Below are 72,089 nucleotides of genomic sequence, written 5' to 3' on the forward strand. Positions count from 1 at the left end.
TTTGAGATGACTGTAAGCTAGAGAAGTTATTGAATCCCCAAATGACTAACCATCATGCAGGAAGGTTTGTTCCAAATAATAACTGGTGTCAAAATCATGGCAATGCCCTCTGAGAACTGATCCAATTGTTTAGCATTTGGTAACTTGTGTGTATAGTGACCTAACTTTTGACCAACATGTGCCCAGAGTCATAAGAAAGCCTTTCTATATTGCACAGCTTACAAACAAATTGATTGTGACTAGATCTAGAGATGTTGTTGTCCCCCTTTACAAAGCTCTCATTGTGTCAATCATTTTGTATAATGCCCACTTTGGCATGTATCTGTCCAGCGCCATGCAACAATTGGAATACCTTCAGAGATACCTTACTAATGGGTCTTGCATGGACCACCTCAAAGATTTATTGCTATACTCAGTATCCTACAGCGTGCTTAGAGGTGACATCATGTCTGGCATACAAAGCATCCTCTGACATAATACAGATGGACCTACTGAACATAAGCAAGTCAAATGACATCAGAAATACTCAGTCCAGGTATCTATACTGAATGTTGTGGAGAGATGGATATATATCACAGAGGCTACCAATGTTCCAGCACAGACTATCCATAAAAATAAAGCAAAGCTCATCCATCCATATTCAAATGCAACTTGGATCTAAGGATGGGTAATAGAAAATGTACTCCAGGATTTCCCCTCATGCCACTAGTGGATGGAGGCAGTTCCTAAATGCTGCATGCCTTACATGGCCCCCACAAATTATCTATGGTATGATCACAGTTGTTCTCACTAGGGCTAATATACAATTATCAGCCATGGGGATAGCTAAGACCAATCAGAAAATGTTAATTCCAGCACCAAAAGGAAATTGGCTTTACAGAAGTGAAGGTAAGTGAGTGTATGTGTGTGTTTTGTAAGTTGTGTGTGTGGGTTAGGGTAGGGAGGTGGGAGTATGAGTGTGAGTGTTGGATGTGTCTGTATTTGTGTGTGTGTTCGAGGCAGTTTAAAATGTCTGGTGTGGTGTTTATTATTTTGTGTATTAGTGTGATCTGGGAGTTAGAATATATAAGTGGGGGGTGTGTGTAGGGTGGCTTGCTACCAATATGTAATGGGCACCACTATGTGTTGTCCCATCTCTGGGCCAGTAACCAAGGAGCCTGAATCCTCACCACTGACACTGGAGAGGGATGTGCACTTGGAATACAAATGGATAGACTCAGTATTTCCAAATGTAAACCTCTCTGCTTCAAGTAAGAGTACACAGGGAACACACTCAGTCCAGGGTCTGAATGTCTCTATGTCGGTTTCCCTCCAGATCCCCAATAAGACTCCCCACTGGTACAGCTGTAGGATTAGGTCCAAGCTAAGTCCACCACCACCCTCTCTGTAAACCCAGTGCTTTGTGTCCCTGCCCCAAGTAGCTGACACACACACACACATACACACACACCTGATAAAGGCTGGCACAAGTTTACCTGCTGTGCTCCCTTCTGCCTAGAGTATAAGGTAGTTATCACTGCTACCAGACACTTCACACTCAGCTACTCTAAAGCCCTTAACAAAGGGTGTCCAATTATACTGTATAATATTAATACTAATACAAATGGTAGTAGTTCACCAAGATGGTTAGGCCTTTTGGAGTGGCCCACACAGTGTCACCAAATAAATATAAGTACTCTCAAAGGTTAGGTACTAAGTCCCAGCCACAATAAAAGTTTTAAATATATTTAATAATAAATAATAAAATAAGAAAATGTTGAATATATTCACACTAAACCACAGAGATCAAATCACAGAAAATATTGAAAACAACATTGATGGATGGACTCATACAAATAAAGAAAAACTAAGCTTCACTATATTCTTGACTGAATCTAAGAGAATTTTACTGTTCCCTAGTAGCTTACTTGGGCAAGGTGAAGTACATGAGCAGTCTTTTTAGTCACACTTCCAAACAGAATGCTCTATATTCTGAGATTACGCCTTGTAAAATATAATATCCAAGATGACTTGCAGAATTACTTCATCTGGTCACCTAACTCTAGGTTCCCCGCAATATTGCCTTTTGATGTTTGAGACAAGAGTTGATCAAAGACAGCTGCAGTACACATCCAAATGTTTATGGCAGTGCCTGGAGGCCTCCCCTCTTTTCACTGAGCTAATGAACAAAGGCTCTGCCCCAGACCCAGTATCTCTGGTCCTACTCATCACTGTGGGGTGCCTTTCAATGATTTAATAGCTCAATTACATTTCCCTTATTTTTCTTAAAATAAACCAGCTTGTTAACCTTTGCTGTGCCAGTGACCTCTATTAAAGCATATACCTTTAATTCAGTTACCTTAATATATGTACATTTCTTTTAATTTCAGCAGGGTACACTGCTGATACATTTTAGCACAATTAACACAAACAGAGGTCACAAATACATTTTCAGCACAAACATCTGTACAAATCAGCTTAATATACAAATGACATATAATTACTTAACAAAATTCCAGCTAGCTGTGCTGGCCCAAATCATATATTCACTGCCCTACTTCTCCCTGGCATGGCTGGCAGTAACATCCTATTGTCACACATGGCAACTGTAAACTTAGCACCTATCTCTCGCCTCCTGTGAAAATGCATGAATCAGTTGGATGGCTGATGAAAGGCTTGATGACTGATTGTAATTGAGGGTTGTCAAAGAAAATTAAAATAAAAACCTGTAAATACCAGTAAAATTATTTTCCTTAAATAGATATGTACTCTGCAGCATCAGTCCAGAAGGGGTAGATTGATGAGGGCTGGTCAACATCCAGACATCTATCCTTCTCACTTGCAAGGCTTTGCACCATGTCTTTCCCAGAAAGAGGTTGGAATAGGATATATCCTATGATGAATGCCTCTGTATCATAAAGATAATAGACTTTTCCAAGTTGCTGAGCTTGAGAGCACTGAAAATAAATCTTAATAACCATTAAGACCATAACTTCTGTCATATATAACTCTGTTGGCATAAGTGTATAAAGCTGTTATTATGACACAGCTAATTCAAGTTATGTCAGGTGCTTTGATGCCTGCTGCTATGGGGGGGGGCTGAATGATGAGGTATACTGATCACTTTAAGGGGTGCAGGGTAAGCAGTTTGAGTCTGGGCACATTTCCTGTGGTTAAATCCCTGATGAAGATTAGGGATGGCACAGGGGGTACTTTCTGCAAGAAGGCAGGGGGAATTAGTGGCATCACATAGAGGTATGACATGCAACATGCAGACTCCATTGCGTGCCTGACTCTTAGGGTGCTATGACCATGCACAGGTGAGTGATAGTGACTTAAATTCAAAGTCTGCTTTCCTATGTATTGATGAAAAGTTACACTGCCAGTTTTTTTGCTTACCCCAGGGAATGAATAGGACTGGAAGGACTCTCCAGGTCTAAATGCTAAACTTAAAGTTCTTCTGAAAGAGAAGAAATTGAGGGGTCTATATTACATCATCAAACTCACAGGACCCAAAAAGTACAAAAACACAGAACAGTGATTTTCTTCCCAGGGAAAAAAATCGCTGTTCCGATACAAAAAAAAAAACATGTACACTTTAAACTTAAACTAATCCCATACCCCCCATACTTAAATATACCAACTCAGAGATCGCACCACAGTGGAGGAAATAGCAAAGCCACGAAAACAGCCCACCGATTTTTTTCACTGGAAAAAAAATTGGTGTTCCATGGCTTCGCTATTTCCATGTTTCGAACATTTGGGTTCGATATTACAACGTTTGGACTCCTGTGAGTTCGACGCTGTAATATATGCCCAAAATTGAGGCATTCGTTTTCTCATGTGATCTTATTTAGTATTTAAATGAGCTGATCATTTTTCACTGTTAGTCTAGAGATGAAAGTGCTTATTGAATTAAGTTTTTCTTAACGGTTTTTATTTTATATTATAAAGTAGTTTTAAGTGAATTACAGTAAAATTTAAAAAAAAATAAAGTAATAGTGTCCCTGATTTAAAGCCTTTCCCCCATTTATCGTAGGGTTTGTTCTGGTTCTTGAGCAAAGAAGTTGAGAGATGAGGTGTTCTTGTCATCATTATTGTTGAAAGGGTGACAAGGGACTGCATGCCTCAGTTCAGTATCCTTAATAATGGTGGAGTCACAAAGGACCATGTGTATTAATTCACCATTATTAATGGTGACAAGGCCACAAATGATTTCCTGCACTAGGATGACAGGGCCACAAGGGACAACATAATTCAGTTTAGTGCCAGTAATACTGCCAAAACCAAATTGGTTGCAGGTCTACAACAATCTGTGGTAAAAAATATGTAGTGAGCAAGATTGGGGAAGTATTGGCTAATAAAGATGTAGAACTGAAGAAAATCTCATTGCACCCTCAATGTTTATTAAACAATGTATTATATGGGGTTTGTCAGGATGAAGAAAGGATGAGCACCAGAGTTTTGAATCAAAAATATAGTATTACGTACATGAATGTCTACAATGGAAGAACTATGTGGATGTTGATTTGATAAAGGAACTTGCCTAAATTATGCATTGCAAAAATTAAATCGAGCATCACATCTTTTAACATTTTCAGCAGTTGTTTTGTCTGGTTTAAACGTCAGGTTATTTTCTTCAATGAGAAAAATAATTGACAAGATCTTCCTTATTTGCCCACCTAGAAGTTTATCAAATACCATTGCATATTATTTTTTAATTAGTAGAGGTTTTGAAGCTCAAGATATCATAAGAATTTATCAGTCCATTATTGAACGCACCCATATACTTATCATTGACAAAGTAATTAATATAAAGTTATTCCTTAAGAAGCTAAATTTATTGGATTATGAGTAACCTACAGGATTATGCTTAAAAATTATGTCAAAATAGATTACTTTTATTTTTAAATCACAATGAATATTATTATTATTATTATTATTATTATTATTATTATTATTATTATTATTATTATTATTATTGCAAGTCGTCCTATACATCTGATTTTAGATAATGTCATGATGACAAAAATAAATAAATTAGATGTAGTACTTAATGGTGTAAAATGACACACCCACCCAGGGGTTCAGACACAATTAGAGACCTGCATTACATGAAATAGGAGACTGAGCAGCAATGCACAGGGTGGGACCAATTCAGAGACATAAATCGCCTGATTGTGCTATCTCTGAAAATAGCATGGTAGGTATGCAAGTGAGCAACATTGTGAAAATGAGAGTAACTGTGAATGCAAATGATGGTAAGCAACATGGTGATTCATAAATGTATAAAAATAGTACATTGAGTGCATTTGCACAGTGAGTTTATACCTTGTCATTTCCTGGTGAACATAGAAAGCAACCTCGATAAGATGCTGGGACTACCATCTGCACTATTCTCACAGCCAGAATACACAGTGGTACATGTTGTCACCCTCCACAGTGCAGATGGTCCATACATGGTTGATGTACCATCATCTCCATAACAGGCACATACTCCAGTGCTCTCATGTGGACAAAGGCACTGTACAGAAGTTTGCAAACATGTGCCATCATCACATAGAACCGTATGGGAAGCATGGATTGCATATCTCTGTTGATACTGTGTCTGTTTCATCAATGTTCTTTGCTACTCGGACCTTCCAGTGGCCATCAGGGGACATTGCTGGTTATTCATAGGTATTGTCCTAACAAATACTACAACCATTCTATTATGGCATGCTGCATATGTAGGTTCCCACTGACCTCAGAGGCGAAAAGTGGCGAAATGTGGACATTCTATAAAATTGCTCATTTCTCTGAGGTTCAAAGAGTCATTGACTGCACCCACATTACTATTAATGCCTTGCATGGTCTACATGACAACTGGCATGTCAGAAAAAAATTTTTCTGCTCCAGTTCTTATGTGGTGTACAGTCCGCAGAATATTATTTACAGTATGTCTGTGCATCATCCAGGTAGTTCCCACTATTTCCACAATGGTACATATCTGACTTATACCATCAGTTTGTGTGCTGTGATTTCCCACAAGAGTGTCTTACTGGTAAGATCATGCAATACTAAATTAAGCCTGCAGAAACAAACCTTCAGGTTTGTGGAGTCCCATCTTTTCATAAAGGTGCCCACACTTATGTATTGCAGGTGATATGTTCTGGAGTTGTTGTTCTTGATACCAATATACAACCTGCTGAAGATGGTTCAGATGTCATACAACACCACACTGGCACAGAAATGCAACATCATTGAGCATGTCTTTGGTGTGCTGAAGACCCACTTCTGTCGTGGAGGTACTTCTGGTGGTACACTGCAGAATGTTTGGGATATCTGTAGTAAGATATTTGTTGTCTGTGCAATGCTGCATAATATGCATTTTTCAAAAAGGTGGAGTATGGGTTTACTACTGGACTGCCAAATAGACTGTAGGCAGCAATGGAGAAGGTGCTGGATAAGAAGTCATTGCAGGAACCAGTTGCTTGGGAGTCACACACAAGACTGAAGTAGGTGCAATATGCCATGGCAGCGACAAAGAAGTGGTCTCTGATCCACAACTAGAGGCCAGAGACAACAAAGACAAAGTGATGCATGCAATTTTATACACAGGCTATGCTGCACAATGCAGTGACTGTCCATGCAGTCAGTTAGACATTACCTAACCCATATGACACAGAGGGGTGCCCAGAGCATTGCTATTATCATTTACACAAGTGGGGTTGGGCACAGTGCCATAAATATATAGCTAGAAGGTGGAATCAACTAGGGGATGTTGAAGAGTTATTAGAGTACACAGCTGGAAGATTGGGGAGCTAGGTATATTGTATAGTGGGGGGTGGAGATTCCAGAGAGGAATTGGTGGGTAAGAGCAATGGGCAGTTGAAAAGCATCTGGCTAGGGAGACATAGCTGTGGCAAATGGAGTGCTGAGCAGGCATAGATATGACATGACTTATGGGTTCCTGGTTGGGTATTATGCCGACTGTGAACAACTTCAGCTATAGGGGGCATCCTCTTCATTTTACAGCACCACCCTCAATACCCATTTGCAAGAATGATGTGGAACATCTGGACAGTGACTCCCTCAACACTGCAATCCTGAGGACCACCACTGAAGTTATGTCTGCAGAGGCAATTTCATCATACTACTGCATGCTCACAACCAGTAGCCTTAAGGGGCATTGGCTTGAAAACTGAATGACCCCCTTTTTCTTGCCTACTGTTTTTTATTTCTGTAGATGCTGTTTGCTAGTGCATCACTAAGTATCTTGTTTACCCAGTCTACATCTTGGAGGCCTTTGACATTTGGCCAGAGATTTCATAAGTGCCTCAGTGCAAGATGGCCTTTGGTTGTGTGAAGTGGGTGTCACTACTAACAACATGTTGAGTACTGCCAATAAGTTTAGGTGAGAGGGTAGCATCCAAAGTTAGTAAGTGCTTGCACCTATCAAATAAAGGTTCAACTAGTGGAAGAAGTAAATGGTTGTCATGCAGTATAAGGCAGTTGTTAAAATGCACCAGGGTGCCTAGTGCTAGGGTTTCTATTAAATGATCGAAGATGCATTCATTCAAATGCGTCTTGATCCAACTTGAAAGCACGAAAAAGCAAAATAGCGAAACTGCATATAAGTGAATTCTTTCTCGTAAAGAAATCGCTTGGCCGCTTCCATTACTTTGCCATTTTCCTGACTGTCGTGCAAGCTCGGAGTTGGTATATTTCAGTAGAGGGGGTGTGGGGGGCACAGCCCCCCACTTTAGGTAATGTTTTAATTTTTTTTTTGTTTTGTGGAACAGCAATTTTTTTTCCCTTGGAAAAAAATTACTGTTCTAAGCGTTCAAGATTATAAGCTTTTGCTTACATGGGTTCGATAAATCATTGTTCACTTTTTTAAGCATTCAATGATTTAACATAGACCCTAGTACTAGCAGGATAGCTGTGATGGTGTGGGAGATTGTGACCTCATGGTTCATAATGTTTGGTATGTAACGAAAACACTGATGAAGTTTATTGTAGTCAGGGTTTTCTTGTGTTAATCTGGAAAGGAGATGAGGTTTGCTAATGAAATAAGACAGTGCAATAGACATAAAGCACAAGTAGGGGAATAGGGTAAAGCCAGAGTAGATGGGCTTCACAAAATGCAATAGTGAGTCAAACAAGTTGGTATGGTTCGCACAAACAGTAGATACATGAGTGCTGAAGACTGGCTTAGCAGGACAGCTAGAAAATTACAGTTTGAAGTATTGCTCAGTTATTACAATTTAAAGTCTGCCTCAGCTAACACAACAAGAGAGTTATAGTATAATGAGTTAGTATACTTATGCATGTTACATGTGGTACATTGCAAAGCTGTGCCATGGGCAATTCAGAAAGTTAGCTGGGGCCCATGGCTTTGAGGGAGACCAAAGGCAAGCCAAGAAAATAATTTTATTTTAGAAGTTTCATTGTGTTCCTCATGTAAAATAATTCAGTTTAGTTAGCTTATGTGCTGAACATAGCAAGCTGTCATTCAAAAACTGAATCTATTTTTTAATACACTAAATGAAGGACACCTTCAGTATTTACATTTCTGTTCTCATGGTGCCTGTCATTTGCACATAATCAGCACAGGCCAGTGAACATATTCAAGTTGGGTGCTTTATTTATTTGTTTTAAGTAAATATTATTTATTTCCTTAAATAATAAATAAACAAATGCTGACAGGCATATCAGCCCTCTTTAAAGCACTTTCAGTTTTCTGTTTTTGCCTTCCCATGAGGGGGGAGTGGATAGTTGCAGGCATTAGTGGAATGCTGGTAGGTTGCAGTAATCAGAGGTAAGCTTTTTTGTTTTACTATGCTGTCAGACAGCCACATTTTGTGTGGGAACAGGGTTATCTGTGATGTGGATGAAAGGAACTTACCCTCTTTGTTTGCTTTGTTTAAAGTATGGCATTAAGGGCTACTGTGGATTTGTGTGAAATACACTGGAATATTTATTTTATCTATTTTTTGGAAGGAGAATGACTGTGCTGTGGATGAAGGCAACTTGTGGTATTCATTGGCTGAGTTTAAAGTCTGGCATTAAGGACTTGTTTGCATTTGTGTGAAATAAATTGGAATATTACCTGTCTTACTTTTTAAAATGCTTTTAGGCATCAGATGGAGGGCTAGCTGTGCTGTGGATAAAAGTAACTTGCCCTCTTCACTTTCTCAATTTAAAGCCTGGCATTATAGCCTAGTGTACACTTATGTGGAATACATTGGATTGTTACTATACCTGCAGGTAACCAGGCTGGGGGGGATAGCTGTGGCATAGACAGAAACAACTTTCCTTCTTTATTTCCTCTATTTAAAGCAATATAAATTGAAATATTTACTCTCTGGCCAACATTTGTGTGAATCTAGTTTGAAACTTTCCCTGAGTTCACAGAATGTTCTTGTCTTTCCCTATTTTTTGTCTGTAGCTTATCTTCGTGTTGTTTGCTGGGTTTACATTCTGTCTTTACATGTCTAGTGAACATTTGTATAAAATAAGCTGGAATAGTTACTTTTTGTGTACTGTTTATGTGAAACCAAGATGAAACTTTTTCTCAATTTTGCAGAATGTTCCTGATGTTGTCTCATAAAATGTGTGACTTTCTGACAAATCAATGAGGACTGCTGTCTTTAAATTGGTTATAGGGGCTGGCTGTGGATGGAAGTAACTTACCCTGTTGTTGTTTACTCTGATTACATGCTGGCTTTACATGACTACTTTGTATTTGCATGAGATAAGTTTTGAATGCTGTTTGTGTGAAACCAAGTCAAAACTTTCCCTGATTTTGCAGGATGTTCTGACTTTATCTAATTTTGATTTGTTCCTTATAAGATTTTTGAATTCTGCCAAATCACTGAGGACTGCAGTGATTAAATAATAACAAACATTTGAGTTTCGAACTTCATATCCTTTAGAAAATTCATGCCAATGTAAACATTGTTATTGTAGTAACTTTGAGTACATATGAGTGATATTTAAAATCTGTATCTGATTTGCAGCTTTTGTCCCCTCACAGTTTTTCTGCTTTGTCTCTGACTCTTGTATGAAGAGCTTGAGAGGCATTATTTTTTGTCACAGTCAGATGAGGGGTAGACAACAAAGTGGCTATAATTTTTGGATGGGGGTCTGTTTATGGATGAAAATAACTAATTTTCTAGTAGTTTGTTCAGCTAGCAGTTTGACTTCATGTTTGTTCATTTGTGTAAAATAAGCTGAAATACTTGTGGGCTGGCTACTGTTTATGTGAAACAAAGTTGAAATCACATAGTTCCCAACTGTCCAAGTTTACCAAATGTTCCCCGCTTTGCTTATATTTCTGGCTTGTTCCTCATAAAATTTGAGTTTTCTTGCAAATGGGTGAGGATTGTAGTCACTAAATAATGACAAAGATTTGAGTTTGAGACTTCATATTATTTAAAAAATGTATGTGAATGAAAAAACTTTTATACAAGCAACTTTAAGTATATAATAGCAATATTTAAAATCTGTCACTACTTTTAGGCCTTTGTCTCTCAATATTTTTTGTTTTATCTTGATTCTTGCCCTAAAAGGTAGAGATATATAGTTTGCTACACTTAGTAGAGGTGTACACAGCAAATTGTCTATAACAGCAGGGCAGATGAGGGGGTATCTGTGGATGAAAGTAACATGCCTACTTGTTATTTGATCAGCTTAAACAGTCTGGCTTTACAGGGCTAGTGTGCAGCTGTGTGAAATAAGTTGGAGTACTTGAGCTACTGTGTTTTCGTTTGAAACAAACCTGAAATACATTACTATGAGTATAATTATTATTTTTACAACAGTCAAACATTCAAGTTGTACACAGTTAACAATGTTGTTATAATTGCTGAGTATGGGTGAGAATGGCATTCCCTGCTGTCATGATTAAGTTAAATAGTCATTACTCCAGATTTGCAGGGGTAATGTGCATTTGTGTAAAATAGGCTTGTAGATCAATATGTGTGTATATACCTAAGCTATCCAAAAGCTTTGCACAAGTGTATAAATATGTCTGACTGTCATTTTGTAGTTAGCTGTTGAGATGTAAGCATGTATGTATGTAAGGTCTGTTTGTTAACTAGTTTGTTCATATTTAAAGATGCTGCTGTCCATCCTGATGTGTTTCTATGTATTAAAACATCTAAACGAAACTGCAAACCTTCTTGTTATATGTATTAGAGATGAACGAGCGAAAAGGATTTTGAAAAGTTTTACTGTGACCATTTTTTTATGTTAAATCAATATTTGAGGTATAGACAGTCAAGCGGCTGTAATTGAAAGGTATGGACATTGGTGGATTATACTGACAGCAGTTCAAATGGTCTAAAATCAGGAATATTAAATCAAAATAAAATGTACATTTTTGTGTAGTCCCCCACAAAAAAGCATTCACAAAGCTTTCCTGTCATTATAGCCTAGAATTCAAGGAAATGGGCCTTGGTATGGAATTCATGACATTATCTCAAAATGTTGGAATACAGAACTTCAAATGATCAGGCTCATATGGTTGATCATGAGCAGTATGAAAAAGAAAGAAAAACAAAAACCTTAAAAAATGAAAAACAAGGGTACCCTGCACCCCCACCTGGTGATAAATATATATGTATCAACTCTGAGATCACAATATAGTGGGGTAAGGGCAAGTTTCCCTACATAGTCTTACTCAGGAAAGGCCAGAAAAGCTTAATTAGCTGATTCTTGATCAGATCTTCTTTCTTTTAGTATCTTTAAAAACATTTCTACTAGATAACAGCAGCATGACCAAGCAGAGCTTGCCCCTTTCAAAAACTGAACTTTGTTTTCCTTTTCTTTTTTTGAACTGCTAATGATTGACTATTTGGGTTCAATCATTTGTAGTTCAAGATTGTGACTTGGTGGTAAAATGTAATTCACCCCATGGCAGAACATTTTCCTAAGTAAGGGTTGGCATAAGAATCAGATGAGGAGAGCCTGCCCTCAGGAGCCTGTGCAGAAAAAAAAAAGCATAAAAATAATGCAGTTGGATGTCACCTTTCTTTTGGGAAAGTGCTAATGGCTTGTGGATGCAGATGTTTACCTGGGCAGAAGGAGGGAGGGATACAAGGTTCTGGAAGTTGTGATGGGTAACAATAACTTTAGTGAGTAGAGGTTTAGAGTGATTTCTAGGCTAATTACCCCAGGGACCTTTTTAAACCTAACCATGCTTTCCATGATGAGAATCAAACCCTTCACTCTCTTCATGTGAGGTAAAGAGGTTAAGCAATGTGACAACCCCCATCTCTGACAGTGGGCCTTCTGTGGCAATAATTCTCAAGTGTTATGATGACTGCAACAATGATCCTATTCATGCATCTGCTATTATGACAAGTTTCTTACACAGTTCTTATCTTATTTGTGTTTTTTTTTTTTTTGCATAAGTCATATCTTCTTACTTGCATTGCTAATGCTTGACCCTTCCTTTAATTATTTTACAGTGTGTTGTATATATTATCTATATCTTATATACTTATTCTGGAGTGAGAGCACTGGCTTGCATCATATCTGAAAATGGTCCACTGACAGTGGCAGCAATACGTGTGCTCAAACAAACAAATAAATAAGTAGATGTTAACTGTTTGAAAGCTGTGAACTTAATCTCCTGTTGTTAATACTTGTGTATGAGAATATAATCAATGCTGGTGGAGATAAAGACATCATCAGCCATTAATACTGGACCATTGCTGCTGGTGAATTGTATCTCTGAATATTTTGGCATTATCATAGTGGAAAGGGCCTACACTAAACTTGGGCCAGCAGCATGGAATCAACTTCCTGGTGAAATGCATTCTCAAATAACTGGATGGCTTCAAGGCTAAATGAAGGAGCATCTTTTAGGAGAAACTGCCTGCAATTGCTTTTGTGATACTGGATAATTTGCTTTAGGCATGTAGATTTACCTTAACTGGAATATTTACAAGTACTGCATTGCGGTGTCACTCTGCTGTGAGAACTCCACCCTGTAAATACTTTAAATGTTGTACATATTGCCACATTGCTGGAAATATTGTTAATATTATTGTTTCTTTCTACCCCTTTTCTATCTGTATTTACATTTGATATACATTTTTGTTATTGTATGACTTCTAATGTATTTTCACTTTTGTTATCAATTTTCTATTGCATTTCATGCTTTATTCCTCTGGAGCTCAGATCATGGCTAACATGGGGCAAATAACCAAGTCCACTTACCCATTTACCAAATTTCTACTAAATAAAATAAATGCATAAGCCAGGGGGTTTCAAATGGTGTGCCACAGCACAGAGGCCAACAGATGTGACCCAAGATTTTCTGAAGCAAATTTTAAAGTTTAAACATTCACCTATGACACATCTCTTTTAAAGACAGCATATGCAAGGTAATGAAGGGTGTTTTGCCTCAAAGGACAATCTGAGGCATTTAATTAAAATTACTGGTAAGTCACAGGAACTCACGGGTTTTATGTAACACAATGTAAACCAGAAAATAAACAGAAGAAGCTTTGCTTCAAATACAAACCCGATCCCATTCCTGATCCCGCCTGCACTTGGGTAACAAGTAGATGGCATATGGTTTGGTTGCAGTTACCTGTCTTCCAGAATACCTGTGTGGAACTGTGGGCATTGTAGTTTTTGGGAAAAAAAATGTTTCAGCTCATTCCATGAGTCTAACAGGGAGGTTGTACAACTACAATTCCCACAATGTAGTGCTCTTCAACACCAAGAAAACAGTGATGGTTAGATTGTGCATGTTTATCCAGATGTGGCAGTAATATTATGACCCCTTTCAGGCATCATCATTGGGATGGGAGGTGGAATATAAAAATGTTGTTCTTCATAGCAGATTCTTTTTTTGACAGTAGGATTTATCTCACTTGGGAGAGACACCTACAGCACTGTGTGTTTTTTTACTGACTCTGCATTGGTGTAAAACTGGAAATGAGTGGGTAGACTGTGTATTAAGTGCATATCTATGCATTGTGGTAAATAAGAGCAGCTGAGTCTTTTGCATCTGTCGCCGAACTTCCAACTTGTTTGTTATTGTTGTGATGATGTGAAAGTATTGCCATCTGTGCCAGGGAGAGTAGGGCAGTGCATGTGTAACATATCCAAGCATAGTTAGCTGGAGTTTTGCAAATAATTTTGTGTTGTTTGACTATCACACTGACTTGTACAGATGCTTGTGTTAAAAATGTATCAATAGTGTTAGTAACTGATATAATGTAAATGTTTAAACAAAGAATTCTGGAAGGGAAGAGTAGAAGTTTTTAAAATTGTTCTATAATTTTCAAACACTGTAACAGATCTTGGCGAGGGTCTGGATATGTGCTGTACCAGAGTCAGGTGATCAAATGTGATGTCATTCTATAAAGCACACAGAGGATGGAACTCACACAGCAGCTTGTTTTGTTTTGTTTGAAATCTGATATAAAAGATCTATGTCAGTTATCACAGTCAGTTGAGTTAGTTGAGTCAGTTGTTAGTTTACTACAATTGTTAGAAGCTCATCACCTTGCCTTGTGGAAGTAATCTCAGAATCTAATCTTGCCTTGTATTATTTAAGTCAGCTAGGGAACAGTTATTCTTTAGACAGTTAGGAAGTACAGTGAGATTAGTTGAGCATTGTTTTCTGCATTTGTAAGAATCTGTCCAGCTGTGTTATTTTTATTTATCCTGTGATTTAAACTCTGGTACTTATTTACTTGGATATTTAGTATTCTCGTGTTTTCTGTTTTATTATTTATTATTAAATATTTTTATACATTTCATTGTGGTTGGTCTTTTAGAGAATACCTTTAACATCTTGAGAGTACTTGCGCTTATGTTAGTGATGCCTTGGCCACTCCAAAAGGCCTGGCTGCTTTGGTTACACTTTATGTTAGTATTGACTTTACTCAGTATAATTGGATACCCTTGTAAGCTCCTGAGAGTGGTTGACTGGTGGTAGCCTAGTTACCTTATAGTTTGGGCAGAAGGGGTACAATTAGTAAATCTGTAAGCCTTTCCTAGGAGTGTGTGTGTGTGTGTGTGTGTGTGTGTGTGTGTGTGTGTGTGTGTGTGTGTGTGTGTGTGTGAAAATCAAATACCCAGGTGTGGGTGTGTCCGCTACTTGGAACTGGGATACAGTGAACCAAAGTGAGTCTTGTTTGGGATCTGGAGAGACAGAGAGTCCAATCCCAGGTCTGGAGCATGTTCTCTGTGTACTCTTGGTGTGGAGAGTTGCATCTGAAAAATACTGTGTAAATCCATTCCTGTTCTTAGTGACTGTCTCTAACCAGTGTCAGTGGTGAGGATTGAGGCTTCTTGATTACTGGCCTGGGGTAAAGACTGCCTGTGACAATCATAGTCTTTAAAACTGAGTATGCTGCTTTTGCATGGACTAATTATTGTGTTTGGATTTATGCTTAATCTGGATACTTATTATTTTGTCTTCAGCAGCAGTGACATTTCCAGCTTCTATCAGTTCATGACAGTTAGTCTTTGCATTCCGAAATGATTATAATGAAGCCAGAAGTGTCCTACTGTGTACTTAATCAGCAGGTCTCTGTTTTCTGTTGTGCAAGGTTTGTTCAGAGAGATAATAAAGGAGAGCACAACATGGCACTGTCATTTCAGGCACTAATTGATAGGGTCATTTACTGAACATAAAAGCAAGGACACATTCAGATTACTGTGTGTAATTTTCAGAACTGTTGCGTGCATACAGTTTGACATTTTCTGTATATTTTGAACATTTTGTCTTATTGTAGTCCCAGTGAAAATGGTTGTAAAAATTGGTAGAACAGATCTATGAAGCAAAGCAGTTATTAAGCTGTAAAAGTGATTACCGTAGTTAAAGTTTCAGATAGAGAATTTCAGTTGTGCTGAGCAGTGTCAGTGTCATTACGGTAAGCTTCTGTCTTGGACAGTATTTGCTATTGACAGGTTACTATTATTATCATTGCTGTTGTTATTAAAGCTTCTTATATAGCCGTTTTGTGCAAATATTTATTTTTGTCAGATCGGCAAAAAATATAATATATTTTTGGTGTGCCGCAATATTTTTGTAATTAGTTTGTGTGACAGGAGATGAAAAATGTTGAGAATCGCTACTTTAACAAATTAGTGTTAGACTTGTTGATTGCAGTTGGTGTGGAACATTTGTTACCTAGTGAACTAGAGAATGGACAGGAGTAACAGTGCTGCACAAAATTATTGAATTTCCCCTTTAATCAAGATCAAGTTTCACAGTTAAGGAACACTATTTCTTTTTCTTCTAACACCAGATAGACTGATACTTGTAATACAAGTACCATAAAAATAATACATTTCCTATGAGAATGTAAATGAGTGCAGATTCCCCAAAAAATTAACTCATGGAAGAATGATTTATGGGCATTCATTCTCTCTAAGGGCTCAACAACATTTCAAGGCTAGATTTGGTATTGACTTTTGATTTGTAGAAGACCATTTAACAGAAGTGAATGTCATAAGCTATTAACTATTTGGACAGTGGATGGACCTCATCAGACATGTACACATTGCATTTAGTGCATTATCATTCACAATGCACTTGCTGTATGCATGTATGCTATTTTAACATGGGTCAGGACATTCTTTCCTAAGAGAAGTCTATTGCAGTCTCTGTTGGAGTTATATATCCCCATACCTTGTTCAGTTTTATGTATGTTGCACTTTCTTAGCTTTCAAGTAAAGTGTTTCCCATGAAAATTGAGTGTGTCTGGCTGCCTTTGTTTTTCCTAAGGAGAAAGTATAACATATATTTTGGGTTTTTCTGGTGGTTCTCATACAATGCATACCTTTGTAACAGTCTGGTAAAAACATCAGGTTAGACTGCCTTTCTGCTATCAGACTAAGGCATATTCTATGCATACTCTTCAAAATTCTTCATACCAAGCATACCTCTGACCTGTCCCAAAATTTGGTTCAAACTTTGTTCTACCCCTCCTAATCCTTCCTAAATCTGGTGATTTGGGGAGGAACAGTGGTTTACAAAATTACACTTAATAAACAGTAACAATAATTAGAGTTATACATTTCTTTTACTTGAGAAAATGCATGTTAATTCACATTGTCTTAGCCTAGCAACATCTCATGTTAATAGTAGCAGTATTTTAAAAAGTGTCCCTGATTGTACCTGATTATTTCTGGATTTATCCATGATTCTGGAGGTATGAGACTGAAAGCTAACATTTAGCTAGGACCCTGATCCTTTCTGTGGAGGGTTAAACCTAGGTGGTGACAGTGTAAATATATCCATAAACTATAGATGTCAGCTTCATCCACCTCTTTGACTACATAAAGTGTGTGACAGACTGTTTTTTAAAGGTTGTAGCTGACTTGGGGTTGGGTGAGGCAGTGCAGAACAGCCAGTGATCTCTGATCGGTGTATAAAACAGGCTGTCAGACACTGGAGATCACCAATAACTAGTTGTGGTTTAGACAAAGAGCAGACAAGATCAAGACTCCCAGGAGATCATGGAATGTGGAGCCCCAGGTCTTTAAGAGGTAGGAACCGGAGTATAGTCTGTTGTCTTCTAAATAATTTCTTCCTTTATTTCAGGAAAGCTGGTATTAGTGATCTTTTTCTGTAGTGTAGTGATAACAGTGGTGGTAACTTTGCAGCCATTGGGAGGTGGTTCTAGAGCTACCAACACCCATAAGTGGTGGCAGCTTTGCAACCATCTGTAGTGATATTAGAGCTGCCAACACCTATCAATGGTGGTAATTTTGTAACTATCAGGAAGTGGTATTAGAGCTACGAATACCTGTCAATGGTGGTAACTTTTCAACCATCAGGAGTTGGTACTACAGCTACCAACACCCATCAGTGGTGGCAACTTTGCAACCATTGGGAGGTGGTACTAGAGCTATGAACATCTGTCAGTGGTGATAACTTTGCAATCATCAGAAGATGGTACTACAGCTACCAGCACCTGGAAGTGGTGGTATTTGCAAGCATTAGGAGGTGGAACTAGAGCTACCAACACCCATCAGTGGTGGTAACTTAGCAACCATCAGGAGGCGGTACAAGAGCTGCCAACATCTGTCAGTAGTGGTAACTTTGTAACCATTGGGAGATGGTACTAGAGCTACCAACACCCATCAGTGGTGGTAACTTTGCAGCCATCAGGAGGTGGTACTAGATCTTCCAACACCCATGATCTTGACAGGTAGAAAAATAACTTTTCTTTTAAACCAAAAGAGAACTTCCGGTCTGAATCACATCATGAGGTAACCAAACAGTACAACACACAGGAGTTGTGTGGTCCAAGGTCCTAATTGCCCAGGGGAGTTCTGAGATGTGACCTCAAAGGGTGATATCATGCTGCCCTTAGGTGTGCATGTGTTACCTTTTGTACTATATATGACTCTTTTTGTTCATCATTACTTAAATGGACACTTCCAGTTTTGCATATTTTATAGCAGAGTGCGTAATTGAAAGACGTATTTTTTATTCTGATTTCATGCATAAGGTTTAACTACTACCACTGCTTAAAAATATTTTTTGTGTACAAAATATTTTTCTCTGAGTTCTTCTCATGATTGTTAATGCACTTAGGTTAAGTAAATAAGCTAGTATTTTATTAGTTATATGTCAACATACCAGCCATTTCAAAAATTATTAGTGTTGCTTGATGAAACTGGAAGCTCTATTTTTTTAAACTTCACTATTAAAACATTTTTTGCTCCAGATATTCTGCACATTAAGCCAAGAGCACTATTTAATCAAGTATAGTGCTGGGAATAATCACTGTCATTGCAAAGGGTGATGTCACCACTCCTATGGGTCAATTTCCCATTTTCCATGAAAAAGCACATCTTAAAATAGAACTGGAATGAAAAAGCAATAGTACATAAATAGTTTGCTCTACAAGCTAACATGTTAAAATTTATGCTCAATGCATTACAATTAATAGAGCTATAAGGAAATAAATGTTTGACACATAAAATACAGGCTTATAACATTGGTAACATAATAATTTTAGGCTAATTTTTTAGAAAACCCTTCTTAGGGACCCCCATAACATGAAGTATGTCATTTTCTTTGCACAGCCAAGTCCATAAATGTAATTTCAAAATTTAGTACATACTCACCTCAAAGGTCAACATTTCTTGATGACAGTGTCAGAGTTTATGAGGTGAAACTCACAGATAGTATAATAAGAGGTAAGCTTAAAACATTAAGAAACTGAGAAGTTATAGACATTTGTTGAAAGTCTCCTCAAAATAATGCACTTACCTCACTCTGAGACTGGCTCCAAAAATGTAAAGATAGATCTCCAGTTCTGGGATAGCAGTGTGTCAGCAGCTGCTGGTGGTAAGGGGAAGCAAAGGGGTATGCGTGCTAAATTTGCTGGGGGGGTGAGTAGAAATGTGATGCTGGAGGAGTTGAAGGACTCTGTTTTCTTAATTTCAGTGTAAGCAAGACTATATTCTTTAATTCAGGTACTTGGCCATTTGGCAGTGGGATTGGGAAAATTGATCACTCAAGCCAATTTCACTAATTAGATTGCTGACACTGGATAGATTGGGGTCCCTCCAGTACCATATAGAGGATTCTGTGTAGGAAGGTAGTGGTGGAGAACTGCCGCCTTCTTCAAACTAAGTTAAGTTTGCATTTAAATGGGGCCTACACTGTTCATGATGATTTTGTTTTCTGAAACAATTTTAGCCCAGAGAAAAATTATCTTTTTAATGAAGGATATTTTGGTCAGGATAAACATCCCTTTTTTTCTTACCTTGCTGGTACTTGGTGAACTATTGTAGTTGGCTTTATAGAATCATCTTCCATCATCATTTTCAGACTTTAGATGTCGCAAAGAATGCTTGTAATTCATTTTTCTCTCTCCACTACAATCACCGTCTCAATGCTATTGCATGTGTTCTGTCACATAATAAGGCATGATGTCCCTTTATGTCTGATTGCAAAAAACTTGGTTTGTTGGCAAATTATTTGCATTACTCTACTATCCTTATAAGTCCTTATGTTGCAGTTTGTATTTTTTTTTCTTTTGTTTCGTATTGTGGCTCTGTAAGGTCTTATAATGAGTAAGTTCACTTACCTGGTATGCAAATAGACAAACAAATACATAAACAGAGAAACAAATAAATAATATGACACACGTATGCAACACAACTGATATGTGTATGTGTGTGTGTTTGTGTAAGCTCTACCATGAGATGCTGACTTCCTGAAAGTTGACGCTTCAGCAAAATGAAACAAAATGCCAGGAAATACAAAATGGTGAAAACTCCCTTTTTCATGTTTTTTTTTTGCAGGGGTGCAAGCCTCCCTACATCCGCTGAACTTATATATTCCTTCTCCAGGGTTGCACCAGTTCTAAGAAGGGAAAAATCTCCCTAAAAAGTGAATCATTGCCTGTGCATACTTAGAAATATACTGGCAATGATTTCTTATGAAAAAAGCATTCAGTCTTATGCCAATCAACTTTTTATGTGGGCTACTGCCACTCAGGGAAATTCTTTTCGAGACTGTATACAGTCACTCAGTAGCACCATACTACATTTATTGCATGACCCGCCATTACTCACTGTAATACTGCAGTACAATAGCAAACATATAATAGCATCTAATTTGGGGTTAAAATCATAAATATGTATGCATTTAATTCAAGCATGTACAAAGTACAGTATATTAGCTTACTTTTTAAATAACAACTATAAAAATAGTGCAATTTCAAAAGTAACAAATAATACAGCAAAATATTTGTAATATGGAACAAAAATGCAACTTTAACTTGGACATAGCAGCGCATACAGGAAACCCACAGGGAGGCAGATCCGTTATAGTTCTTTGAATGATGGTGTCATTATCATGGGCATTTTAAGGAAGCTTATATTATTTAAATCAGCATTATAGGCCACCAGCCAGGTCATATTAGTGACATACATCACATCTTATCCTGAATTTACCCTCAAAAATTGCTGTAAAACAAAATAATGCTTAAATGTCTCATCTCTCAGCCCTCTCCCCCATCCCATTACAGGCTCTTCTAGCTTCCTCATATATTACTTTTTCAGTACTATTGTAATAAGACAGTTCAAAGTTCCTGTTCTCCAACTATGTAAATATGGGATTTACTCTGTCACCTGTCCTCACTACATTAGGTAATAGATAATCCCATTTTAATATCACAGTGTTGTGGTGGGTAACGTGCTTTGTTTTGCTTTCAGTCTACCATCTCCAGCATTTAGTATGACTTTTCACTGCTACTGTTTTCACTTTTTGTGCTGTGGAAAGTTTTCTGTGTGTGTGTGTGTGTGTGTGTGTGTGTGTGTGTGTGTGTGTGTGTGTGTGTGTGTGTGTGTGTGTGTGTGTGTGTGTGTGTGTGTGTGTGTGTGTGTGTGTGTGTGTGTATGAGTGAAAAAGCCTGACTCCTGGGGGAAAGTGTGACTATTAACCATTTTACTTGTGATTTTTCAGTGCCCCCATACTGTTGATTGGAATACTTTGCCACTTTACACACACACACACACACACACACACACACACACACTCACACGCGCACACACTAAACAAGCAGTTTTGGAGTAAGACACTACCCATCTTTCCTAAAAACTGCAACAGAATACAGGTCTTTTTTTTTTCAGAACTGGAACCCCATACTTCCCTGTTATTAGGGCAACCTCTTGTCTATTTAATGAAAACAGTTTCAGTCAGGTTACAAATCCCTTTTTTCACAGTATTTTTCCCCCTGAACTCCTGATTAAAGTGTCAAACCTTTTCTCCCCTAGTTGGTAATTGGTGAAAGTTTTTTGCTGACTTATTTTAATTGTTTGCTATTTGTTTATGGACTGCACAGTGCCATCACTGTAGGCTAGGCTATACAACAGTTTTACTTGTACCTAAATTGAATTAAAACCTTTGATTATTATTGGATCCCACTTCGCAGAGGACTGATGAGGTGACAGTTGGTCAACACTTTATCTTAAATTATCCTACTTGATTAATTTTATGTACACTAAAGTTTGTTACTTTTACTAACACAGATTTGATCTGCTTGGAGGGTTGGAGGGTTGACACACTCCCTAAAGAAATAAAGACATGTAAATGGTTTCTTTCTGAAAAGTTGTTATAGTCTGAAGAAGTCATATTTGAGGCCATAAGGATGTACTACACATTTTGTTATTTTCAGTAAAGTGTCATTGTCATGACTAGTTTCTTATATATGCATGTGTGTGCATGCACGCAAACACTGACTTCTGACTGCCAAGGTATACTTATTCGGTCGTTATGGAAAGTTTTGTATCTTAGTATCAGGTTTCCCATTGTGGCAATTACTCCCCCAGTAGTGTTTGCAGGCATATGCTTAAATGGAGCCAGATCAGACATTGTCTAATAGACTAGGCAGAGTTACCCCTCTTAGTAACCTATAAAAGTTATAACATAATGGCAATTTCTGGAGACTTTTCATATAGTTTATGTTTTCCAGTTGTGTGATTTTTGTCCTGAATAATCGTATCTTCTCAAGTTGTTTTGGGTGGTTTGTTCAAAAACTGTTAAATGCAGCACTGTATTGAATAATGGGTCAGAACAATTCTCTAATAACTGATACAATGATCTCTAAATACAGAATTCACAGTTTTTCCTTTTAAAATAAATGATAGTGAGAGTTAAGATTGTCATTGTTTAACAAATCACATGCTGATTCCACACTGTGTGAATTCCTGATTAATTTCTAAAGCTAAAAACTGAACTAGTGATGAACATTGCTCTGCATGCATACTTAAATATCATTTAACCTTACACTCTTTAATTAATGTTTAATTATGTACCTTCCACAAGATGCACATTATATCTGCCAAATATTAATATAGTCAGTTAATGATTTTGCAAAATGCAAATCACACCTTTGGTTAGTATCATGCAAGATGAAATTACAATTGCTGTGTTGTATTTTCAACAGAGAATATGCTGATATATTACACATACTCTGATACAGTATCAAAGTCAAATAAATTAGATATTAGATCAATTCATTCATTATTATTAAACTGGGACAGATGACATCACAACTGGAATGATGTGTTAACTTGAATTTATGACAACGTTTTTGTTTTAGATGCCAGATATAGTGACAGATTCCAAAAGAGCTGCTCTCGGTGTAGTTTTACTTGATTACCAAAGTCTTGTTTTCAGTCTAAGTGGCTTTTTTGGTGTAAGGCCCATCTATAAAAGTTTACACCGGTGACCAGATTCCAAAAGACCTGTTTGCAGTGTAAGTCTTGTGGAATTGGTCCTACAGAGTGGTAGTTTTAAATTCTAGACTCAGATATTACATTATAACTCATTTGATGGTAAGAAAGGTTCTGATGTTTTAAGGAAGTCTGAAACATTCAATAAAATGTTAAACGTATCTCAAAACACTACCTACTGTTATCTGTTTTTAATAATCCTACATATCTGTGGACAGAATATTGCTATTGTTAATGTGATTGCTGGTTAAGTTTTTATCTTGCTAAGAAATACAAGTATTTTACTTCAGTTTAATGTGTGCCTCTCATTAATTATACTTTGGAATTTGACTTTAACGTCTGAAGTATTGTATCTGCTTTTTGTTGTATGGTGTTTGTGTATTAAATAAGTAGGTCTTGTACCGCCTTTCGAACATTTGAATATTACAGTTATGATTCACTTCCAGCCACCACCCATCTTTTTCAACATCCAGTTTATCCAGTTTAGGATCGTAAGAAGTCAATACAATTTTAAATTTAAAGCATAAAATATTCTGTCATACCTTTGGAAATTCTCCTATAGTTAAGTTGAAAGTTGATTTTACACAATGACTGCTAAAAGAATCTTTCTATCCGAATTAGACAATGACTATATTAATTTGCATGAAAAAATATATTATGGTTAAAATATGGACACAAAATGTCAAGAAGTCATCAGTGATTACTAAAGTTAGCACGTTGTTGCCAAGTAATGAAGATGTGTTTAGGAGATGGGGATGAAGAGAATCCTGCAGCTATGAATGCTTAATACTTGTGTGTGGGGGGATGTCATAACGAGTCCATAGATAACAAGGGGAGTCAGTGTGCAAACAGGTTGAAACTGATAATTTTCTTAATTAAATGGAAAACAAATTAGGAATGTTTTCCTTATTTTAGGTACTTGACACTGGTGGATAGGAATCCTCCAGTGCCATTGTATAGGGTCCTTAGAGTAAGGGTAATAAACAGTACTGCATGGATTTGATTTTTTTTTTCTTTAATAAATAGAACTATCCTATTGTTTTCTTACTCAAAGATTCTATTTTTCAAAAGCAGACATTACTGGAGAGAGCACCTCCCATTGTCACTGGTGCAGTCAAGACATGAGGGAATTATTTACCCCATGAGTCACTGTAACCAGGTCTGGTCTTGGGTAAGACTGGACAAATGCAGAGAGTGGAAGAGTACTTTTTATTACAATAAGTCCTACTTGTGTGGATTGCAAATAACATTTTTATTATTAGAAGAAGTGGTTTATAAATTAAGCTTTTATTATTAAAAGAACTCATTATGTCTCACAGGAAAATGATACCTCACTTGCTATCAAGGTAAAATATTGCTTTGTTTATAGAAATACTGCATGCTTTCTTATCTTTTTTTTTTTTGCAGAGGAATTGCAGTGAGTGAGGACTGCTTGATCAGCACACCTAACCCTAAATATAATCTGTTATTAGTGAAATGCAGGTTTGGGGAGAATGGGGTCTGAAGATTATTGAGATTGCCTCCGTACATATGTACAAGTCTATGCAGTAATGCTGAATTAGCAACGTTATTCTACTGTTTTGTGTCCCATACTGTCTGCTGAATTCAGCTTGGTACTCTTGCATGCATTAATTGCCTCAGCAGGTGCATTAAGCTACTGTTTGTAATAGAGCTGCATCATGTACTGCTTTGTAGATAAGCTGCATTTCATGAAACCGCTACACTCTCATGCTGACAGATTAATAACTACCTGTGCACTGAAATTGCATTGTCTATGAATCCTCAGAAAGGTGTGTGAGGCTGTGCAGCAGTTTGTCTTTTCCGAATGTTTAATCCTTTTGTTTTTAAAATGAAATCTCCCATTGTTTTTGCTCTATAAACACAACAGAGCTTTTAAACAGTGCCTTCTGCTAATTAAGTCAGGTTTTGGAGGGATTTGCCCCCCTCCTCATCACTATTAGAACCCCAAATCTTTTTCCATGTGACACTCTCCATAAAACTTTCTGTGGCAAAATAGTAAAAGATTGGATCCAAGATTGTATTGACACATGCCACGAGCAAGGCACATCTATAGGCAAAGTGCAAGTAGTCAGTCTGTGAGGTGGTGGTGATATACAATAACAGGACAGTGTTGTATGGTAAAAAGCAAATAAGGAAGATTGTGATGTTGGCTACAATCATGCTGCGAATCTTATGTGGCCTCATATGTTGCATCTGAGCAGCAGAGCTCCGTCTGACGGCTCGCAGCAGTGCCCAAGAGCAGGCAGACATAACTGTAAGAGGAATAAAAAATCCAATCATCAGTGATACCACAACAGGTGCTTGCTTGGTCACATAAACTGGTTCACTTTCAAAACATTTACCTGTTTTACTACCATTGTTCTTCAACTTTGGAAAAGCATACACAGGGATGCTTGCCCCAACAGTCAGCATCCAGACTCCAAGACAAATGTATTTTGCATTGTCTCTTATTGACTTTACACAGGAGTTCATAGGAAAACAAACAGCCATACATCGATCTCCACTGATACAAGTTAGCAAGAAAATGCTGCCATACATGTTCACAAGCAAAATCAGTCCTGTGATTTCACAGAGAGTGTCGTCTAGATGGGCGTTAGTGCCATAGTAATAAATCCGTACAGGCAGGAAAGCCACAAGCAACAGGTCTGAGATAGCTAGGTTCTTCATATACACTGTGGTCGGGGAGCGGAACTTGTGGTATCTAAAGAAGATGACAAGAGCCAACACATTGAGGAACAAACCAAGGACAAAGATGAGGCTGTTAGCTCCGACAAAGAAAGTTTTGTATTCTGAGGTTGTATTGCTTTGAAGGTCCATTTCACATTATACTCTCCTGGATCAGACTCAAGAGATTGCTATTCCAACACCTGAAAACCTGATACAAAGTAGAAGAAAACAGCAACTAGGTAACTCATGATAACAATGTATTATTCAGACAGCAACCATGCTACCTAACAGTTCTTAAAGAGATATGACCCCTTCTTTCTTTCAATTTTTTAATATACTTTTTTTCTCTTGAAAGTTCCTGGGTTCATACTGTACAAAGCAATGAGCATTACATTAAATTAAAGTCATTTGCTTACCATAGTAGTAGATCTGCAAAAAGAATGTCAATTTTCAGTAACGTTTAGACTTGCACTACTGATGTTAAGACTGTTCATCATTTAAAACCTGCCTGGACTACCAGGCACCCCCTACTATTATCATGCACTACCCACCCCTCACTCTCTATTTCTGAAGATAACACTTGGCTAAGAAGAAAAGAAAGAGGCAGAAGAGAGGGAAGGCAGAGAGTATAACTTCACTGGTGGAGAATGGAGGAATGGAATTCTATAGAAGATACACCATCTTCTTACAGTTATTATATCTGAGGAGATGATATCCATTTTTTTAGGACAGAGTCCATGGTTAATCCTATTAGGTGGCTTTTTTCATAGGAATAAAAATGTGGACCTGGAAATGATGATCATGTTTTAGTGCCTGAGGAACTTCCTCATAAAAGACCAAGTTGCAGTTTGCACATGTTATGTAAAGTAGCATTACAGAAAAAGTGTATGGATGTAGCTACAGATCTACTGGAATAAGTTGGGAGGGTGCAGGTAAAGGTTTCGTTTATCGTTTTTTTATGAAAGGGCTATACCTCATAATCTCTTCTACTTAAATATACTAACTCTGAGGTCACTGTGTCTTGGACAAAACTTCATTTTCTCAGTTTTTAAACTAAAAATAAATAAATCACAGATTTGTGTTTGTCCATCACTGTTGATCACAAATGACAAACAGTTAAGGCTGGCATCCATGCCTTCTAGGCATAGGTGCTTGGAGTTGAGCAAACAATGGAAATTATGTGGCAGTCATTGTAAGTAAGGAAACCAAGCGTCCAGCTACTAGGGTCTGGTTGCTGTTTTCCTGAAGGATGAGACAATGGAATCATGAAAGGTTGTAGTCAGATTAGTATTTAAAAAAGAAATGGCTACAGAAAAGTGACCTGAGTCTTTTTGTGCCACAAAGAGGCTATCATAGGATCATAGGATCATAAGAGGTTACTAGACTAATGGCCCTGGGGCCCTTACAAGCTTAGCCAAGAGTTTATCCACAAAAGAGAAACCTCAGTCAGGACCTGCCACTCCTGTCAGTGAGGGACAAAGGTGGAACCCGTGGGACAAGTTTGTGGTTTCCCATCCACTCATCAAGGTTGCACTTGAAGAGGGTCAGCAAGGTACTCTGTTTGATATGTATGGGAAGTCTATTCCAGAGACAGGGCAGCCTCTGGGAGACAAACCTGTCTCTCCAGCAGGTTTTGTTGATGTCACATATTAGATTTAGGCCTATCAAGTGCATAATGCATGAGGAGTTAAGCTTATGGATATGGAGCATCTCTAGTAGGGCAGGGTCTGGTATTGTCTTGTAGGTGAGACACAGATCACCTCTGAGCAATCTGTATGATACCAAGTAAAGTGATAGTGATTTGAGCCTGTCCACATAAGACAGGTGTTGGTGGCCATGGATTCTCTTTGTGAGTTATTTATATGGCCTTTCCAGTTGGTGTAGGTACTCAAATATAGGTCTAATGTGGGAGGAGTACAGAGAGGTAATAACCTCCTTTTTTCTGGATGCAATTGCTTTATTTATGAGATGAGCCAAGTAGAAGGCTTTTATGACCACTGCCGCCACATGATCTCTCACCGCAGGTTGTGTGCTTAGGGGGCTGCCGTTGATGTGGTAATCAGTAGGGGCCATGTTTTTGCCAAATGGTATGATAATACATTTTTTTTTTTGCATTTAACTTAAGGCCATGACTTTGGCACCAGTTATTTGTAGCTGTGAGACCCTCTTCTTTTCTCCTCTTCTTTGACTTGACTTGCAGTATGTTAATGCCATTTGGGGAGTCAATGACAGCACCCGACTTACAGTGATCTGCAAACTTGGTCAACCACAGGCCCTTGGTCTTTGCCTGGACCTCTGAGAAGTAGATGCCAAACAGTAGGAGTCCCAGGACAGATCCCTGGGGAGCACCACTAATGACAGGTCTGCTGCTGGAGGTGGTGGCACCTATTTTGACCTTGTGGGTCCTATCTGTGAGCCAGTTGGCCACTCATCTGATGAGATAGGGATTAACACCAAGTTGTGTTAGATTTTCAATATTTCCTGAGTGGAGAATTGTGTCAAAGGCCTTGGCCAGGTCAAGGTAAGCTGTATGTACTGACTTTCCCTCATCCAGGGGGCCTTGGTGATGGTCTCAAAGAAGTCAGCTAGGTTCAGTAGGCAAGATCTGACCCTGATGAATCCAAATTGGGTGAGGTTGAGTGTTTGGAGATTGCCTATGTTCTTGTTTATGAGATACATAATAATACACTCCATGGCTTTACAAATCAGACTTGTCAAGCTAATGGGGCGATAGTTTCCTGGGTCAGTAATGGCACCACCTTTGTTCAAGGGGATGACAATGGTGGTTCTCCGCTCTGCTGGAATGAAGCCTGTAATTAGGCTGTGGTTGAATAGGGTGCTCAGTGGCTAGTTCTTGCTGGAGATGGTGCATAATACAGCCTGGGATATTATCAGGTCCCATGGAAGCTGTGTTCTTTTCCTTGGATAGGGCCTTTAACACTTGATCTTCGGAGATGTGAGGTGTGGGACAAATATCGGGAATGTCAACTGGGCCTTTGGGGGTGATAAGGGGGTGAAGTTTGTGCTGAACCTATCAGCTAGTAGGTTGGCTAAGTCAGCAGGATCAGTGTAAGTGGTACCATTAAATACTAATTTGGAACAAACTTGGGTTTTGCCGTGGAGGTTTCTAACATAACTGATGAAGGACTTGTGGTTTCCCTTTGTTTCAGAGGCTAGTTTCAACTCATAATTGGCTTTGGAGTTTTTCACTAGTGATCTAATTTGCTTGTTGAGGCAGAGGAGGGAGATTTTCCAATTTGGAATTTGTTCCTTTTTACCCCTGGACAACAGTTTCTTCTTTTGTTGTAAAGCCTGTTGACTGAGGATGGCCACCAGGCAGGTTTGTGTTTCCTTGAGGAGCAGGATTTAGTTCTGTTGGGTATGGCTAAATCTATGCAGTTGTACAGGTGCTTGTATACTGCACTGGCATACTGTTCAGCATAGTTGTCCGCATGCTCTGAGGGGGACGGTGATGTGATGCTGCTGATACCCTCCCTTAGGAGTGTGTAGTCAGCTTTTGAGAAGTTTTTTAGCCTGGTTATGACTGGGGAGGGATTGGGTGGGGTAGAAACTTTGAATGAGACAGACTGATGATCTGATCTCACCAGGGAAAAATATACTATGGGAGTAGTGCAGCGGTCACCCATATTGGTGAGAACCAAGTCCAGTATGTTATCTCCCCCTGTGGGGGATGAGACCAGCTGGTCTAGTGCATTAGAGCTGACGAAGTCAAGGAATTATTGGGTGAGTGCATTAGTGCAGGAATAGTTCACCCAGTCTATGGTGGGGTAGTTGAATTCACAAAGAATAAGGGTGTTAGGGGGTACTTTGATCAAGTTAAGTAGGTCCAGATAGGAGGAGTGGGTGTCCTGAGACATGGAGGGGGTCTATAGCTGGCTATAACTTGGAAGGGTGTCTTGCCAACTGTCAGTTGCACCTGTAGTAATTCCAGTGTGTCATGCTGGTAAACCTGGTGTGCCTGTCTTTGATGAAGATAGAGATTCCACCATCCTTAGTCTTTCCGACCTCATTTTGGGGTCGGACTGTGTGGAGTGAGGTATAGCCTGGTAAGGTAGGGGTGCTCTTGACAGCCCTGAACCAAGTTTTCTTGACCGCACAGACATCGGCATATTCCAGTATGAGGAGAGCCTCCAGTGAGTGCATTTTCAGGTTAAGGCTCCTGTCATTAAGCGGCATGATCTTCAATTTACTTTTTGGCAGATCTTTCATGTTGGAAGATTTGTCTTTGGGACATAGCCTAAAAAAACACAATGGGGAGGCAAGAGCCTTGGCCAAGATCCAGAACCCCAGGAGTAACAGTGGGAGACCATCTCTGGCAAAGCAATGAGGCCTGTCAACCATGTCATCCCAGGCAGACAGATACTTGATCCCCTTGGAAAGACACCAGAAACTAAGCCAATTGTTGAAGTCAATCATTTTTTGTTGGTATTGTGGCATCATTCTTGGTGAAGGTAGGGTGCTGCTCAGGGCTAGAGTCACACCTGCCTGGAGTGCATATTCTGAGAGCAAAATCATGTCTCTCTTCAAATAGTCCAGGGAGGGTACATCTGAAGTCATTCACACCAGCATGGACAATGTGTGATATAGCGGATTCTAGTGCCTGACAGACAGCTGACCGTGAACTTCTTCTTGTTGAGCCTGGTGAGGAGGACATCACTGTGTCTCACTACTGAGTCACCAATGACTAGTATGTTTGGTTTATTGTTATGCCTTATGGGCTGCATTGGTATATTGTTATACCTACTGGGCTGTGTTTGTGAGATACTAGTGCATTGACTACTTTTTGCAGTGATTGGCATTGTGTGTGAAATGTTTGTGAGTGTGTTTAGGGGGTCTGTGTTATATAAGTAAGTTTTTGTTGAGGACCCCTGCATAGGTGGGTGTGTGGCTCTGTGATGTGGGTGGTGTGGTGCTTGTACTGGCAATCTTCTCTTTGTCAGGAATACTGACTGTGGTGTGAGAGCATGGATTCCAGCTTACTGATGTAGCTGCATCTCTCACAAGTAGAAGAATTATGTGCTAGGAGAAGGGGACTGTTCGTAAACATGAGGCAGTTGCTACACTGTCTCAGTATGCCCATGTTGACCAGACTGGCAGGGGAAACTGAAGGGAATTGTCCAGACATAATGCTCTGAATACTTGGTGGACTTAGGGAGAGCAGGGTTTGATGAGGGGTTGTCCACAAAAATCCTAAATGTTAAATAACTGGCCTGAAGCACAAGTGCTAAAACCAAAACTAAGACACTTAGGATAACAGACAAATTTAATCAGGCTACTTACAAACAGTAATAAGTGCAGAATAAGAGCATATGAACACCTAACAGCACACAGAACAGCAAACTAAGGTAATAAAGAAGGTAGAAGACAGTTACAGTAAGAGCGGCTGAATAAAGTGTAAATCATTTTTTTGTTTGTTTTGATTTTGTTAGTGGAGAGGGATGGAATAGAGCAAGATTAAGAGACTACAGGGGTTATTCTTCCCATATGCTCTCTCTGTACACAGTGGATAGCGCTGAAGAGATGGGACTGGTGTGTTTGAGAAACTAAAAAGTGTAACAGAGGCCATATGACCAAATGGTGGGTTAGGGCATCTGTAGGCTGAGTTCACACAGGGGGTCAGACAGAAAAAGATGAGGTGCTTGGTGCTGGATGGAGAGACAAGAAATTTCACACAAGACAGAAGATTTTGTTGGACACAGACTGACTAAGAGGCCACTCATGAGACGTAAGAAAACAACTGCTGGGTCTGTCCACCAAAGATCTGGCTTAGGATGATGTTTACCATTAACAGAAATTGGTAAGAATTGACTGCCTACTGTCACATTTTCTGGTGGATAATATAATATGTGTGTGTGTGTGTGTGTGTGTGTGTGTGTGTGTGTGTGTGTGTGTGTGTGTGTGTGTGTGTGTGTTCTGAAAGGGTTTGAGTGGGCTTGGATTAATGTATATGTGTGTGTGTGTGTGTGTGTGTGTGTGTGTGTGTGTGTGTGTGTGTGTGTGTGTGTCTCTGCGTGTGTGTATGTGGAACACCTTCATATGTGGGAGAGTGCCATCATGTTATGTGAGGGGCCACTGGTAATTACATTCTATTCAGAGACTTGCATATTAGCTGATAATAAAGTTATACTCATTCTGGTTGAACTTGTCTCTGGATTTTATGTGTCTCGTAAACTACAACTTTTGGCTGCTGCATTTTACACTTGTATAAAGGTTTCCTGCTGAATCCAATAGTGTTCTGCATTTTGTCAGTGTATTACATTTCTGCAGTTATTATGTTGAGCAGTAAGACAAACAAAACAGTAAGTCTTCACAACAGAAACATTGCATTAGTATGTTTGAACACAGAAAGCATTAAAATATTGTACATATGTTCCTAGTAGAAATGTGTAGACATATCTACTGCAAGGAAATAATTGTTAGGAAGACAATGTTTCATATGTGTCTTCTTCTTCGTCTTTTCCCGGTTAGGGGTCACCGCGGCGGATCACTGTCCGCTCATGATTGGCAGTGAAGTTTTACAGTGTTGAGTTGCCAGCCCGGCACTCAACCTTCCACAGAAGGCACACACATGCACACACTCACACCTAGGGTCAATTTAGTGTGTCCAATCCATCTACAGCATGTCTTTGGGATGTGGGAGGAAACCGGTGCACCCAGTGGAAACCCACGCAACCACAGCAAGGACATGCAGACTCTGCACAGAAGGCACCCCAGCCAAGGATTGAACTGGAGAACCTCTTGCTGTGAGGCGGCAACGCTATCCGCTGCACCACCGTGGCAGCCCCACAATGTTTCATATGTGTATTAGTTGTAAAACAGAGTACTATATCTACAAATAAGTTTTACACTGTGAGTGTAATTGAAATTCAGTTTGGACCTGTTCATCAGAATTAAATAGGTTCTTTTTACAATTGCATCCTGGGAAATTTTATACACACACATATACACACACATACACACATATATGTATATATATATATATATATATATATATATATATATATATATATATATATATATGTGTGTGTGTGTGTGTGTGTATATATATATATATATATTTTTTTTTATGTAATTTATTGCTATATGCATTTCATCTCACAGGAAGTTGCTAGTCTAATAGTCCTAGGGTCCTTACAAGCCTAGCCAAGTTCTACCTTTGTTTTCACAATCAGCACCTATTGCCCCTGAAAAGGTACTGCTGGGATTTGAACCCAGGAACTCCTGTTTACTATGCAGGTACTTTAACAAAGTGAGCAACAGTGCCATCACGTATTTTAAATACTAGCTTAGCAGTCTGCAGACTAATATAAACCTGGCAATTAACGAGACTTCAGAATCAAACTATGTACCTTCTATTTGTGAAGTCTAGACCTTAACCGTTATGCTATCCCACCTCCCTAAAAAAATTGCACCTCCTCTACTAGAACCCCAGATCATCTACACTATACACCTACACTTAACATGTGCTGCCACAGGATTAGTAGTTCATACTAAAAAACTGATGTTTTTCATCAGTGTACAGTTGGCTGAACTGTGTAAAGGTCGAAGTTTATTAGATCAGCCATAACATAATTCAATAGCTTTTCCCTTTCTTTGAGTTTGTGTGACCATGGGGTTAGTATATTTAATTTCTGGGGGGTGTCGGGGAGCAAAGTCCACCACATAAAAATTGTTGTTTGTTTTACTTTTGGTAATCGCAAATCTAACCTGTTGGTCTACATTTGCGATTACTTTTTTGAATTAATTTAGCAATAATTAATGGTAATTGAGTTTATTTATTTATTTTGTTTTACATTTGTTTACCAGGAAAGTCCAACAGGACACAGATTCTTTTTCAGTGGAGGCCTGGGAAGAAAAGCTCCAATATAGAAATACAAACAATATTTACAGTAGAAAATATATATTTCTTTGGAAGAAAGCTTTTAGATAATATAGTATTACCAAATAACAGTTACATATAGATAGGCAAACATAACCTTTGAGAGAAACATTTACAAAGCACATCAAAATTAGTTTTGTGTTTTGATTATTCATTATAAATTCCCTCACATACACGTACACATAAACACACACACACACACACACATATATATATATATATATATGTATGTATATATATATGTATGTATGTATATATATGTATGTATGTATATATATATATATATATATATATATATATATATATATGTGTGTAAATATATATTTTGTCTTATTGAAAAGAGTAGGGGAAGTTCCCTGATGCTTTGGCTAAATTTCCCCTAGTAGCAGAAATGCCACCTCAGGTCTCCCCTGAAAAGAGGCTAGTAACTTAGTGGGAATAACCTGGTCAGCCAAGGATAAATATATAAATAAAATAATAAAAACAATGCTGAATATTTTTTCTCTTCATTGTATGGCTTATATGCATTTATGCTTGTCATGGATTCAAATGTTTTGCACTCATCAATCTGGCCTACAAATTGTCAAATTAATCTATGCATTACTTCAGAAAACAGTTTTAAATCAATCAGTCAATCAATTAATTAATCAATCAATCAATGTCATTCAGCCATGCTCTGGAATGTGACATGACAGTGATAAAAAACAGCAGAATGTTATGATGCATTGCCTGGCAAGTTGACCCCAGACGTGCAGGTGTCATCCTTCTGTTATACAAAGAGCATTGAGAATTCATCTAGAATATTTTTTCACTTCTGGAGGTCATATCAAGAGAGGAATATTACGTTTCCTGATTCATGTGCATCCAGTGGAAGGCTGACGAGCTGTGGAAGGTAATGGTGGCATGGAGTAAGAGAAAACACAGGAAACATGACACACTAGAAGGGAGACAGAAGGGAAAAAAAGGATATGGAATGTTGCAGTGAATCCAGGGAACAAGTTTTTAAAGTAACATTAAAGAAGAATGCAGGGGAGGTGACTCAAAGGAGGAAAATATAGGATTATCTTAAGAGCTATAACTTTAGAAAGTGAGCATGGGAGCTGGACATTGCTGAAGTAGATGGGGGGAATACATTTCTACTGAGTGATTTAAATGTGATTGAGTTAGATAAAAAGAGCATGTTCTTGTGGCTGGTTGCAGTCCTCAGGCACATTTAATCCCCCTAATATCTTCTGTCAGTATCTACAGGTGTTTGTATTTTTTGTGATGTAGAGAAGAATACCGTGTATCACATTTGCTTGGAGTTTTCATTTGACTAAGACACAAGCTTCTCTGGAAATTAAAAAAAAAAAAGTTTCTCATCTCTTACACCAGATGGTAGTATTTTTCTTTCTCTTTTCATTTCATTTTATTTTCAGATAAAAAGTCATGAAGCTCATTTTTCATGTGATGTGAGCTGAATGAAACTTAAAGGACTGTACAGTTCCTTTTTGTTCTGTCCCTTCTCACTTTTTAAATCATCTACTACTTTTGTTTTATCTGTTAACTTATTCCTTCCCTTTCTTCTTCCACATGTCAGTAGACATCACAGAAAGTGGGTACAAGTTGGGAATGTGTCTATCATATTACAGGTGATGGGGGTTCTGCTATAGCCCTAGTCATATTTTTAGTTGCACATCACCAGTGCGGTGTCTGCTGCAGAAAGACCAGTATTGTGTTTATGCATTTAGCCTCATGCCACATCCACTTCCCTTGCTTGTGCAGGAAAATGGACTGGAGCTAATGCCTAGCCTGAATGCTATATCTTGGATTGACATCCAGTGTCTACTAGGTTTCAGGCTTATAATAGACCAAGGAAGACTCCACACCGACCAAGAAAGCAGAGCCAACATCAGCAACTCACTCCTACCCTCCTCTGCAAAGTCACCCAATACCTGAGTTGTAAGTTTACCTTGGGTTGTCTGATTTGGAGTCTGAGCTTTATTCCTCAATGCCACAGAGCTAACTAAAGCACTGCCGCATTGTTGTTTCTCTTGTAGCTTTACCACCTTTATTCTGCTGAAATGACATTTGGCCATCTGAGGGATAATGTCACTGTTTCTTAAATTATTTCCAAGGGAGGTTATCAGTTTAAATTCACTGAACAACTTCTGGTCTTTTTACATGACTCATTTAGAAACATCAGAGTTTCTCTTAGCTCTCAGAATCTCAGTGAGAGTCCACTATAGTAAATTAACCTTTCAGAGTAAGATAGAGAAGGAAAAAATGTGATTCTTTTTAGTGAAAATTAACTTAATATGATTATACTTCCCTGTTAAAGATTCTGTTTTTGTTACAGCCTATTTTCTATGTAGGTTTGACAAAGAGGAGGCTGAGGGATCGTATTTATGACCATCTATACGACATCCGTAGGCAGGATGAAACTAATGCATTAGCTAGACATGTGAAAACATGCCATACACACTTTTTTACCTTCAGAGTACTACAAATATTGATAGTGAACAAGAGAGGGGGTGACAATGAGAATGCCCTAGCCAAGGCTGAGCTTCATTGGATCTTGAAGCTAGCAGCGCACTTACCACCAGGGTTGAACAATTTTGTCTCAATCAAACCTGTGTTGGTTGAGAGAAAGTAGTATTGTAAGTAGATGGCTATGAACACGATATTTGAACAGAATGATTGCTGCCTAGATGCAGAATATGTTTATAATAATAAGTTTTTTGTCATTTTGTTTATTTAAGTCCTGTTAGTTTTATGAATTGGATGTAGTAACTTATCCATAATTGTAGTGAGTCTATGTGGTCTCACTATGCACAAGGAATTGATTAACTAAATAAGTGGACACTATTGTTTTTGGTTTTAGAGATGTACATGTATTTTTTCTCCTTTGTGTCTGTATTTATATCTTTTAACACAGTGACTTCAATGAGTATATATCGTTTTAATATATTTCGAGGTTTTATATTGTAATACTTCGCTTTGGTTCTAATACACATTCAGACAGATGTCTATGTAGTGTACACAATGGGACTTGATATTACATGATCCATTGTACTTTGGACCATATAGGGACGTGCACCCAAGTAAGTGCAGAACTTGACATTCACATTTGTAATTTTAGTTCAATCCATTTGTTTTTCTGCACGTTTTTTACATTTTTTCTTTTTGGTCATTTTTATTATGGAGGTACATCATAGTGTTAGTGTTTGGGTCTACTTTTGATACTACTTATTATCAATACAATCATGGTCATATATTACAGATTTTAGGGTATCAGAGTTGGTTAGTTACGTTATAGTGGTCAGCTGACATGTGCTAGTGTCAGGGATCATGATGCAGTTAGATGCGCACCTAAATGCTTGAAATTAGGCTTGGTAAGTTAGCGGCACTTAGTGATGACGATTTGGATAATCCTTGATTTACGTCAGATATTTGGATAGTTTTATGTTCGATCGAAGGGGATTTTATGGAAAATGCCGTATATTCATGCCCTATTGGGTATGTTTTAACATTTGTCTTTGAGTCATATATGTGATTGTGGATTTTTGGTTTTTATGTTTCTATGTTTTAAGGTAGATAATCCGTTTGTTTTTGACTACACGCGAGTACAAGGTTGGTGTAGTAATTACGGAACTTTTAATTCAACTTTTAATTCTGCTTTTGTTTATGTTTAAGAATGAGTATTCCTTCATCAATGCAGGGCGGAGAGCTTTTGTTTTGGTTTCTGTGTTGCAAGAAAGGGGTATTTCTTATGTTGGAATTACTTGCAATATATTGAAATGCATTGAAGCTGTTGTTCTTAATCAATGTGTAAATAGGCTAATGGATTGATGAGCCCACCAAGAAGTCTTGTATTTAAATGTGGTGTACTTTTTGTAACTGTATCTGATGAAGCGTAGCTAGCACTACGCGAAAGCGCTCATTCTTTTTTGCAATAAAGTGTTTTGGACCTTTATGGTGATTTTTCAATTGGAACCTGTATACTGTGAAGAATATTGATCGTGGTGACTACTCTCACTCTTGCATCCACTTTGGTTCTTTTCTTTGGTGAGACGTGTCTTTGGCTGTGAGTTGTGCTCCTTTTACAGTTTGCTATTTTATATGATGGTATTAAATGCCAGAATTAGAAAACTTGGGTCGTGAGTCGTTAAATGAAATATAGTCCACGTAGAACTGATCTGCTACTCTGTACTCATTCTTCAGCCTGTAACTAACAGGATATATCTACAAGCCAAATCACACAATGTTAATTTTCTTCAAATTCATAGATAGTCCATTTTGATTTGACTAGTTTACATATTCACTCAAGGGGTACTGGAACTTCCTCCATATTAAACTCCTTTTTTCTAAAAGCACCACTCAACTGCAAGGGGAATGTGTAATATGTAAATGTATTATATTATACATTCACCATGTGGTCAAGTGTTTCTTTGAGAGTTTTGGTTTCAACACTTACATTTTTGAAGTTTTTCTGGTTATAAACTCATTTTTTATAGAATAAATCCTTCAGTGTCCTCTTTGTATTTCACAACTGTCAAACCCCTTGGGTTGAGCAAAAAATTCGTCTGAAACACTAATCCTTGAGGGACCCCATTTAACTACTGTTAAATGATAGTGAGTGGGATGGAAGTTTGTGTACTTGAAGTATGTCAACTATATTACTATAGGCAGTGTTTCTTTTATTGCATCACAGTCAAGACATCTCAAGTATACCTAGTCAAATGATGGTCCAGGCTTTTATATCTCCAGTGTGTTTTTTCTTCTTTTTCAATTTTTTAATGAGTTAAATGTTTGATGGTCAGTGTGTGTGTGTGTGTGTGTGTGTGTGTGTGTGTGTGTGTGTGTGTGTGTGTGTGTGTGTGTGTGTGTGCACGTGCGTAAGAAGCTGACCACAACACTCATTTAATAACAGTTAAATAGCCATGGATCTAGATTATAAAGTGTGTGTGTGTGTGTGTGTGTGTGTGTGTGTGTGTGTGTGTGTGTGTGTGTGTGTGTGTGTGTGTGTGTGTGTGTGTGTGTGTGTGTGTGCGTATCTATATAGACACATGAGATCAGACTTAGGGAGGAAGGCATCTAGATGAAGCAAAGATGGGGAATGCACTAGAGGATAAGAAAGAAGGATTAAAGAAGGGAGGAAAATAATTTGGGATTCTTCATGTCCAGACAAGCTTGGAGGCACCTAATTTATAAGACAGTCTAAGGCAATCTGGTATTGGTGGCATGCAGGGGTGAGATGTTGTCAGGCCACATGGGATGCAAGCAATGTGAATGTTGCATAAGTGTTTTTAGTCCCAAAAGACTGAAGGAAGAAGAGTACAAAGGCAGGTAAAAGGTGTAAGTGATGTATGGAAGACAAAGCCAATATAACACACATTGTTTGGGAGTCTAATCCAGCCAGGGCCAATGAAAGATTGGTAGGAAGCTATGGGGCATGATATCTGGGAAGATGGTAACAGTTGCTTGGCAGTTTTATATGTTGGGGTATTAAAAGGGGTGTCAGATGAATGTCTACCTGGGATGTGAGACTAGTGTTGGTGACAATCTGTAGTAAAAACTAGAAATGCAAGGAACTGGAAAGGAGGGATTAGGGACTGCAGGGAGTCATTAGCATTGTGGGAAAAGAAAACTAGGTCACTAGTGTGGAGGGATATCATGGGCTACAAGATGAGGGAATACGTTAGGAAGATTTTGAAAGGATTGGGGTCCAACCCTTGACAGTAACCCTTTAAAATGTCAGGACCTGCACTAGTGAGTCCCATAATGCTGAAATTGAATGACCAAAAAAATTGACTTACATATATTAAGTCTATGATGACCATTTCTCTGAATATTTGCTTTTCTTTGAGGTACTTTGATCTCAGAGTTAGTATATACAAGTTTGTGGGTTATGGAGGGCTTGCTCCCCACATCAGGGAGTTTTAGGAGAAAATGATGTCTGATATTCTCTTCTCCTGCACATTCACTCTTCTTTTGCTTAGTGTGTAAGCACTAGAAATTACGAACGCCCACATTTCAATAAGGGAGCTGCACTTAACTTTTATAAGGTGTCGATACGTTGAGGTTAGAAGTTCAAGAAGATGGGAAATTCTGAAGTGGAAAGAGGTTAAGAAGGAGGATTCAGTGATTGTAGGATTGCATGAGGATTAATAGGAGAATGTCCATTTGGAAGCCAAGTCAAAATGGGGCTGAAAGTGTGTGCCGTGGGAAAGATAGGGGGAAATACATAACTGCTAAGGGAGTATTTATTTACTGTTGTACTTCATTAATACACTAGATGTACTTGCATGGATTTCACATTTAAATATCATGATGGACATTATCAATAAAAATTATATAACAAAAAGCATTCTAGAAAAAAAAAGAAACTCTGCAAATGGTTTGACAAAACTCTGTTGGCAGACAGCATACTTGGACCACCTATGAAAAACTCAAACTCATTCTATATTGTCAGACTCTAAAAATGCTAAAGAGTGAATGCAAATTAATCCTTGAAAAGTCAAAGTTATTTTCAGATTGCATAAAACTTCCTGCTGAAAGTCCTTAATCTTTGGAGAAGAGTTCATATCCACCCTTTCTAAAGGACAGGTGCTTGCACCTCTCTGTTGGCTCCCTATTGAAATGTCAGCACTCAAAATGCTGAGTGCCAAAAAGCCAAAAAAAAGATTGAAAACCCAGGAAAAGAGTGACTCTTGAAGATCACTCTCCTCCTTTAAATTTCTTTGCAGGTGGCAAGGCCCCCAGAACCCCCCAAACGTATATATACCAACTCCGAGATTGCCATACCTCAGAGAAAAGGGAATATTTTGTGAAATGGGTACCTCGGACTTGGTATATGTATGTCTATTTTGTGGCCATTCAGTCTCCATGTTTTGGGACTCACTCTGTCAGTTTCTGACATTTCAAATGATTACCTTCTAAAGGACCTCACATAGGGAGAACTTGTGATGCAAGTAATGATGGAATCTCCAAATGTTTTTATAGCTGTGGCTTATACCCTCATAGGAACTTTAACTTCTGTTATCACCAGTATATTTCTGCAAAGTTCAGACAAAATGCACCCTCATCAATACTTTCTATCAACGCTACAGTCATAGCTGAAGCAAGGCAATTGATAAAACATCAAGACCATCAGCACTGTAGGACTGTTTCACCTACTGCCAAGGTGGGTACCAATGAGTGCAGAGCCCAACTCTACGCCTGTGACCATGGTTATCAACAAGCCAGTTAGTGAAGGTAAGGTGCCCGATTTGCTGGTGTACTATTTTCATTTCCTTACAAAAGACAGAATCTCAAATCATCTAGTAAATCAGAAGCTCATTTTTCTTTTGCTGTGTTTAGTGAATGTTACACAGCCACGCAGACACTTTCACTTATCTTGGTACCTCCAAGGCTGTACCATCTTTGCTGACATCCAGCATGGATTTGGTGAAAGCCATGGCATTGATGGAGCCCTCATAAAGCTCACAGATCATGTTATTGCTTATAGCAGTTTAGTGGAGGCAACTGGAACCTGTTTCTGAGCATCTTGAAAGTCATGTATACAGTCAGTTGCTCACTGCTTGTATTTGCAGTTAGGTTAACCACTCTGATTCAGCATATTCTTGGCTCAGTCATTAGTTGTCTGGCAAGCTTCATAAAGAAAATTATGATACAGAAGTTTCCAGTCTATCTCTATGATCTCCAAAAGAACTGTAGACTTAGTGTTAGCACCCTTGCATTTGTTATGTTTTTGATCAATCTGTGAAGTACCTGAGTGACCCTATCATGTTGCAGTATTCAAGTGACTTTCATGCGTTTAGTAAACCCAAATATTATAGGAGCATGACACCTGGGTGATGGCACTTCCGTTGACTCACAAAACAGTGAGACAACTCATTGAAATCATAGCTTGTTGACTGCACCAATTTTTATCTATGAAGTCATACAATGCTGGGGTAATTCCCTTACCCCATGGCTGTGCACCCTTAGAGTTGATAGATAAAGTAGCAGGGATATATAGGGGAGAGATACTGCTTACAAAAATACTTTATCTCAACTTGCTGAAGTTCCAACCACTTTTTTATTTGGTTCTTCATAATCGGCAAGTCATTCGTCCATAAGAGTGTCATTGTAGTACAACCTGTCAAGAGTCCCATAGATTCACTAGTTATAAACAAACTCTGATGCCTTACTTGAAATATCAGTATGACCAAGCTGATGGTAATTTGGAAATGCAGTTTCTGTGAAAACAGATCATGAGTGAATATTATGAATACCTAAATACCAGTATGTTCCTTGAAGTGTTTAGAATTTCTACTAGATCAGGAATGAACTTTCATTGAACACCTTAGATTTGTCACAAAAAGGTTCTACACAGACTGCTCTGTAATATTTAGGTCAATTTTTTTTTTTTTTTTTTTTTGAAGACAACCCATCCCCGGTACTTCTGTGCAGCCGTGTTACCTCTGCAAGACAACCCATCCCCGGTACTTCTGTGCAGCCGTGTTACCTCTACAAATTTGTCATAGGACATCCTACAAATATACACTTCTCCATGGTGCTCAGGATCATTGTTTGATCCCTGTTAATGCAGAAAATGTGAGATAATAAGCATTCTAGCCATTACACTGGCAAGCGTTGTAATGTAACCAGAAATATATATCAGCCGTCTTCAGAAAGACTGCTTCTGGATGGAAATTAAATTAGATGTCATTTACTGTGAAAGGGCATTTATAATAGCCATTCCCAAATTAGGCAACTGTCTTCCTCCAACCATTCAATACAGTACAACAAGAGAAAATTCAAAGTCCAAAACCTTGCTTATCTACCATGTACATTTGACCCTGTTCATTGGTCACTGCTAGAAGATACTTTGTGTTCACTAGCTAATATTCATTTATTCCATTATGTCTCATGTATTTGGTCTAGGTAGAGAAGCTGTAACCAGTCTCTAGTTATATTTCACTAGTGAGCATTTCCCTGCATGGCAATATCATTTGCTTGTTCTTATTGTCACACCTGTTTGTTTGGTTGTTTAGCTCAGAGGTTTGAAGGTGTGAGCTGCTAAAAAGTATCTTCCTGTAGCTGCATGTTTGATTCTCTCTGTTTCTATTGTCAATGAAATGATCATCTCAAAAGTGACTTTTATATACCAGAGCTTTAGAGATTGTGGCTACTCTATTAGTTTGCCTTCTAAAGGTCTTTGCCATGTACCTTTATTGATTCAACTAATGTGAATTGCTACTGGCTATTTTTTTTGGGGGGGGGTTGTTTATGGACTTTTTACTTCGTATTATGTATTGCTTATTTGTTTACAGTATGAATAATTCCATCAATATAATCTTTCTTTTTCTGTTCCTTTTCTGTAAGTATCCTGGGCCATGGTTGAGAAGGTGTTCATGGCCAGTTCATTAAACCAATTAGCAAAACCAACCAAGCTAATTAAAAAGAAGCAAATTAATCAATAAACTAAGTGAATCAATTTAATCAGACAATGTTTCTGGGTTGCCCCTGAAAAGAGACACTTGTGTTTAATAGGGTTACTGTCTTGAAAAACTCAGAAAAGTAAAAAATAAAGTGAAACCAGAAGTGCCTGAACTTCCTTGCACAAAACAGAACACAAAATGGCTAGTTGCCACCCTGCAGTGTGGATCCACATATTTGTATGTTTAAGTAGCCAAATAAGGGTTATTAATGCTTTTAATTTGCACCATTGTTGCTACTTGTAGCCTGCTGCTACTTCCACCCCTCACGCCAGATGTAAGCTACCTCTGCCGCTGTATGTGTGAGACATTGTACTTACAGACATTTTGCATAATGAATTTGCCCCTTTTATCACACAGTTGTTGGAATATGTGCTTTACAATACTATGTTTATGTATAACTTTGTTAAATATTTTAGTCATATCCTGATACAGCTACTGCTGCTATTGAACCTTTGTATTTACAAGTTATGTATGACTAGTTTGTACTGGCCAGATAGGCAACTTGGTATTTCATTAGTTCTGACTTGGCACTGGTTACCATTTGATGCTCATGGTATGTCACTAGTCCTGTTGGGCACTGTTAGCTATCCCTCTCGATTTTATATACATTGTATTATTTCTTTAAGAACTTGAGGAGTATTTCTATTATTTGCCTAATGATTGTTATAAGCATCAGTCCTACTGCATTATTTCTTTCTGAACACCATTCACTTGCGTACTTAATGTAAATTAACATGCAACTATCGGCCATGCATGTTACCTTTGAGTTTAGCTTCATATTTTTATGTGCACTGTGGGAAATTTCTACCTAGGAAACAACAGTAAAAAGCTAAAGGCTAAGCGAGCCACTCTGGTTAACAAAATCTCATATACATAGATAGCACTGTTGTGGTTAATGCTGCTGCATTTTAAAGGCCAACAGTTTCCTGTATTAGGGCACAGTTAACTTGCATGTGTTTTCATCGCTAACATACAGAGACAAAAGATGGTTCTAATATGAATCCTGTTTCCAATCTGGGACATTCTGCAGAAATTAAAATTGTTTAAAACTAGTGAGACTGTGTGAAAGGTGAATTAGTATTATGTTTACAATACACATTCAGATCATAAAACAAAAGCTGTGACCTCACATCCTTTTTGCAGTTTTAGTGAAAGCCAACAATAAGTGGTCAGTAAGCTGGGTGACAGCTTAATTTATCTGTATCTCCATTTAACTCATCAATCTCTACATCTTGTTTCTTAAGCCTATGATAAAACTAAAAAAAAAAAAAAATTCAAGAATAAAGATTTAAAGTCAGGGTTTTGGTGAAAAATCTGACAGCTTTCACAGAAATATTTGACAAACTGAGCATGTGGCAAGCCACGATTTGTAAAGAACATGATATTAAGTGTCCATTGCATCATTTTATGATTTCAGTTTTACTTGTGAGTTACATACCTATTATTTAGTATGAAATAAAGGATTGTTCTGTGACAACGTAAGAGCAGTTGTGAAAATCGGGGACATTTGTGGTGTGCATTTGAGAACTCCTCAAACCAATCCAAAATAAATGCAAAAGGAAGATGTGGTCCTTTGTGAGGTTTCAAGCTAAATTCATTGCCACCTTTGAACATGGCAAGCCAATTGCAAACTTAATTTGAGAGTAGTCTCTAGCAAGAACCTTGAGAATTGATTTTTCCCCATGCTTACAAGTAAGTTTATTATGTTATATCACTGTTTTCAGGGATTTACTGTCTCCTTTCTGCAGAGATAGATGCAGATAATGTCTGATCTTGTTCTGCGATAACTACAGAATTAACATTTTAGTGCTCTTACTGTCATATTTCCTATATGTTGTTTTTCTGCATTTTTTATTACGGCATAGTAATGGAGTATTGTTTATAAACAATACTAAGCAGAGATGGGACCGTTTTGAAAGCCATACAATTTAAGAGCAGTTTGGGCAGAAAATGCATATTACCAAATCTCAAATAACTAAAATGTAAACAAACTCATTAGGGACTTTCAGCTGACAGAAGGTGAGAAAAAGGAACATTTTAGTTTTTTTCATGACCAGTTAAGAACAAGAACTAATTAAGCAGTACTGATTATATTTCGAACACTGCTCAAAAGCAGATATTACAGAGACATCTAACTACATATTAATCAGCAGAACTTAGCAAAGCAGAGAGAGATTTCTGTCCCCCAAAGATATACATACCATCTTCTTACCTTTGCTTTCTGTGAAGGAACATCCAGTAGTTTTAATAACAATCGAGAAGAACGTCAGGTCCACCAATGGGCTTCAACAGCTCAGACAGCAGAGCATAAACACTGTGATAAGAAGTAAGAAAGGCTGTACGTTTCAAAACAAGCGGTAACAGATGTCATGAGCTTCCTTGTATGTAGCCACAGTCAAATGTGCTTTGTAATCTCCCACCGCCTTGATGCATATTGGCATATACACTGATAATAGATCAGGAAATTATTTCAACCTGGCATCCGTTAAAGGTATTTTCTAACTAAAATAACAAGTTTATATCCATTGTTGATATATCTCTTACATTGCACAACATTAAAAAAAAAAAAAAAACAGAAAATGTTTTCTTTTTCTTTATTTTCATGCATAAAGCAGAAGACAAATTCTGTTAACATTTCTTTTTTGGATATTTTTTATTTATACTATTTGATTCCTGCAGTAGTTTGTTTCCTCCTCTAAAATAATACACTATTCCAAACATCACAACACATCTCACTCACCATATAAAGCTGTGTGTTTGCATTCCTGCATGGTGAGAACAGTCAAGGCTGTTAGCATATCATTATATTTCACCAGTTTTGTCCTGACTTGTGACAGGGCTGTTGGCTGGCTAGACCATCAGCAATACTTCATTGCATTGCCACGTAGAGAAACCTGGGACATCGGGTCGATGATTTTGAATGGAAAACACATTCTGACCATTCTCCTATTCTACTGGAATGAGGTTAGTAAGCCAACAATGTATTTGATACCCCTAGTCTAAAGGTATGGCATGTTTAGTGCTGTAAAGTCTGTTGTTTAATGGGAAAATCCAACTGGGCAGAAAAAGCTTTTTTCACAGTGGGCTGAGGAGAAAAGCTCCACAGAGACTACAAATGTAACATGCTTTATATATATAAATATAGATAGGCCAGTATCTTCACTTGCCTGTCACTCATATCAGCACAAAGTTCCTGCAGATTTATGTGAGGAAATAATTATTCCTCCTCTTCCTCTTGTCAATACTCAGTATTTCCTAGTTATTTATTTGGTGATCCATCCATCCATCCATCCTCAACCCCTTTTTCCCATTTTGCACATGGGGTGGGGTGTCACAGTCAACTCAAACCAAAGTTTGCACCACTGGGTGGCTAGCCCTGCCACTGTAGTTCATTCGCACCACTCACCCACTCACACACACGCTCACCGACAGCCAATTTAGAGTGTCCCATCCACCTACTGCATGTCTTTGGAATATGGGAGGAAACCCATGTGACTGCAGGGAGGACATGTAGACTCCACATGGAAGGCACCCCAGCTGAGAATGAAACTGAAGAACCTCTTGCTGTGAGGTGACAATACTAACCGCTGCACCATCACGGCCACCTTCATTTTGGATATCTTCAATAAAGGTACAGGAGACTGGCCAAAGTATTAGGCAATGGAGCCTGAATAAGAAAGGGTTGGACACCAGGAAGAAGATGAAATAGGCAGATAGGAGATTTTCCTCTTGAAAATCTTTGGTCTCACCATCCAACTTTTCATCCATCCTTCCACCCATTCATTTTTTTATACCTTTTTGCTTCAGTCACTGTGGTGGCAAGCTGAACATGGCAGACTGACTTCCCTGCCCCCACAAACAGTCTAGAGTTCAGCATAAGAGATTTCCCTTGTAAAGGAGTAAACTTGGTACCCCAAAACAGGAAGTAACTAGGGAGGCTCCTCAGTAGATGACCTGACCACTTCATTTGGATCCTAGCAATCCATAGTAACATTGACTTTACTCCAAGATCCTTCCAGGTCTGTGAGTTCCTCATTTTAGCATACAGCATGAGAACATGTATCATGCAAAGGGACATCACCGCTGCTGCTTTTATATGCAGTGTCATTCAAATGGCACTACTCAAAGAGCTCATGACAATAGGTTAGGATGTGAGTACAGACTTACCAGCAAATTTAAAGCTTTGTCCTATGACAGGTCTCACTTAAACCATCGTAGTTTAGTACAATGACTACAGTATTGGGTCTGCCATACTCAGATCATATCTTCCTCTACCTACACTGGTAAACAAGGCATCAAAAGTATTTAAACTGCTCCACTTTGGGTAGCTGCTTTCCTCTCACCTGCAGAAAGCAGTTCAACTCCTTTCTGGGACAGAGCCACGAGCTCTGATTGGGAGATGATGATTTGCTTCTCACCTGTTTCACACTCAGCAGTGAACTGCTGATGGAGATTATAGTCAGTTGTGGCCAAGAGGACAGCATTATCTGCAGATAACAAAGATGCAATCTTCACATCCTCAAGCTGGATATTCTCCATACCTTGGCTGTACCTTCATATTCAGTTCATGAACGATAAGGAAAACAAGGCACATTTTTGGGAAAAGTATTCATTATCCTTGAGCATATTCAACTTAATACTAATAATATTGACACAACTCTTGATCAGAAAATGTAGGGCTGAATGTCATGTAACAGTAACCAGGAAACCCAGTATTTTTGTATCACTTACAGAAGGATGTTCTGGTTACATGGTCATATAACTTTTCCAGGTCCATTAGACATATGCTCACTATATCAGAAAGTTTCTATGGGTCCTCCAGGATTCCTGCAATGGCTCCATAGTATTTGTAACAAAATTACAAAGATAAGATACTATGAGAAGTAAAAAGCCAGGTGGCGGGTGATATACATCTAGTGTTGAGACTTTTCATTGCTGAAGAAAGAATCAGCATTGCTTCTCTTGAATCAGTAGCTCAGATGTCAAATGAATTCTCATTTCTGACATCATGGAGTAGACTTTCTCAAGAAGATTGAGTAGCATCATCCCTGTATAACTAGAACACACACTCCTGTGCCCAACCCTCAGAACTGTAGCCAGGTCATCAGTCAGCCCTTGCAGATATTCTAACTGGCACCTCCCCCCACAAAAAAATGTCTTCTGGCCAAGGTAAAGACCAAAAAAACTCTTCTCAGAAAGTCTACATTTACAACACCACACAGTGAGTGCTTCAGTTCTACAACCGTGACCATAAATGAAGTATCAAACTTCAGCTATGAAGCCATTACCCCTCTCCATCACCATCAACACATGAGATTGCACCTCCTGGCAGATTTCACCTGTGGTGGCTGCCTTCTCCACCCCATCCTAGTTATAGCTTTGCCATCCCTGAAGTACTGTCTAAATCTTCAGTGCAACATTGAAGAGGCATTTTAACCTTACCACCTCAACAGTGTCACATATCTTCAGCCTTTCCGACCTGATCTCATGATATACTGCAATTTTGTCATATCTAAGCTGTTTAACTGTTGTAGCTACTTTATCTATAGAAATGGACCCAATCAAACAAGCTTCTGATACTACTTCCTTTAAGAAGAGTATATTCACGGAACTCAGAAACTCTTCACAGTGTTTCTTTTACCTTCTAACAATGTCCTAATTTGAGGTCAGTGCTTCTCTCCTCTTGTTAGAACAACTGAGAAATGTCATTCCACTCTCTTCCTAAGTCACCAGATGGTTTTCAGAACCTTTTTGAAGTCCCCCAAAAATTTTCTCCATGGCCTAACCAAACTCCTTCCACACCTGAGCTTCAATTGTTCTCCATGGCCTTACCAAACTTCTTGCACAGCTAGGCTTTGACTAGAGTAACTGATGCAGTTGTTGCTGTCTTAGCCTATCTGCACCCGTCAGTTGAATTTAGAGACCACCCCCCAGCTAATACTATGCAGAAATCCTGTTGACAACTTATCTCATTGCTGTTATTCCCCAAAAGGTCCTAGGATTCTCCCATGCCAAACACCAAACCTCTTTCAGCTTTGGTGCCTATATCCACTCATTCATACTAATCTCATCTACACGTAGAAACTGAGCTCATTCCACTCAAAGCATCAGCCAGGTGTTCCTGTGACAGCCTCATTGCCGGTTTGAATTTCCCATGTTTGTCCAGTTGCTGACCACCAGGAAGTGATCATGCGATAATGTAACACTTCTTTTGACCTGAGTTTTCAGAACCTACAACTTTAGGTCAGAAGACTTGACTACAAAGTGAAAGATCAACCTCTGGCCCAATCTAGAATTCCAGTTAAGAAATTAAGACTTTCATTTCATTAGACAGACTAACTGCTAGTGTTCTTTAGCTTCTATCTGAAAATATCTGTGTTTACCAGAATAAATTAATCTATACTGTCAAAGCATCATCAGGTAAATCTGCACAAGATAGGAAGAACATCAAATACGCATTTTACAATTTGCAATGCTAGCTTGCAATGAAAAAAGAACTGTGCCAATAAGAGGTAGTAGAGATTTTGCAGGTGAATTAAGTGACTGCAGTAGCTCTCTGCATCTCTCAACTTTCTAAAGAGGTTTCCAAGTACTCCTATGAAAAGTAAAGACTGGGGTATAATTACAGAGGGATGATCCCATCAACAAAGAGGTGAAACAGTTTTTGTTTTTACTCAGTTGAAAAGGGACTCTGGTCTAGTTTTCAAGCTGGACATTATGGACAAAGGGAACCTGATAAAGCTCTCTTAGTTCAGGGAATGTGGTCAATAGATACCCAGTTGTACCCCACTTCCAAAAACAAAAATCACACTTGAGTAACCCATCATGATAAGTCTTGACACAGAGCTGTTTCCTATTTACTTCAGTGTGATAGACCTAACTTATGTGACAGACACTACAACCCAGAAGTTTCTTTGCCTTCCCAATTGCATGATAGTAAAGCAAGCTGCCTTCCTGCATGACACTTTGGGGTGTTAAATCAAATGGTGCTGGCAAAATAATGCTGTTTGAGATGTACAGCCTAACACCAGCCTCCCTGAAACATAGTCCATCAAACCCAAAAGAATGATTATCCTGCAGCAGAAACTCAATCCATTACATGTGCAGCCAAGACTCTAGTAAGGCCAACATATCAGACCTAAGGAATTCACAAAACGACTCAAATGCCATCACCCACAGCTCAAACAAGATCAAAGTGAGATACCAGGAGAATGCTTTTAGTTAAATTGGGGAGACTTATGAATAACTAAGTCCCACAGTGGGGATGTTAAAAGAGGGTTTAAATCCCCCAGGTAAGATACTGCGAGAAGTAAGAAGCCAGGGGGAGGGTGATGTACATCCAGAATGCCTGTGTATACAGTTTTATCCTGTACATTCTGAGCCCTCACTGAGTTGCTTTCCTAATTATATATTTATTTATTTAACATTTTGTTAAACAGGAAAGCAAGCTGGTTTGGAAGCTCTTTTTTTAAATACAACCCAGGCCAATAAGGCATAAATATATTACAACAAACATAAACATTCTGAGACAATGTATAGCAAAGAAAATGATTTATATGTAAACGTAAGACAAGATAAAACAAGTAGGTAGGGAACTGAAAAGTATTTGCCTTACTTTGTGTCATTAATATTTGGAGGGACCCTGAGGGGAGGAGGAAGGAAAAAAGGTAACTATATAACTAAAAAAAAATTCTGTTCTTAACAGTATTTTTGTGAAACTTTTCACAATAAAAATTGCATATTTTATAGGAAAGTATTTCTGGTTGTTCTTCTATGTGATAAAGTCATTGAAGTGATTGCGCTTTTTTCCCTTCTTTCTCTTGACTCTTTTTTTTTAGCATTAAGAAATGTTGAATTACTGTGCAAAAAGGGAAGAAAACCAAGACAAAAGCATGTTTAAGTTAATTGGGTATAACAGTGGGTAGTTAAGGTGGGGATGGAGTATAAAAGTACACAGATCATGATATATAAACCCATCCACTGGTAATTTATGTTGATAAACTGGAAAAACAATTTAGGATTAAATATCCATATATACTTAGGGATTCCTGGGATTTTTTTAGGGCAATTAAAATCCAAATTTGTTCACCCTGATTGGTACTTAGTGACAATTAATGTAGTGGATCTGTTTCCTATATATCACACCAAACAGGTTTAGCTTGGTTTAATGATATATTATGTAGTTGTGATTGTGGCTGCACATTGAGTAACAGCTTAATTCTAGCTCTCCCAGTGTGAAAACAGAAACTCAGCAGAGAAGGCCAGTAGACTTTTGTGTTTATGGGTAAATTTCAGTAACCGGCTAGTAAATGCACTGCCTGGATACCAGGGAAAAAGAAATACAGAAGACCTGGAAAAAATCAGCTACAAAAAGTAAGGAAGAAACATTGACTGGGGAAATCTCTGCAGCTGTTCAACCTCCAAACATGACTTCCAGAAATTAACAGGAAAATATAAGATAATTGCACACAGACCTGGTTAAAATAAATTAAACACTGATGGACTATATCAACACAAACAACAAAGGGCTGGAAAAAAAGGAAGAAACTGTGAACAGATATTCAAATGAGGTGATAAAGCTGCAAAACTCATAGGCTGAAATGAAGAAAAGACTGTCTGAATATGACATTGCTCAGGAAGAGAGGTTTTAAAAATAATAGAATTACTGGACAGAGCACATAGGGAAAACCTGAGATTTTCCACTATAATAGAAAAGCTGGAAGGAACAAACTGCATTTATTTTATGAAAGCATAAATAAGCAACTGGACTGGTATTCCACAGCAGGAATTGTTAGTTGAAAAAGCACATCGTGTGTATGCTCCAAACCTAACTATATGAAAGCAACCTAGACCTTTAATAGTAAAGATGCAATCCTACCAGCAGAAGGAGTTAATTCTGACAAAACTGTGGCAGAAGGACAAAGTACTAAAAGTTGGAGACAGCAGAGTGTTTGTGGAGAATGACTACTCATTGTACAGCAGGCAGAAGAGGAGTAAGTTTATTCCACTATTCATGAAATATTGAGACACAGGTGTTTGACTCAAACTGCTCTATCCAGCTGTCTTCAATTTATTCTTCTCTGGAGGGACAAAACCATGTTTTGATGAAGTACATGCTAAGGAGGAAATATAAAAGTTTGCCTAACAAAAAGTGAGCTGCGAAACAGAAGGATATTCTACTTCTTGTTCTTCTGGTAATAAAGACCACAGAGAGACTATACCTGTGAAACCTTTTCCAATGTTTCAATGGAAAATGTTGGAGGGAAAGGAAGGGAGTGCTAGAGTTGACTAGAAGAATCAACAGTACATTGGAAATTAAGCAGAGACAGGATTTGGGAGATGGAGATGCACAGTAATAAAAACAGTAACTTAATGTGGTATTACAATGCAGTAATTATATTTGTGAAATATGACAGAACAAGAAAATCTGGAATTATTTGGACTTTTTCAGAATTTGTTAGACTTGTGGGAGACTTTAAAGTATATGTCTCCTACTTCATGTCATTAATGTTTGGAAAAATGCTTTGGTGAGGGGAAGACAGGGGAGAAAGTTAACTGTTAAGGAAAGAAAAAAAATCTTAATAGTGCCATTTTTGTGGTGTATGGTTTTCTTTGCATGCTATAAAGTAAAGTTTTCTCAGTTATTTTTAAGTTTAATGGGGATTATACACAGGTGCTAATATTCTTTTCCTCTTTTCTTTCTCCATTCTCTCTTCTTGTTCACTGCAATGTAAAAAAAAAGAAAAAAGAAAAAGAAAAGACTGGTTAAAAGTGCATGACAAAAGAAAAAAATCAATGTGCTGTTCTCATTTTTGCCTGGGGGAATGACCGAAGTAAGGACCTTAGATCGATTTAGTAACAAGTGTTAAGAGAACGCAAGTAAATGAAAAGAATACTGAATATTATGAGGCTTTTTCTAGCAAATGAATGTATGCTTAGTAGCAGTTCTATTTCTAACTCTCATGTCTCCGTGGAAACAATCTGATAAAGAGAAATTGACTGACTGGTTCTCCATACATTCATGGAGACAATCTTATAATGAGAAATTGGCTTTCTGGTTCTCATTTCACCATGGAGATAATCTGATAAAGCGAAATTGGTTACAGTCTGGTGGAGAGTAATTGAATGGAGGGGGGAAGGAAAAGAGAAACTGGCTAGGAGATAATGTTCTCTAAAAGCATTCATGGGTTTTCCCAGCTGGGAGAGCTATGAGGATAAGACCAAAACAGTTAGCACTTAGTAGAAGTACAGGCTGCACCATGCATCTTAGCATGGATAATCTTTCGTTTAGGTTAACTTAAGTCTCTGAGTGTGCTGTCAGTTTGAGACATTTTCTATTAGGAGGGTAAAACTTCAATATTTGAAGACGTACATAGTTCATAGGTTAGTACTAAGCTAACTGCCCTTGCGAGCCATTTTAAGCCTAGCCAATTATCCCTTGTGAGACTCAAACCCTGCACCTTGTGTTTGTAAGGAAAACACCTTAACCATTAGGCCACCCTCCCAACCCTTAGTTTTGTTTGTTAGTAGTAAATTAATAGGTTTTAGGGGTTATTGTGGATTTGTTTACTTTTTTTTTGTTTGAGGGCTTTAAATAAAACAAAACATTTTGTAAGATGTGACATATAGGTTCAAATGGATATGACAAGAAACAATTATGTAAAAGTTCGACCTGACAAACAGTGTATGCATGTTAACACAAAAGCTGAAACTAGGCATTTAACAAAAAAGGTGTTATACATAAAAGGTGGTAATAATCACTTTTTAATACAATGGTGCTTTCTGTAATGTCTTTAAATGTCAATGATCTCACAGAAATACAAAAACGAAAGCCTAGTGAACTATATTAAAAATATAGAGTGCAAATAGCTATGTCACAGAAGACACACTTGGAAGGAAATGAACATGCGAATTTCATAAAGAAAGGCTTTCAGAATGGTTATTCAGAGAAATATCTAGGACACAGGAAAAGAAGAGTACTTAGATTAATTGCAAGAGCAGGTCCAATAGTGATCAAAGAGGATAAAGAAGATAATAATGACAGATTTGTAAAGCTAAGGGGCTACTGACAAGGACGGAGGATTACACTGGTATGTATTTATATTCCACCTAAAACTGCTATAATGGACCTTAAGAAAATTCTGGGAGAAATAATCAGTTTTCACCAATGAATATTACTTGTAGGTGAGGAATGGAGTTTGATTTGCAGCAGTGAAGATGTGTCTGGGGGACCCAGGAAGGAAATGTATAACAAAGGAGGGTTGAATTTTTGATTAAATTTATGAAAATATTTGGCATGGAAGATGTGAATTCAGTAATAGTTCAGAATGACTTTACATATTGTTTCCCAAAATATAAAAACTGGGATGAGCTAGACAGTATTTCCATTTCACAGGGACATGTGCATTTAATTTATAGTCTTGATACACATCCAATAATAATTTCAGGTCATGCGCCAGTAATCACTTAAACAAAAACACAGGGTAATGAAATAAAAATGAGACACTGGTGCTTTCCTATCCATCTGTTGAAAAGAGAGGAATTTAAGGAATGGCTAGTGGAGATTATTCAGGAGCTGTTAGAGAAGATAGAAATTACTTCTGAAAATATAGCTAGGGAGTTGGATAAAATTAAGGTGGGGTTTAAAAATAGGGTGAAAATAAAAGAAAGAGCTATGGTTAAGAAGTAACAAGAATTATTTAGAGGGAATGATACATGTTAAAGTATTGCAGAATGGGGGAATACCACAGAACAAGAAGAGGAGCAACTGGAGAATGCTAAGCAGAAAATAAGGGATTACCTCAATAATATACACAAGTTTAGAAAGGTTGCTGTTAAGCAACTGTTTATAGATAACACTAAAACACAAAAACTTTTAGCACAATGACACAGGCAGCAGAAAGTAGAAGGGGCTGTTGCCAAGCTTAGGAAGCTTATAACATGGAAGTTAACAAGAGCTCCCGTAGAGATATTAGAAATATTTTGGAAATTCTATGAAAGTCTGTATAAAGCAGGGAAATATGGAAATCAAGAAAAGACACAAATGGAAATGTTTATGGAAGAATTAAATATGCCAAGGTTAGAGGTAGATGAGGCTCAATTACTAACAGTTAGGATAGGAGGAGATGAGATAAAAATTGTGATGTGGAACCAATCTACAGGAAAGTCCCCAGGAATAGATGGTATTCCTGTGGAAGTTTAGAAGCTAGGAGGGAAAAAATAAAGAAGTGGAAGGTTTTGTTTAACAGTAATTTAAGAGGAGGAGAAATACCAACATCCGGGAAGAAAGCAGTGGTAGCTGTAATACCTAAAGAGGGTAAAGATACATCAGATCCAGCTTCACATAGGCACATTTCAATAATAAACCATGATTATAAAGTGTTAATGTCTATAATGGATAAAAAAATGGGAAAAGTAGTGCTAAAATTGATAGATATGGGTCAGTGTGGTTTTATGGAGGGGAGGCAAACATTTGACAGCATTAACAGAACACTGATGATCCAAAGGGAAGCAGAATGTAAGAAAATACCATTGTTGGTGGTGGGCCTTGATGCAGCAAAAGCATTTGACAGAGTAAGCAGGGACTTTATGAGCAGGGCAATGCATACCTCTCAACCTCTCAGTGCAAGAAATCTGGGCAAAGCCAGAAAAAATGGGGGGGGGCAAAGGCTCAAAAATAGGGACAGATTTTAAATATTGCTCCTATAGGTTCATAAGAAGTTACTAGGCTATCGGCCCTGGAGCCTATACAAGCCTAGCCAAAAAGATTTCCTGGCTTTCGCCACCCAAGAAAATTATTTTCCTATGCTCCTGTCAAGCAGTGCTGCAGAAGTGATCCCCAGGGTGAATTTTCTATTTTCCATTCAGTCATCAAGATTTTTCTTAAAGAGGGCCAAAGGAGCTTTGCTTGACATGAATGGGTAGTTTTTTCAGAGTATGGGAAGTCTTTGGGACAGGAATCTATTCCTCCAGCATGTTCTGTTTATTGTGGTGACAAGGTTTAGGTCCTTGGAGCAAGTGGTTCGGAGAGATTGGAATTTCTTTAACTGTAGCATGTCCAACACCTCTGGGTTTGACATAGCACTATATGTTAGGCAGAGATCACCTCTGACTAGATGATATGCGACAGAGTAGAGCTGCAGTTTTTTGAGATGGTCTGTGTATGGCATCTGTTTGAGGCTGGTAATCCTCTTAGTGAGTTATTTCTGTGGCCTTTCCAATTGTTGTAGGTGCCTTGTGAGATACATGCCAAACAGGGTATTGTACTCTATAATGGGTCTGATGAGTAGAGAGGAACAATTACCTCCTTTTTCTAGAGGAAAACCCTTTTGTGATGAGGTGTGCCATGTAGAAGGATTTCCTGACTAGTGTGGCTATGTGGTTATCAAAGGAGAGACTACTGTCCACCTGTGTCCCGAAGTCTCTTATCACACTTTCAGTCTTTAGTGAGTTACCACCTATGTGGTAGTTCATGGGTACCAAGTTTTTTACCAAAGGGGATGACAATGCACTTCTTGGTATTGCGTTTGAGGCCATGACTTTGACATGAAGCATCTGTCTCTGTGAGGCCCTTTTGTAGAATGTCTATATCATTAGGGGATTCTATTATGGCTCCCAGTTTGCAGTCATCTGTGAACTTTGTTAGCCAAAGATCTTCTGTGTTGGTCTGCACTTCAGAGAAGTAGATGCCGAACAGGAGAGGACCCAGGACCAAACCCTGTGGTACTCCACTTGTCACTGGTCTGAAGTTGGACTTGGAGTCAACTACTTTTACTGTTTAGGTTCTGTCAGTGAGCCAGTTGGCCACCCATCTTGTGACATAGGGATTTATGCCCAGTTTAGTGAGTTTATCTATAATTCCAGAGTGGTGAATGGTATCGAAAGCCTTGGCGAGGTCAAGATAGGCTGTGTGCACTCCCTTGCCCTCATCTATGACTCTAGTGACTGCTTCAAAGAAGTCAATCAGGTTTAGTAGACATGATCTACCTTTTACAAACCCAAACTGAGTGGGGTCCAGGGTTTGGTGGTTACATATGTCTTTGTTTATAAGCTCCAAGATGATATGTTCCATGGCCTTGCAGACCAGGCTTGTCAGGCTAATGGGGCAGTAGTTTCCGGCATCCATGGTGGCACCCACTTTTTGGAGTGGGATAATCATCACTGTGCACCATTCAGTAGGCATATAGCCTGAGGTGAGGCTATGATTGAACATGGTACTTAGGTGGGGTGCCAGTTCGTTCTGTAGTTCATGCAGTATGTAGCCTGGGATGTTGTCTGGTCTCATAGATGCTGTGTTCTTGGCTTTGGAGAGTGCGGTCTTTACTTGTTCATCCATGATTACAGGGGCTTTGCATTCTTCCAGTATTAAGATGGGCCCTTTTGAGGGTGATAGGGGGTAAAGTTAGCACTGAACCTATCTGCCAGGATGTTGGCAATATTAGTTGGTTCTCTATATTTAGTGCCATTGTGCTGTAGCTCAGAGCAGATCTGAGTGTTGCCATTGAGATTCTTGACATAGCTGTAGAATGCTTTGTGGTTGTCTTTGGAATCAGTGGCAATTTTATTTTCATAACTGGCTTTGGAGGATTTTATGAGGGATCTCAACTTCTTGCTGAGGCTGACCAGGGAGTTCCTCCAATCTTGGGATTTTATTCTTTTTTGCAACAGCTTCTTCCTTCTGTTGTAGAGTTTATTTAAACTTAGAAAGTTGCTAGTATGACAGATTTTACATTATTATATATTTTCTGAAGGATATGAAGTCTGAAACTCAATTGTCTGTCATTATTCAGTGACTTCAATCCTCAATGATTTGCTTGAAAACCACAAATTCTATGAGGAACAGACCAAAAATAAGAGGCAAAAATCTTGACATTCTGCAAAAATCTGGACAGTTGAGAGGTATGGGGCAATGGAAGCATTTGCATTTATAAGATTGATTAGGAGGATTCAGAGGCAAAAATTAAAGTGGGTGGGGTTCTCTGCGATAATTTCTGCTTGAGCAGAGGAACCAGACAGGGGTATCCTCCTTCCCTTTTTTATTTGCATTACATTTAGAACCATTGCCAAAGAAAATAAGGGACTCAGGAATTGAAATATATAACTGGTCTGCTAGTCAAGAAAAGCTGGCTCTATTTGCAGATGATATTATTTTATACCTGACAAAACCAGAAAGAGACATTACAGTGTTGTGGAACATTCTGATATAGTTTCAAATCTTTTGGGGAAATAAAATTAATGAAGCTGAAACAAAGGCAATATCAGTAAATTATGTACCCACACACAAATTGGTTCATCAGTACCCATACTTATGGGGACATGATAAAATTAAGTATTTAGGAGGATGGATTAAAAATGATTCTGCTGTGGCAGCTAAGGATATGTGGAAAGAAACTAAACAAAAGATAATACAAAAACTGAGAAAAATGAAGCTTTGTTATATGGATATGGATAGTAACATACAAGCAGTTAAATGTTTTAGTCCCATTAGTCTTATACATAGTTCAGGGATATTTTATCAACCAGAGGAGAAGTTGTGGATAGCAATTAATAAAGAGTGCAAGGACTTTATCTGGGAAGGGAAGACGGCAAGAGTCAAGTGAGATAAGCTGATTCTTCAAGTAGGACAGGGTAGATTGGAATTACCCAATTTAAAGGGGTATTTCAGAGCTACACAGTTAAGGCTCCTATACATAGCACAAGCAGAAAATTATAATTTAAAGTGGAAAGGGATGATGATGAAGTAGAGGTAAGCTCACAAAACAATGAGAGACTGGGATTTTGGATGCAGGCCTTTAAGGAGAATAACAATCGTACAGAATATTATATCCATGAAGTAGCAGAAAATATCCTAAGAACTAAGCCAGTATGGGAATGGAGAAAGGAAATTCTGCCAATAGGGATCACTGCAATTATGGATATAGACAATAGGCAAGAGGGAGCTGGAATGTATTGGGGAAAACTGGCAAAGGAGCCAAGGTATTTGGAGCAAATAACTAGAGAGGGAAAGATGATAGAATGGGACGATGCCAAGAATTTATTTGGACTGCAGGCTAGAGATTTCCTTCCCTTTCAAGCATTTATATCAGAGTACAGGCAAAGAGAAAGAAATAGGGGGGTCCTAAATGAAAGACCAGTACTGGTGGAGTTTTTGTAGAATCTAGAACAGAAGCTACCATTAAAAAATGAATATTTAGTAGAGCATTTAAAATATTGCATTGATAACTGTAAGAATCAGTCAGAGGAGGTTAGAAAGAATTGGGAAGAGAGATTAGATAACAATTCACAAACAATGGGAGGATATATGTATGTCTCCCAAATATGCTACAAAATCTAGAAGATTTAGGATTTTTGCTTGAAAATGTTTACATAGATGTTTTTATAGCCCAAGTAGACTCCAGATATTTTTTCCTCAGGTAGACAGCAAATGTTGGAGGTGTGATGGGGAAGAAATAGATAATTGGGAACATATTTTCTGGGAATGGGGTATGTTGGGGGACTGTAAGGATTCCTTACAGATGCACTATCGTAGATGCTGGGTGGGCATATTGGTGTGACAAAGGAGATGATTTTTCTTAGCTGATACAGAATCAGAATTGCCTAGACATGGTAAGGCCTTTCTGTGTCTAATTATGGTGGCTGCCAAAAAAGCAATTACTGGAAAATGAAAATGAAAGTCTAAACCAGCTACAGTAAACTCTCAGTTAACCAGCACCCACGGAGATTAGTATATCCCGGATAACTGTAGTTTCTGTTTGCTTGAGAGTTACTATTAAAAGTAGGCCTGACTAATACTGTACCCTATACTATTTGTTTGGTTTGACTTGTTCTCAGGTTGGGGAGAGAGGGAATTTATTCCTATCTTCCTTTTTAAAACTTTAAAAATGTAAAGTATGTTTCTGCGGGGGGGGGGGGCAGAAAGTGCAACACATGAAAATTGTACTGTATTTCTCCGATTTTTTTTGCCTGTTGCTTGAATTTTACTTAACTGAGAGTTTACTGTATACTAGAAATAGTGAATATAGTAACAGAAATAAAACAACTGGTATTAATATCTTTAAAAAAATGGTATGAGCAAACTGGATAGGAAAAATGGGAATTGTGGGAACAATACATGCAGGGGAGGAATGAGATTTAAAAGAAGGCAGGACTTAAATAAGCTATATAATGCTTGAAAATGACTGGGTAGATTATAAGTATAATGTTTGCATTTGCGATTATGTCAGTATAGTTTGTGATGTAAAATGCTTGCAGCTAGGATTGTATCGGTGTGATTTGTTTTCATTTATATAAATGTATGATTGCCTGTGTCATAAGTGATGGTTTAATAAAGATGTTTCTTCTTTAAAAAGAAAAGGGCAGGAACTGAATCATTTATGTAATTTTGCTTAGGATATATGATATATATATATGATATATAGCAATATATGTAAAGTATAATGTTTGTAAAGGTGAACTTGTTAATACAGTTTGATTATTTTTATATAAATGTAAATTTGCCTATGTCACAAGTGAAAATTCAATAAAGGTGTTTAAAATAAGAAAGTGAAATTATTATGCCACTTATACACAGACGTTGGGAAATTATACTATATGAGAAGTTCTTAAAAGATAGGTTAGGTAGTAAACCAAAGTTTACTTATTCCAGAAATCTCAATATTAAAGAGAGATTAGAAAGAGGTACTAATAGTGTTCCAAGCAATAGGAACATGTTAAGGGTTAGTACTGGAAAATGTGGTGCCTGCCCACAATGCAGATTTGTATATGAGGGTCAGAATTTTTTTATAAGCAGTGCTAAATGTAGGATTACATTTTATTCATATTACAACTGTAACAATAGGGGGTCATATATTGTGCATTTTGTGACCATTGTTTCAGTTTTTACATTGCAAAAACTGAACGTAAACTCAGGGTCAGAATGCAGGAACACCTTTATGGCATTAATGCTAAAAGGGATTCTTATGCTCTATACAGACACAAATTATTCAGCAAAAACAGTAAAATATTATTTTTCTTTGTAACAGAGCAGGTAGTACAAAATCTCTGGAAACAGACTTTAAAGTAGAGAGAACTTACATGGCAGATGAAGTTAAACACAATTGAACCCTCAGGGTTGAATTATATGATTTCCCTGCAGAGTGCACTGAAGCTTCGGGCTGCAAAGTTCTAATTATATTTAAACACATTTGCACATAATGATTATATGGGTTTTTAGAATGTTAATTATATTTAAACATGTTTACATGTAGTGTTTATATGGGTTTTTAGGGTGTGCTTTTTAAATTAATGGTTTATATATAATAAATGATTATAGATTGTTTATATGAGGTTAAGAATGTTTATTTTAGTCATTTTAACTAAGTTACAAAAGTTGTAATTAATTGGATTAATATGATTTTACAGAAAAGTTTATGTACAAGTTCTTTATTGGTTAATTAATTAATTCAAGGTTTGATGAAGTCATGTGACTATATCTTTATTTAAAAAATTGGGGGGAGGTTTACGTCCAGTTCTGATGAAGTCCTTATAGGACGAAAGTGCTTAACTGGTATGCCAATTATGTTTGGTAAATAACATTTCTTTTTACTTGGATACTTGGATCATGTTTGTTTTATTCACTCTGTGTTCAGACAACACTTTAGTACCACATTTTTCTTTATTCTCTTGCATTTCCATGGAGGCAAGCTGCTAAAAGGGCAACTAAAGATAGAACACTGTTTTTTTCAAGGCTAAAAGTCAACGATTTCTGAAAGCTTGCTAGTTTTCAGATCTGGGCAGGGGGAATAAAGATAAAAAAGGACAGACACAAATTAGTGTAAGTAGAAGCACATGCAATAACATAGCATGGATAACCTCAGTTTCAGGTTAATTAGACCTGTGTTAGCAGCTATTTGGCACAAATGTTCTTATTAGGAGGGTTAAACATAATTATTTGAAGATGTACATAATTATGTGTGTTTGTATTAAATTGGCAGGTTATGGGTATTTTTTTTGTTTGTTTGAGGGTTCTTATTAAAATAAAATATCTTGTAATATGTAACATAGGTTCCAATGTTGATGATAAGAAAAAAATATATATATAAAGGATTAACTTGCCGAACATTAATGGATTCATTTATCACAAAAGCTAGAAATAGACATTTAAAAAAGCTGTCATATATAATAGGTGGAAATAATGATTTCTAACCATAATGGCAAAACATTCCATATTATCTTGGAATGTGAGTGGTCTCACAAGGATAGGCAAAAAGGAATGAATACTTAAGTATATTAAGAAATAGAGAGTGCACATAGTAATGCTACAGGAGACAAATTTGGAAAGAATTGAGCATGTGAATTTTAAAAAGAAAAAAATTATAGGATGGATATTCTGCAAAGCGAAGTACTTATATTAATGGGGCTATGTTCAGTCATTGAATGAGAAATTTATCAAACCTCTATTCATCACACTTAAAATATCAAACTTTCAATCAATGAATATTTACCCACAGAATTAAGTTGGTTGGCCAGCATTAGGAAATTTGCCCTTTTCACTACTGTAGTACAATTTCGGAATTGGTATATATATATATATATATATATATATATATATATATATATATATATATATATATGTAGGGTGGTGTGGGGGGTGCAGCCCAGCACCTGGGTGGGTTTGATCTATCGTGGTGTGTGTTTCAATATGCATGTTGATTCACTGTCTCTTTTCTCTGGGTAAAATATTTTATGATTGAATGTTCTCTGAAGTGAACATTCGATTTTTTTAAGTTCAATGAACAGAGGTTTGATGGATTTCTAATTTGATGACTGAACATAGACCCTATATTAATTGCTAGAGAGGCTCCAGTAGTCATAGAAGAGGAGGAAAAATATAGTAGCATATTTGTGGTAGTAAGGATCTGCAGCAAGGGATGTGGATTAAGCTGGCATGTGTTTATATTCCACCTAAAACTGCTATTATAGAGCTTAAAAAAATTGGGGAGAATTAATCAGCTTTCAGCAGTGAATATTACTGTAGGTAGGGACTGGAATTTGATTTGCAGCAATGAGGATGAATCTAGGCAGCCTAGAATGGAAAAATATAACAAAATAAGGTAGACGTCTGAAGAAATTTATGAAAATATTTGGTATGAAAGTCATGCATGCAGTATAAGAAACTGAGAGAGAATTTGCATATTATTCAGCAAGGTACAATAACTGTGCTACATTAGGCAGAATAATATTTCACAGGAGCATGTGCATTTAATTGAGAACTTTGAAGCACATCCAATAAGTATTTTGGATCATGCACCAATAATTATGAAGATAAAAAGGCAGGGTAATGAAGTAAAATGACACACTGTCGCTTCCCCACCTACTTGTTAAAAAGAGAGAAATAAGGAGTAGGTAGTGGAAATTATCTGAGAGTTACGAGGGAAGTTAGAAAGTGCTCCAGAAGTTTTAGCTAATGATAGGGATACAATGAAAGTGGAGTTTAAAAACAGGGTAGAACTAAAAGGGCTGACAAAGGTTAAAGTATTACAATTGCAGAGTGGTAAAAAAAAATAAGGGAGTACCTGGATAACATGCATGAGTTTAGAAAGATTGCTGTTAAGCAACTGTTTTTTGGTAATGACTCCAGAGCACAAAAACTTTTGGCACAAGGACTGGACTTAGGCAGCAGAAAATAGAAGGGATTGTTGCCAAACTTAGGGGCCTATAACAAGAAAAATAACCAGTGGTCCTGTAGATGTATTAGAGATATTTTGGAAATGATATGAATATTTGTATAAAGAAGAGAAGTGGGGAAATAAAGAAAAAGCACAAATAGAAATATTTATGGAAGACCTAAATATGCCAAGGTTAGAGGTAGACGAGGCTCAACAACAAACAGTTAAGATAGGAGTAGATTATTTGAAAATGATGAAGTATAACCAATCTGCAGGAAAGGTTCTAGGAATGAACAATATTCTGGTGGAAATTTGAAAGCTAGGAATGAAGAAAGTGATAAAGATCCAGAAAGTTTTGTTTAACAGCATTTTAAAAGGAGAGGAGGCACCAATATCCTGGAAAAAGCTGTGGTGGCTGTAATACCTAAAGATTCAGCTTTATATGGGCCCATTTCAATTTTTGAACTATGATTACAAAGTGTTTTTTGCATATATAATGGCTAAAAGAATGCCAAAGGTGATACCAAATTTTGATAGATATCGACCAATGTGGTTTTGTGGAGGGGAAGCAAACATTTGACAACATTAATAGAACGCTGTTAATCGAGAGGGAAGTAGAATGTAAAAAAAACTACTGCTGTTATTGGTGGGTTCTTATACAGAGAAACCATTTAACAGAGTAGGCTGGGATTTTATGAGTCAGGCAATGTAACCATATGCATTTCCTGGTACAATAATAAAGTTAATTAGAAGGATATATGAGAGATCAGAGGCAAAAATCAAAGAGGGAGCATGCCTCTCTGGTAAGTTGTCTGAAAAGAGCAACCAGGCAGGAGGGTCCTCTCTCTCCTTTATTTGCATTACCAGAAAAGGACGTCTCAGTTCCATGGAACATTTTGAGACAGTTCTGTTTTTTTTTTTTTCAGGATATAATAACAATAATGAAGATAAAACAATGTCTATAGCTATAAACTATGTATCCACAGATGAATTGGTTCAGCAATACCCATATTGATGGGGACATGATAAAATGAAATATTTAGGAGTATGGATTAAAAAGGATTCTATTGTGGCAGCTATGGATATGTGGGAATAGAGAATAGACTAAACAAATGATAAATTAAAAACTAAGACACTGGAAGCTCTTGCCTATGTATATAGATAGCAAGATACAAACAACAGAAATATTTTTAGTCCCTTTAATTTTATGCATAGGTCAGGCGCAGTTTTATCAACCAGTGTAGCAGTTTTGGGTAGTAATAAAGAGTTGAAGGATTTTATCTGGGAGGGTAAGAGAGCAGCAGTCTAGTTGGATAGGTTGATCCTCTCAGTACAGCAAGGAGGTTTAGGATTACCTGATTTGAAGGGATATTTTAGAGCTACATCATTAAGGCTCTTATATATAACACAAGCAGAAAGCCACAATTCAAAGTGGAAAGGGTGATGATTATGAAGCAGGAAGGTAGTTCAAGAAATAAGGAAAGAATGGGATTTTGGACACAGATCCTTAAGGAAAATAACAACAGTCATACAGAAAATATACGGAAACATTCCTACAATGGGGCCAAGCCAGGCCCAGGAGGAGGATGTTCCCCCTATTGTAAAAGAAAGTAGTAGTCCACAAAAATCACAAAAACTGATAGGCCAAAGAAGAGCCATAAAGACAATAAAGTGGACTATTGAGGATAAGAAAGAAGCTATGTATTGTTACTATTATGCAAAAAGCCCAGAATTTCCAGACACAAGATATACAAAATGATTAAGAGAGAAATTAGAGGAAAGAAAAATACTTCCAAAGGAAAAACTGTCAGAAGCTTCAAATGAAAACTTATGTTCATTAATACAACAGATTTGCGAAAATCAGTATATAGATAAAGAAACTTTGATCTGTTTGGAAAAAGAAGCATCTGAGGAAGTGCAAAAAAAATAAACAAGTATAAAAAAGAAATATGGACATGGCAAAGAAAGAAAGATTTGATATGGTGCAATATTTGTGCAAAGGAAAAAGCCAAATTAATCAATATAAAGAAGGCAGCCCTAAAGATATTTGAAGAGAAATACAGGCAAAGGCAGCTGCATATGGAAAATTTTACAATAAAAAATGATCACATAGAGGGAATGTAGAAAAGAAGATTAGTAAAGTAGAAATTAAAAAAATAGAAGTTGAAGTTATGGAGTATCTGCAAAGTGAAGGATTTAGTGTAGAAGGTCTAACACAGGTTACATCACAGCATGATGGATTGAATCCCCAAAGTAAGGAGAAGCAGGAAGATCATGAGACATCTGAAGAAGAAATATGTACATGGGAAAGAAAAAGAAATTTAATATGGTGTAATATTTATGCAAAGGAGAAAGCAAAACTAACCAATACAAAAACAGCAGCACCAAAGATGTTTGAAGACCAATACAGGCAAAGAAATCTGGACATGGAAAACTTTACAATAGGAGACAAAGAGGAAAAGTAGAAAAGGAGATTAATAATGGAGAAGTTAAAGAAATAGAAACTGAGGTTATGGAGCACCTACAAAGTAAAGGATTCAGTGTAGAAAATCTAACTCAGAAAGCACCAAAACAGGATAGAGCAATGGATATACAAAGTAAGGGGAAACCAGTGGAACAGGAATCAATTGGTCAGGTGTCTTATGAAGATATTTTGGAGCATCTGGAAACCAGTATAAATGTTCACTTGAAGCTAGACAGCAAGGGAAGGAACAGGAAACCGTGGAAACTCTGATGTAGTCATTGTTGAGGAGTGATAAGCCAGTGAGTTCCCATATGACAGAACAACTGATGGCACAGGATGCAATTGAAGAAAATGTGCTACAGGACGATGGTATAGAACTTTCTATAGAATGCTCCCAGGAAATGGAATAAGGAATGCGCCCTCAGCTTAGAAGAAAATGAGCTAAGAGAAGAGCTGCTTGATTTAATAGACATAGATAGATATATTAAGATCAATGAAAGAAATAGACTGCAGAAAGTCAATAAAACCAAAATGTCAGAAGTCTGATAAAACAAATGAGCACAGTAATTAGGACTGTCCATACAGAGCCATGCGATATAACAGAAATAGACAGTATATATATATATATATATATATATATATATATATATATATATATATATATATATATATATATATTACTGTGCAGCTCAATTAAGAACTGATAAAGTTCTACCACAAGAACACAGGGTAGTGTGGGAAAGGAAGGGGAGAAATCAAATACCATCATGGAAGTATCGAATAGAGAAAACTATAAAGCAATTAAGACCAGACATGTCACTGTTAGAAGAGTATAGAAGAGGGAATAGATCAACAAAAATACTAAGATAGATGTGATAAAAGCAATACGCAGTATTAGAACAGATCAGGATATATCATGTACTATCACAAATAACTAAGTAAAAATTTCAGCACAGGCAGAAAAAAATTAGAAGATAGACAGATAAATATAAAGAAAAAGTACAAAATAAGAAATTTATTGATGACCCAAAAAGGTATTGAAAAACCACCAAAAAAAAAGAAGAAATAAGTACATTTTGGAGAAGTATCTATGAAGATCCTGTGGAATATAACAAAGATGCTAAATGGATAGAAGTAAAAGAAAGAATAAGAAGTTTAAAGGTACGGGATATGAAATGGGATGAAGTAACAGCCAGAGAGATTGAAACAAAGTTAAGAAAAGCCTTTAAGTAGAAAACCTAATGCCCAGATGCTGTATCTAACTTTTGGTTAAAAGTGTTAACATTTTTGCACAAAGATTTAGCCATGAGTAAGAACTATTTATATGCACACCCCGAACAGACACAAACCTGGCTAACAGGAAAAACAATGCCCCTATATAAGAGTGAACCTGCAAGCTACCCTAAAAATTATAGACCAATAACTTGTCTTCTGATGACGTATAAACTATACATGGGAATTGATGCTGACAGAGTTTATAGTCATTTAGAAGAAAACTCAATTATGGCAGTAGAACAAAAGGGCAATAAAAGAATGTCATATGGAACAAAGGATCATTTGTTGTTAAATAAAGTCATAGTGGAGAACTGTAAAAAGGGGAAGAATCTAAGTATGGCATGGACTGACTACAAAAAAAGCATTTGATAGTATCCCACATTTGTGGATAAAAGAATGCTTAAAATGTATAAGACACACCCTACAATTATCTACTACATTACAGTGACTGTGAAACAGTGGCAGACCACTTTGCATTTAAGCCATGACAAAGGACAAATTATTATCCCAGGGATAAAAATTCAAAGGGGGATATTCCAGGGTGACTTTATGTCACCATTGCTCTTCTGCCTTGCCTTTAACCCATTAAGCTGTCTACTTAACAGCTTAGGCCATGGCTATAATTTGGCTTCTAGAAAACAACAAAGTGTAAAGACTTCTCATCTTCTCTTTGTCGATGATTTAAAACTGTATAACTCATCAGATGAGGACTGAAAGCACAACTGCAGGTTGTCAAAACATTCTCAGATGATATAAGAATGTCATTTGGTCTTGATAAATGTGCAAAAGAAACCTTTAAAGCAGGAAAACTTCAGCACCAGGAAAACATCAGTTTGGGACAAGAATGTAATATAAAAGTACTTGAGCAAGAGGGAATGTGTAATATTTGTGAACTGATGATGGATCAACAATAAAACATGAAGAAATGTGACTAAAACTTAGTAAGGAATACTTTAGAAGACTTAAATTAATCCTGAAAACAGAGTTGACGTCTAGGAACAAAATCCAAGCTGTAAACCAATTTGCTCTTCCAGTCCTAACTTACAGTTTTGGAGTGATTGACTGGCCCCAAAATATGTTGGACAGCTTAGATAGGAAAACAAGAAGGTTGCTTCATTCTCACTAAATGATTTATAAAAATCTGTGTATACCAAGATTATATATTCCCCCTTCTGAAGGAGGGATGGGCCTGCTTGAAACTGATTATATGTATAGATCTGCAATCATGGGACTCCACACATATCTGCTGACCTCACAAGACCCAAACGTAATGATAGTTTTGAAACATGAGAAAATTAATCTAAGATGATTTCTCTGCTTAATCTAGCAGAAGCATATTGGCATCAAGCAGGAATGGAAATCAGTAGATAAAAATCGGACGGCAACTGAATGTGCCAAAAAACAAAAGAAAGAATATAAGGTGAAGGACCAGATGAGAAGGCAAAAAATGTGTCAAATGCATAAATATAGTTGCAAGTATAGAAAACGTCTGGAAGAACCTCATGCTGATCAGGAACAAATGCAGGAATGGTTAAGGAGAGGTGAATTCAAACCAAGAAATGAAAGGTTAATACTGGAGGCCCAAGATAGTTGGCTACATAAAACCTGATTTGCAAAGTCCATAGAACATGTGGGACAAAGACAAATCTAGGTTTGTAAAACCAAATTGGAAACAGTCACACACCTCATTGCTGGTTATGACATACTAATGGCAGAAGGATTGTATACTGAAAGGCATAATAATTTGGCAAGACTTTTGCACTGGGGATTGTGCAAACATTATGATATTGAAGTGGCTGAAAAACACTGGAAACATGAGCCACAAAGCATCATAGAAAATGATGAAGTTTATATCACATGGGATCAACTGTTACCAACAGTTCAAAAGATAGATGCTAGAAAACTGGATATAGTGGTCCATGAAAAGAAGACAAAAGTAGCATTGATTATTGAAATCACCAGACCCAGTGACTACAGTGTTTTGCATTCAGAGAGACACAAAGTCATAAAATATCAGGATCTGCAGGCAGAAATGGGAGCAACGTGGAAGAAAAATACCCAGACAGTTCCAATAGTATTAGGAGCAACAGGTCTTATAAAAAGGAATCTACAGTCGTATTTAGATATGTTACCAGTCCATATAATCCCATATGAATTGCATAAGGAGTCATTACTGGGCACATTGCAGGTGCTGTGAAGGGCACTTTTGTCTGACATCAAAGACTGAAACAATACTAATTTCATGAACTTTAATCTTACTTTGACTTAGGAATGGGGTCCATTCCTGTCATGGTATTAGAAACCCAAACGACTTGGGAAGTTAAAAAAAAATAATATTCATAAAGAAGTATAAAGTATAGCGGGAACAAAGCCAACACTGGAAAGGAGAAAAGAGATTCTGCTGATAAGGATGACTATTAGGGGTACAGAGAATAGGCAAGAGGTGGTTGGAATTTACTGAAGGAAGCTGAAAAAAGAACAAAGATATTGTGAACAAATAGAGAGGGGAAGTGATAGAATGGGGAGGGAAGTGATAGAATGGGGAGGGGCCAAGAAGACATTTGGATTGCAGGCTAGTGATAGCCTTCCCTATCAGTGATTGATATCAGTATAGAAAAAAAGTTAATTAGTAGGGCATATAAAATATTGCATGATAGCTATAGGAATCAATTCCAAGAGATCAGAAAAGATTGGGAAGAGAGATTAGATATGCAGTTTACAAAGAAACAATGAGAAGGCATATGTATGGCTCCCAAATATGCAGCAAAATCTAGAAGATTTAGGATTTTTGCCTGGAAGTGTTTGCATAGATACTTTTATATCCCATGCACACTCCAAAGAATTTTTCATCAGGTAGATGGTAAATGTTGCAGGTATAATGGGGAAGAAAGAAATACTTGGGAGCATATGTCCTTGGAGTTTAATGAGTTGGCAGACTTTAGAAATTTCCAACAGAGTACTCTGTCAGGAATACTGGGTGAGCAAATAGGTGTAACTAAGGAAATTAGTTTTTTGAGCTGGGATACAGAATCTGAATTGCCTAGACATTGTAAGGCCTTGTTAAATTTAATTCTGGTGGCATCCAAGAAAAGCAACTACTAGAAAATGGAAATCAAAATGTAAACCAACTAAATTTAAAGTAGTGAATATTATAAGAGAAGGAAGTGGGGCCTTTAGAAAAGGGAAGGAGTAAGTTAGAAAAAAATGGAAATTGTGGGAACGATGCATGCAGAAAAATGCTTTTGAGGAGAAATAAGGTTTAACAGAAGCAGGAATTAAACAGTTTATGTAATGTTGCTTTGATTATATGACATAACAATATATGTGATTTATAACGTTTGTAAGTAAAACCTTGTTAATATGGTTTGTTTACTTTTATGTAAATGCCTGTGTCACAAATGATAATTCAGTAAAGGTGTTAAAGAGAAAACAACTAGCTCTTGACTAGTTTACATGCACTTATAAAACTATTAGTACTTGCAAGTCAAAGTGTTATGCATACGTTTGAAATGTTTGCATTCTTCCTTGTTTCCCTTTTAACATACTGTAGTCTGCCTTTTTTGAAACAGTTATTTTGTTACTTTATTTCTTGAACCTGACAAGCATTGCCATTAGCTATTTCATCCTGAAACCTAATGATTTACAAGTCTTTTAAATACCTTCTTCAAAAGCTGCATCAGCAGCTGATACCATATGGATTGCCACTGTAGTTAGGGCAGTGTTCATCAACATATTTACACTTTATATTTTCAATATTGTGCCTAGCAACTGAGAAAAAAATTCAAAACTCAGAGATCAAACTTCAGGTTTTATGAATATTTATTAAATCTGTAATCGTAAGATCATAGAAAATACAAGGCCTCTGAGTCACAAGATTATTCACACCTTACCAATACCCACAGTAATGCTGTACCCCACTTCTCAAGAAGTGTATAGCAGGTTAGTCTCTGAATAAATGTATGGGTACCTGTGTAATCATTCAGGTTTAACTTTCAGGGTAAGCCTGTTCCAGAGGTGGGGTAGGTGCTGCATAATAAATGTGTTTCTTCAGTGCATTTTATTTATCTGCTGGTAAGGATTTAATTTCTTAGTAATGGTATTACTGGTCCTATTTGATTTGAGAAGATACAGGTGACCCAGGGAGACAGGGTCCCTTATGGTGCAGAATGCAAGGCATAGATCACTCTTCAACAGCCTATAAAAAGGCATGTAAAGGAATAGTGTTTCATGACTTTCCTGGTAGCTCAGGGACTATAGACCAGCAATTGTCTTGGTTAGGAATTTTTTTGAGCTTTTCCTGTTTCTTAATATGTCTAGAAAGTTAAATTATGAAGGTGACATTGCATTCAATAAGTTGTCTAATTAGGGCTGCTTACAGGAGGATGATAACTTCTTTTGACCTACGTGATATGCTTTTAGATATTAATTGTGCTCAATAAAAATATTTTCTG

General features: G+C 37.6%; 1 protein-coding gene across 2 annotated transcripts; it reads right to left on the minus strand.

The window, feature by feature from the left end:
• Nucleotides 1-24,166: 24,166 nt before the first annotated feature.
• On the minus strand, nt 24,167-45,652 carry LOC122806713 (lysophosphatidic acid receptor 6-like). 2 transcript variants are annotated; one of them, XM_044077355.1, is made up of 3 exons: nt 45,467-45,652; nt 25,563-26,095; nt 24,167-25,472 (listed from the first exon to the last, which is right to left on the minus strand). In XM_044077355.1, the coding sequence occupies exons 2-3, from the start codon at nt 26,035-26,037 to the stop codon at nt 25,114-25,116; spliced, it is 834 nt and encodes a 277-aa protein (XP_043933290.1). In that variant the 5' UTR covers nt 26,038-26,095; nt 45,467-45,652; the 3' UTR covers nt 24,167-25,113. The 2 variants fall into 2 exon arrangements, with proteins under 2 accessions (XP_043933290.1, XP_043933289.1); XM_044077354.1 differs by having other exon boundaries at nt 24,167-26,095.
• Nucleotides 45,653-72,089: the final 26,437 nt, after the last annotated feature.

The sequence above is a fragment of the Protopterus annectens genome, chromosome 7.part0, assembly GCF_019279795.1.
Source record: "Protopterus annectens isolate FY-2018-M chromosome 7.part0, PAN1.0, whole genome shotgun sequence".
NCBI lineage: Eukaryota > Metazoa > Chordata > Ceratodontiformes > Protopteridae > Protopterus > Protopterus annectens.

Bases quoted from the DNA above. Each gene is read 5' to 3' on its own strand.
- LOC122806713 (XM_044077354.1), bottom strand. From the start codon at position 26,037: ATGGACCTTCAAAGCAATACAACCTCAGAATACAAAACTTTCTTTGTC.